This window comes from Pseudophryne corroboree, chromosome 3 (genome assembly GCF_028390025.1).
Source record: "Pseudophryne corroboree isolate aPseCor3 chromosome 3, aPseCor3.hap2, whole genome shotgun sequence".
Classification (NCBI taxonomy): Eukaryota; Metazoa; Chordata; class Amphibia; order Anura; family Myobatrachidae; genus Pseudophryne; species Pseudophryne corroboree.
In genome coordinates, this window is record NC_086446.1 from 8,747,558 (window position 1) to 8,808,505 (window position 60,948).

Genomic DNA, 60,948 nt, shown 5'->3' on the forward strand with positions numbered 1-60,948 from the left:
TAAGAGGTCGGATCACATGAAATAAGCAGGAACAGTATAAACTTCCTAGACCTAACCATGTTCATCCACAATACCAACATCGAAACCAAAACATATAATAAACTAGTAGACTGCAACAACTACTTGGATGTGAAGAGCAACCATCACCCTCAATGGCTTTCCAATATTCACAAGGGACAAATGATAAGGATCAAAAGGAATTGTTCAAGAAAGTAAGACTGCGACTACCAGACATCCAAACTCATGAATCAATTGGAAACAACTAATTACAGAAAAGAAAAACTAGAAAAAGATAAAGGTGAAATAGAGAATATCAACAGATCCGACCTCTTACAATATGACAACAAGAAAGAAGAAACAAACAAAGAATTAATATTTATCACCAATTATTCTGGGCAAAGGAAACAGATAGCGATAAGCCTAAAGAAGCATTGGCATATTTTCACAACAGACAAAGAACTAAAAAGTATACTTCCACCAAAACCAAGAATTATTTATAGACGTGCCCCGACGATAGGAAGGAGTTTAGTAAAGAATCACCTGAAACCAGAACCAAAAACAGACAACATATGGTTAAAGCACGGAGAACCTGGCAAAAAAAACAAAACAGTAACAACAAAACCAATAAAAAGTATAATCTCAAGGAGCAACACTAAGGTATTCAGAATGAAAGATAAAATCACTTGCAATACTACAAGAGTCATCTACCTCCTTTTTTGTCCATGCGGATTGCAATATATAGGAAAAACCACTCGCAAACTCTATATCCGAATCAATGAACACCTGAATAACATTAGAACAGAGAAAGACAATCACAGTATTCCGAAACATTTCAAACATGCACATGGGAGCGATCCATCAACATTAAAGTATATAGGTCTCAAACTTATAAAGAAACCCTGGAGAGGTGGAGATTGGGACCAGCTTTTACTGAAAGAAGAATCAAAACTTATTTATGAACTTACTACCTTGACACCAGAAGGTCTCAATGCAGACTTCGAATTACATCCCTTTTTAAAAACATAGAAAGTCCCATGAAATGCAGGAGACTGCTGCAATAACAACCTCTCATTATATCATTTGCATTATTTTTAATTTTTTTCCATTTATTTTTCTATTTTTTTTTCCTTCTACTATTATTCTATTATATTTTGTTTTATTTTACTATTTTATTATTATTATTACTTCTTTTTTATTAGTATTATTATTACCTGTAAAGCATACATGCTCTACTACCAGGAGAACAGGAAGAACTTTGTGCGTGTCCTCACATGTTCCGCTAATTAATAAATCAATTAACATTATCTACTATTGTTTTTTTCTTTTTTCTACCATTTATTATGACCATCCTCTCTCCAATAATTTAAAATATATATTTTCTTTCTATTTATATATTTTCATATTGAGTATTCTGAACCTTTTACATTTCATTTCGGTTTGATCCTAATTAGACATACCTATTTCGACTTGTACTATTTTTTACTTTTTCTTATTTTATTCATATATTTTTTCATATTAATACCACCATCCACTTGTCTCTATAAAAGTTTACCTACCCTATTTATTTTTATTATTTTTACACTCACGACAATTAATTTTAATTAATTTCTATGATAAATCTTATTTGTAACAATAATACGCTATGCAGGTGATAATAGAAACTATATGTCCTTTTCCAGCACCCTTGCGGTGTTTCTTCCCTTTCTCTGGACTAACTCTTCCCTTACACATATATGTGTCCTTTGGGTTTGATTACTATATACACAGACAAGTGATACCACACGGAGGAGTAAGGGCGGAAATGACGTAATACAGCCCACGAGAAAGGGCAAACCGGAGGATAAAGGTACGGAGTACGAATGAATGGGTATCCTGACGAAGCCTGAAGCCACAGGTGAAATGCGTAGATTAGCCACGGGTCCGGACATAGATACTGTCCTCCCGCGGCACAAGCTCCATTCAGTCTGCCGGCAGACAACAACGCTACTCCGTACCAACGCCCACTCAAACTCCATTAAAAGAGCTTTTTGAGCTGAATATAGGAGACCGCCTGGACGAGTGCGGGCAAGCACCCCCAGTACGCTACGAGCAGCGGCATCCAGCAGAACACAAGAGGGTCCCCCGGACGAGTGCAAATACAGCACCGTTTTGACTACGAAGACTGTGAGTAATGATATACAAATGAACTGAGACATTATATCCACCCGTATAGAAACGCATTGGACGGAGACACTGTAACAAAATTGTTACGTTCCCCAGGACCTTCATGCTATTTGTTCATAACTCAAATCTGGTTTTTTAGAACGACCCCACACATCAACAAACAGACTATACATATGTATATCGGTGGATAGAGTAAAATGCACACTAGCGTATCTACCCATTTCTCTAATTATCTGTATTCTTTCCATCTGGTACCCTTCCCTATCCACCAAAACCCTGAGTTTTTGTCTTTTTCACTATTTGTTTTTGTCTGTTATATGTATATACCAGTATTTAACATTTTAACTGTTATCTAATAAACATATACGTTATATTTATCCAGCATTTTATTCATTTATTTATTTATTCATTATTTATAACTATCTGCATATCTATAAATAAAACAAAAATTAATTCAACAATTTTCAAGCTGTATATGTGATATTGAGCAAGCGCTGGGAGTAATATATTTTCTGCATTAGTACAACGAAGGTCTGTGGCAACCTTATTTTTCTCCATAGCAGCTACTCACTATATACCAGCAGGTGAAAGTGCAGTCCTCACAAACCCCTACTTAGTTTATAATGTGTTCCTGTGATACTCCAAGCACTAGTCATTACTTCTGGGAGTTCTCCTGTTTCCAGTGTGTTCCTGTGATGCTCCCAGCGCTAGTCAGTACTACGGAGTGCTCTCTACGGTTTCCAGTGTGTTCCTGTGATACTCCCAGTGCCGTTCACTACTACTGGGCACCCTCCACAGTTTCCAGTGTGTGTTCCTGTGATGCTTCCAGTGCTAGTCACTACTACTGGGCGCACCACAGTTTCCAGTGTGTTTCTTTGATACTCCCAGTGCCAGTCACTACTGCTGGGTGCTCTTCAGTTTCCAGTGTGTTCCTGTGATACTCCCAGTGTCAGTCACTACTACCGGGCACTCTTCACAATTTCCAGTGTACTCTCATTGTTATTCTTTACAATTTGGAACTCATCCCAGTTTCCAGTATACTATGTGCTGCTGTGTTAACCCTTTATACAAGTGTCCTCTGTCATATCTACAAGTATTCCCAAAAACTCTGTATGCTAAATCTGTAGTGGAGACTGTCTGAAGTTCTGTTCACCAGCCCCTACTGGTAATCAGTAATTATCATTGTGACTGTTGTGTCTGGGACAACATAATTCCACATGAGGTTAATGTGAACGGCAGGCTTTTGCAGGATTGGAGCAGCAGCAATAGGTCTGATGGAATCCAGTCCGGGTTTTAGCTGAGTCTGTTGTAAGCCACAGCTGGGATGCACACAACACAGGGGGATGCACACAACAAGGAGGTGAATGCTCGTGTGACTTGCTGGCCTCTGGCCTTACAGCCATTCAAATTTAAGGTGCCGCATCATCTACGGTAACAGCACTTCAATGCATATGCCCTTTCTAGAAAGTTAATGGATCCTGAGACTCCTAGCAGCAATGTGAAGCTAGGTGAGGAGGAGGGTGAAGAAGGTGATCTGTGGAAGCTAGCTGAGGGGTGTGTTCACAGACGGATGGCACAAATAGGTATGTGCGAGGCAGAGAACTCGCCGTGTGAATTCATAGTTTCACCAGAGTGGTTGAAGCTACTGGGGAAGGAGTGTGGCAGGGACAGCATGATTCCACATGAGGTTAATGTGGAATGGCAGGCTTTTGCATGATTGGAGCAGCAGCAATAGGTCTGATGGAATCCAGTCCGGGTTTTAGTGGAGTCTGTTGTAAGCCACAGCTGGGCTAATCACTACAACTTGTCTGATACCTTTTAAAAATGTGTTTGTTCAGTAGGTCATTGCCCCTGATGCCAGCAAGTGGCCGGGTGAGTGGTTGGGAGTCTGGGGTTACGTTAGGAGCCATTTGGAATCTGTACTACTTCTCCTTATTAGAACTTTGAATGTTGTGCTGCTGTTTTAAAGATTGCCTGTAAAACCTGACCTGCAAACCCTGCATGTACTGTGTAACCTGCCTGAGGTGGAAATAAAGGGAGTTTGATTGTACTCCATCTATGTGGTTCTGTCACACTACTCATGTCTACCTATGTCCCATTTCACCTATAAGGAGAGACCTCATCAAACCTCCATGTTTTCACCATATGGCCTCCAAATGATATACAGAGCTTGGGTCCTGCTCCAAGTCCAGAAAATGTACAGATTCTGACACAAAACTGTAATAGGTTGTTAAAAAGAAAAATAGGATTTTATATACCTACCGGTAAATCCATTTCTCGTAGTCCGTAGAGGATGCTGGGGTTCCATTTAGTACCATAGGGTATAGACGGGTCCACTGGCACTTTAAGAGTTTAATAGTGTGGGCTGGCCCCTCCCTCTATGCCCCACCTATCAGACCCAGTCTAGAAATTGTGCCCGAGAAGACGGACATACTTCGAGAGAAGGAAATACACCGATAGTGGTGAGATTCACACCAGCTCACACATAACAAAAGGAAAGGCAAGCTAACCAACTGGAAACAAGTCAGCAACGACTGAACCAACAATACCTAACCAAGTAACAATGCAGGAATATGAAGCACTGGGCGAGCGCCCAGCATCCTCTACGGACTACGAGAAAAGGATTTACCGGCAGGTAATTAAAATCCTATTTTCTCTTACGTCCTAGATGCTGGGGTTCCATTTAGTACCATGGGGATGTACCAAAGCTCCCAGTACGGGAGGGAGAGTGCTGAGGGGGGAAGTGGGGGGTGGTGCGAGGGTAGAAAATATCCTCCGGCGGAATTTCGATTTGGCCGTTTTCTGCTTTTCCTACAAGCAGGCGTGGATAAGGGTCTACGGTTAGGCTCCATCAAAATTCAGCTTTCGGCTCTCTCTATCTTCCAGAAACAACTATCAGTAGTACCAGAAGTACAGACTTTCCTAAAGGGTGTTCTGCACATTCAGCCACCCTTTGGGGGTCATTCCGACCTGATCGCGCACTAGGTTTTTCCGCTGCAGTGCGATCAGGTCAAAACTCGGCAAAACTGGAGTTAACGAAGAATCCAATAGCACAGCCGATCGCAAGGAGATTGACAGGAAGAACACGTTTGTGGGTGGCAACGAACCGTTTTCTGTGAGTGTTCGGAAAAACGCAGGCGAACCAAGGCATTTGCAGGGCAGGTGTATATGACGTCAATTCTGGACACGAACAGGCTGAAGTGATCGCAGCGGCTGAGTAAGTTCAGACCTACTCAGAAACTGCACAAACTGTTTTTGTACCGCTCGGCTGCAAAACCGTTCGCACACTTGCAAAGCGAAAATACACTCCTCCATAGGTGGCGTCTATCTGATTGCAGCGCTGCAAAAAGTAGCTAGCGAGCGATCAACTGGGAATGACCCCCTTTGTCCCTCCCACTACTCCGTAGGATCTCATTGTGGTCTTGACCTTTCTCCAGTCAGATTTGTTTGAACCCTTACACAGGCTACACTTGAAATATCTAATGTGAAAGACAGTCACGCTGCTGTCTTTAGCCTCTGCAAGACATTATCAGAATTAATGGGCTTGTCCTGTAAGAGCCCATATTTGATATTTCATGAGGATAGGGCGGAGCTCAGAACTCACCCGCCATTTTTGCTGAAAGTGGTATCGGCTTTTCACATTAATCAACCGATAGTGGTTCCGGTATTATCTGACGCATCAGTTACTCCAAAGTCTTGGACATTGTGAGGGCTTTGAGGATTTACGTCAAGAGGACAGCTCGTCACAGGCAGTCTGACTCCCTTTTTGTCCTTTTATGAAGCTACCAAGATTGTACATCATGCTTCTAAGCCGTCCATTGCTCGTTGGCTTAGGATGACCATTCAACAAGCCTACTCTTCGGCAGCATTACCATTGCCGAATTCTATCCAGGCCCAACCCACAAGGTGGGTTCTTCCTGGGCGGCTGCCCGGGGAGTCTTGGCCTTATAGTTGTGCCGGGCAAAGTCTTGTTCGAACACGTTCATAAGGTTCTACAGGTTCGATACCTTGGCCAGAGATGACCTTCAGTTTGGTTAGGCGGTTTTGCAGGGGTCTCAGCGCTCTCCCACCCGTTTTGGGAGCTTTGGGACTTCCTCATGGTACTAATCTCACTAGGATGTTAGAGAAAATAGGAATTTCATACCTACCGGTAATTCCTTTTCTCGTAGTCCGTAGTGGATACTGGGCTCCCGCTTCGTTTCCTGCTTACCTGATTGTAAGTGTTCTTGGTTGGGTCGGCTGTTGCTGTCCCTGTTCCTTGTTTGGTTAGCGTTACTAACATTGTTATAGTTAAAGTCTGCAGGAGGGGCATAGGGTGGAGGAGCCAGCATACTGCTAATGTCTACTAATGCTACTAATGTCTACTAATGGTACTAATGTCACCCCAGTATCCACTACGGACTACGAGAAAAGGAATTACCGGTAGGTATTAAATTCCTATTTCTCTGACGTCCTAGTGGATGCTGGGACTCCGTCAGGACCATGGGGATTAGCGGCTCCGCAGGAGACAGGGCACAAAAATAAAGCTTTAGGATCAGGTGGTGTGCACTGGCTCCTCCCCCTATGACCCTCCTCCAAGCCTCAGTTAGGTTTTTGTGCCCGTCCGAGCAGGGTGCAATCTAGGTGGCTCTCCTAAAGAGCTGCTTAGAAAAAGTTTTTTAGGTTTTTATTTTCAGTGAGTCCTGCTGGAAACAGGCTCACTGCATCGAGGGACTTAGGGGAGAGAAGTGAACTCACCTGCGTGCAGGATGGATTGGCTTCTTAGGCTACTGGACACCATTAGCTCCAGAGGGATCGAACACAAGCCCAGCCATGGAGTCCGGTCCCGGAGCCGCGCCGCTGACCCCCCTTGCAGATGCTGAAGAGTGAAGAGGTCCAGAAACAGGCGGCAGAAGACTTTTCAGTCTTCCTGAGGTAGCGCACAGCACTGCAGCTGTGCGCCATTGTTGTCAGCACACTTCACACAGCGGTCACTGAGGGTGCAGGGCGCTGGGGGGGGCGCCCTGGGCAGCAATGTATAATACCTTTTTATGGCTAAAAATACATCACATATAGCCCTTGAGGCTATATGGATGTATTTAACCCCTGTCAGATCTCACAAACTCCGGAGAAGAGCCCGCCGAAATAGGGGGCGGGGCTTATTCTCCTCAGCACACAGCGCCATTTTCCTGCTCAGCTCCGCTGTGAGGAAGGCTCCCAGGACTCTCCCCTGCACTGCACTACAGAAACAGGGTAAAACAGAGAGGGGGGGCACTTTTTTTGGCGATATTACTATATTTAAGTGGCTATAAGGATACAACACTTATATAGGGTTGTTCCCATATATATTATAGCGCTTGGGTGTGTGCTGGCAAACTCTCCCTCTGTCTCCCCAAAGGGCTAGTGGGGTCCTGTCTTCAATAGAGCATTCCCTGTGTGTCTGCTGTGTGTCGGTACGTGTGTGTCGACATGTATGAGGACGATGTTGGTGTGGAGGCAGAGCAATTGCCGGTAATGGTGATGTCACCCCCCAGGGAGTCGACACCGGAATGGATGGCTTTGTTTATGGAATTACGTGATAATGTCAGCACTTTACAAAAATCAGTGGACGACATGAGACGGCCGGCAAACCAGTTAGTACCTGCCCAGGCGTCTCAGACACCGTCAGGGGCTGTAAAACGCCCTTTACCTCAGTCGGTCGACACAGACCCAGACACGGACACTGAATCTAGTGTCGACGGTGAAGAAACAAACGTATTTTCCAGTAGGGCCACACGTTATATGATCACGGCAATGAAGGAGGCTTTGCATCTCTCTGATACTACAAGTACCACAAAAAGGGGTATTATGTGGGGGGTGAAAAAACTACCTGTAGTTTTTCCTGAATCAGAGGAATTGAATGATGAAGCGTGGGTTAACCCAGATAGAAAAGTGCTAATTTCAAAAAAGTTATTGGCATTATACCCTTTCCCGCCAGAGGTTAGGGCGCGCTGGGAAACACCCCCTAGGGTGGATAAGGCGCTCACACGCTTATCAAAACAAGTGGCGTTACCGTCTCCTGATACGGCCGCCCTCAAGGATCCAGCTGATAGGAGGCTGGAAACTACCCTAAAAAGTATATACACGCATACTGGTGTTATACTGCGACCAGCCATCGCCTCAGCCTGGATGTGCAGTGCTGGGGTGGTCTGGTCGGATTCCCTGACTGAAAATATTGATACCCTGGATAGGGACAGTATTTTATTGACTTTAGAGCAATTAAAGGATGCTTTTCTTTATATGCGAGATGCTCAGAGGGATATTTGCACTCTGGCATCGAGAGTAAGTGCGATGTCCATATCTGCCAGAAGAAGTTTATGGACGCGACAGTGGTCAGGTGATGCGGATTCCAAACGGCATATGGAAGTATTGCCGTATAAAGGGGAGGAATTGTTTGGCGTCGGTCTATCGGATCTGGTGGCCACGGCAACTGCCGGGAAATCCACCTTTTTACCTCAGACCCCCTCCCAACAGAAAAAGACACCGTCTTTTCATCCGCAGTCCTTTCGGTCCTATAAGAACAAGCGGGCAAAAGGACAGTCATATCTGCCCCGAGGCAGAGGAAAGGGTAAGAGAGGGCAGCAAGCAGCTCCTTCCCAGGAACAAAAGCCCTCCCCGGGTTCTGCAAAGCCCTCAGCATGACGCTGGGGCTTTACAAGCAAACTCAGGAGCAGTGGGGGGTCGACTCAAGAATTTCAGCGCGCAGTGGGCTTGCTCACAGGTGGACCCCTGGATCCTGCAGGTAGTATCTCAGGGTTACAGGTTGGAATTCGAGAAGTCTCCCCCTCGCCGGTTCCTAAAGTCTGCTTTGCCAACGTCTCCCTCAGACAGGGCGACGGTATTGGAAGCCATTCACAAGCTGTTTTCTCAGCAGGTGATAGTCAAGGTACCCCTCCTACAACAGGGAAAGGGGTATTACTCCACGCTATTTGTGGTACCGAAGCCGGACGGCTCGGTAAGACCTATTCTAAATCTGAAATCTTTGAACCTGTACATAGAAAAATTCAAGTTCAAGATGGAATCACTCAGAGCAGTGATAGCGAATCTGGAAGAAGGGGACTTTATGGTGTCCCTGGACATAAAAGATGCTTACCTGCATGTCCCAATTTGCCCTTCACATCAAGGGTACCTCAGGTTCGTGGTGCAAAACTGTCATTATCAGTTTCAGACGCTGCCGTTTGGATTGTCCACGGCACCCCGGGTCTTTACCAAGGTAATGGCCGAAATGATGATTCTTCTGCGAAGAAGAGGCGCATTAATTATCCCTTACTTGGACGATCTCCTGATAAGGGCAAGGTCCAGAGAACAGCTGGAGGACGGAGTAGCACTAACCCAAGTAGTGCTGCAAAAACACGGGTGGATTCTGAATTTTCCAAAATCTCAGTTGACCCCGACAACACGTCTGCTGTTCCTGGGAATGATTCTGGACACGGTTCAGAAAAAGGTGTTTCTTCCGGAGGAGAAAGCCAAGGAGTTATCCGAACTTGTCAGGAACCTCCTAAAACCAGGAAAAGTGTCTGTGCATCAATGCACAAGAGTCCTGGGAAAGATGGTGGCTTCTTACGAAGCAATTCCATTCGGCAGATTCCACGCACGAACTTTTCAGTGGGATCTGCTGGACAAATGGTCCGGATCGCATCTGCAGATGCATCAGCGGATAACCTTATCGCCACGGACAAGGGTGTCTCTTCTGTGGTGGTTGCAGAGTGCTCATCTGTTAGAGGGCCGCAGATTCGGCATACAGGACTGGGTCCTGGTGACCACGGATGCCAGTCTGAGAGGCTGGGGAGCGGTCACACAGGGAAGAAACTTCCAGGGAGTATGGTCAAGCCTGGAGATGTCTCTTCACATAAATATACTGGAGCTAAGAGCGATTTACAATGCTCTAAGCCTGGCAAAACCCCTGCTTCAGGGTCAGCCGGTGTTGATCCAGTCGGACAACATCACGGCAGTCGCCCACGTAAACAGACAGGGCGGCACAAGAAGCAGGAGAGCAATGGCAGAAGCTGCAAGGATTCTTCGCTGGGCGGAAGATCATGTGATAGCACTGTCAGCAGTGTTCATTCCGGGAGTGGACAACTGGGAAGCAGACTTCCTCAGCAGACACGATCTACACCCGGGAGAGTGGGGACTTCATCCAGAAGTCTTCCACATGATTGTGAACCGTTGGGAAAAACCAAAGGTGGATATGATGGCGTCTCGCCTCAACAAAAAACTGGACAGGTATTGCGCCAGGTCAAGAGACCCTCAGGCAATAGCTGTGGACGCTCTGGTAACACCGTGGGTGTTCCAGTCAGTGTATGTGTTTCCTCCTCTGGCTCTCATACCCAAAGTACTGAGAATTATACGCCAAAGGGGAGTAAGAACGATACTCGTGGCTCCGGATTGGCCAAGAAGAACTTGGTACCCGGAACTTCAGGAGATGCTCACGGAAAATCCGTGGCCTCTACCTCTAAGACGGGACCTGATTCAGCAGGGACCGTGTCTATTCCAAGACTTACCGCGGCTGCGTTTGACGGCATGGCGGTTGAACGCCGAATTCTAAGGGAAAAAGGCATTCCGGAAGAGGTCATTCCTACACTGGTTAAAGCCAGGAAGGAGGTGACTGCACAACATTATCACCGCATTTGGAGAAAATATGTTGCGTGGTGTGAGGCCAGGAAGGCCCCCACGGAGGAATTTCAACTGGGTCGATTCCTACATTTCCTGCAAACAGGATTGTCTATGGGCCTCAAATTGGGGTCCATTAAGGTTCAAATTTCGGCCCTGTCGATTTTCTTCCAGAAAGAATTGGCTTCAGTTCCTGAAGTCCAGACTTTTGTAAAAGGAGTACTACATATACAGCCCCCGGTTGTGCCCCCAGTGGCTCCGTGGGACCTTAATGTAGTTTTGGATTTTCTCAAATCCCATTGGTTTGAGCCACTCAAATCGGTGGATTTGAAATATCTTACGTGGAAAGTAACCATGCTACTGGCCCTGGCTTCAGCCAGGAGAGTATCAGAATTGGCGGCTTTATCGTATAAAAGCCCATATCTGATTTTCCATTCGGACAGGGCAGAACTGCGGACGCGTCCTCAGTTTTCTGCCTAAGGTGGTGTCAGCGTTTCACCTGAACCAGCCTATTGTGGTGCCTGCGGCTACTAGCGATTTGGAGGATTCCAAGTTGCTGGACGTTGTCTGGGCATTGAGAATATATATTTCAAGGACGGCTGGAGTCAGAAAATCTGACTCGCTGTTTATACTGTATGCACCCAACAAGCTGGGTGCTCCTGCTTCTAAGCAGACGATTGCTCGTTGGATTTGTAGCACAATTCAACTTGCACATTCTGTGGCAGGCCTGCCACAGCCTAAATCTGTCAAGGCCCATTCCACAAGGAAGGTGGGCTCATCCTGGGCGGCTGCCCGAGGGGTCTCGGCATTACAACTATGCCGAGCAGCTACGTGGTCGGGGGAGAACACGTTTGTAAAATTCTACAAATTTGATACCCTGGCTAAAGAGGACCTGGAGTTCTCTCATTCGGTGCTGCAGAGTCATCCGCACTCTCCTGCCCGTTTGGGAGCTTTGGTATAATCCCCATGGTCCTGACGGAGTCCCAGCATCCACTAGGACGTCAGAGAAAATAAGATTTTACTTACCGATAAATCTATTTCTCGTAGTCCGTAGTGGATGCTGGGCGCCCATCCCAAGTGCGGATTGTCTGCAATACTTGTACATAGTTATTGTTACAAAAAAAAATAAAAAAAAATCGGGTTGTTATTTGTTGTGAGCCGTCTGTTCAGAGGCTCCTACGTTTATCATACTGTTAACTGGGTTCAGATCACAAGTTGTACGGTGTGATTGGTGTGGCTGGTATGAGTCTTACCCGGGATTCAAAATCCTTCCTTATTGTGTACGCTCGTCCGGGCACAGTATCCTGAGGCTTGGAGGAGGGTCATAGGGGGAGGAGCCAGTGCACACCACCTGATCCTAAAGCTTTATTTTTGTGCCCTGTCTCCTGCGGAGCCGCTAATCCCCATGGTCCTGACGGAGTCCCAGCATCCACTACGGACTACGAGAAATAGATTTATCGGTAAGTAAAATCTTATTTTTTGCCTTACGAGAAGCCATTTGTTTGGGTGGTAATTTCAGTCCCAAAATAGCAGAAGGGTTTGGGTTTCTATTCAAATCAAAAACTAAATGGACCTCAAGTTCCAGAACATCCAACTTCCAGTAGACCGGTTCAAGATGCACCTATTGAGGAACACCATGGAACAGACCATATTCATGATGATCATGATGATCATGCGCATCAGGGAAGAGCACTACCATGATGGATGGACACCAATGTCTTCTCAAATTGACATCTAATAGCAGCCATTTCAATTTTCTATACAATTCAAGGATCAGGGCAGAGGACAGACTCTGAAGTCCTTGGGGTTGTGATTGTAATTACATTTTTACACAGTATTCTTTGAGGTACTCAAGCCTGTGTAAAAGAGATGGCCCAGACATTTAAATCTGGATGAGTCGGAGGAGTGGCCTGGGCAGGCATGGAGTAAGATGCTAGTCTTATCTTATTCTCAAGCCTGTACATGCTGATCATTTATCCTATGACCACTGGAGGACTCCTCTTTGCGTCATATACTGTCCTGATGCCCTGGGGTGCTTCTGTCAGGCTCCATTCTCCTGTGATGCCTTGGGGCCTCTTCCTGCCATTATTGCAGAAAAGCCATTTCTGTCACTACCTGCCTGCTCCCTCCTGGTGGTCAGCAGCTCCTGTTAGTGGACAGGCTCCTACTGCTGCTGACCTGTTGCTGCTTCTCTCCTGGTCTCCACAGTGATGCCTTGCTGCATGGGCCTCCTGCCCACCGCAGCAGCGGGTCCCAATGAGTCTGGAGCTGGCAGGTAGCTGCCACAGTAGTGTCCCCTGGTGGTGGCTGCTGGGGCTGTCCGATTTTCTCTGACAGACCTGAACTGTTCATGTGAATGTATTGTTTCCAGTCCTTTAGTGGTTGCCATTACTTTTTGCAGAAACTACAATCCCCTTTGCAAGTTCTCAAGTGTGCAGAATGCTAGAGTTTCCTCCAAAAGCATCCATAGTGATGACAGTGCTTGGTGTAAAGGTTATTGGTTCCGCACCAAACAATCACAAAAATAATAGGATTATGGTACCTACCAGGTAAATCCTTTTCTTTGAATCCATAGGGGGCACTGGAGTACTCTTGGGATATGGACGGCTTTAGCAGAAAAAGGCACTGAATATTTAAATTTAGTAACTCTCCTCCCCTCCATATTCCCAGAGTACCTCAGTGTTTTTTACTGAGCCGAAAAGGAGCGATAGAGAGGATGAACAATGGAGAATTACATATAACATTATAACATAACGGACAACAATAAAGTTTACACATAACGTTACTGACAACTAAACAGTTGACATCATAACCGATAGAACTTCAAAAATTTGAACAAATCGGTGAGAATGTGTTACCATAAGATCCACTAAACTTACCACAAACCAGGAAAAACTGCTCTGGGTGGGCGTCCAGTGCCCCCTATGGATTCAAAGAAAAGTATTTACCTGGTAAGTACCAAAATCCTATTTTCTTTTTCATCCATTAGGGGTCACTGGAGTACTCTTGGGAAGTACCAAAGCTTCTCCCTTGGGCGCGAGAGCCGTTTGGCACATGTAACACTAGGCGGCCAAAGCTAGATGCTGATGCCGCAAACGTATCAAACTTGTAAAAGCGCACAAACGTGTGCACTGATGACCATGTAGCCGCACAGCAAAGCTGCGTCGTAGAAGCCCCATGACCAGCTGCCCATGATGTTCCAACAGAACGTGTGGAATGAGCTGTTACTGATGTAGGCGGCTGTAACCTAGCATGAAGGTAAGCCGTACGTATGGTCAGTTTAATCCATCTGGATAAGGTCTGCTTAGAAGCTGGCCAACCCGTCTTGGCAGCATCATATAGAAAAAACAACGTATCCGTCTTACGAACTGTAGACGTTCGGAATACATAAACGCGTAATGCGCGTACCACATTCAAAGTTCCAGAATCTCCTGTTAACACAGGAACTACTATTGGTTTATTGATGATGAAAAGGTTACACTACCTTTGGCAAGAAAACAGGATTCGTCCGAAGTTCCGCTCTGTCATCATGAAACACCAAATACGGTGGCTTGCATGACAAGGCACCCAAATCTGAAACACGCCTTGCCGAAGCTAAGGCTAGAAGAAAAATTGTTTTCCAAGTGAGAAACTTAGTATCCACTTTTTGTAAGGGTTCAAAATATGAAGACTGTAAAAAATCTAAAACCAGATTCAAGTCCCATGGCGCTGTAGGTGGAATGAATGGAGGTTGTACTCTGAGAACACCTTGCAGAAAAGTGTATACAGACGGCAATAGAGCCAAATGTCTTTGAAAGTAAATTGACAAGGCAGAGACCTGCACCTTTAGTGTAGATAAACGCAGTCCTCCATCCAACCCCGTCTGTAGAAATAACAAAAGACGGGATAACTTGAAAGATGATGTCGGAAACTTCACCAACCTATATAGGCACGCCCAATTCTGTAATAATGAGCTGCCGTAACTGGCTTCCTAGCACGTAACATGGTTGGTATGACCGATTTTGGAATGCCCTCTCTTCTTAAGAGGGCAGTCTCAACAGCCACCCCGTCAAACGCAGCTGCGCTAAGTCGGGGTAAAGGAACGGACCCTGTTGTAACAGGTCCGGATGTAGCGGGAGCGGCCAAGGATCGTCTGCGAGTAGTCCGCGGAGATCCGAGAACCAAGCTCTCCGAGGCCAATGAGGCGCCACTAGTATGACTGTGGCGGACTCTCGTTTGTTCCGTTTTAGCAACAGAGGGAGCAGCGGAAACGGTGGAAACAGATACACGAGGCTGTACGGCCACGCGATTGTGAGAGCATCCACCGCCACTGCCTTTGGATCTCGCGTTCTGGACACATACTGGGGCGTTTGGTGATTGTGGTGCGATGCCATCAGATCCACTTGTGGGTACCCCCACCTCTGGACCAACATGTGAAACACTTCTGGAGTTAATGCCCATTCTCCTGGATGAAAATCCCGGCGGTTGAGATAATCTGCCTCCCAGTTGTCCACTCCCGGAATGAACACTGCGACAATATCACTTGGTGATGCTCGGCCCAATTGAGGATTCGAGCTACTTCCCGCATGGCCATGCGGCTTCTCGTTCCTCCTTGTTTGTTGATGTACGCGACCACCGTTGCGTTGTCTGACTGCACCTGGACAGTCTGAGACCGGAGCCTTGCACTGCTTGTCGTAGCGCATTGTAAATTACCTGGAGTTCCAGGACATTTATAGACATCAATCTTTCGTGATCCGCCCAGAGAACCTGGAGCTGACAATTTTGAACCACAGCTCCCCAACCTCTGAACTCGCGTCCGTCGTTAGAATTATCCAATTCCAGTCGCCGAACCACTTCCCTGCGGTTAGATTGTGTACTTTGAGTCACCAGAGTAGAGATACTCTGGACCGTGGAGACAACCTCACCCTCTGGTGAATCTGCGGATGCGAGCCCGACCACTCTGCGAGCACATCCAGTTGAAAAGGACGTGAGTGAAATCTTCCGAACTGAAGCGCTTCGAAAGCCGCCACCATTTTGCCTAACAGTCGAATGCACAAATGTACCGAGACTGTGTGTGGCTTGAGCACTAATTGTACCAGATGACGAATAATCTGTACTTTCTGTTCTGGTAGGTAAATTCTTTGATCTACCGTATCGAGAATCATTCCTGGGAATTTAAGTCGTTGAGATGGAAACAGACGTGATTTCTTGAAGTTGACAATCCAACTGTACTGAACTAGTACATTGTACATCAGCAACGCATGTTGGAGGAGCATCTGTTGAGACGGAGCTTTTTTTTTTTTTTTTATAAATTCTTTATTTTTCATTTTATAATATAAAACATTTTCCAAATATGTTAACATACATATCATAGAATAGAATGTGGTCAGCAGTCTCATGTCTTATCAACTGTAGTTATATATAACAATAAATGTTTACAGTTAAAAGGGATCAACAGTTTCGTCTGTCTTTTCTTAAACTGTGCCACATTTGGTATATTGTACAAAATCTGGAGTCAAAAACAACCTCATATCTATATCGCTTAATAACATAGCTTTTATAGAAGTTGTGAGGTAGTAAACATTTGGAAACAAATAGATAAAGAGGAAGACAAAGGGAAGAAAGGGGAAAGGGGGGAAGCAGAGTGGGGAGGGGAGTAAGTAGGTCACATATGTAGCAAATATAGAAGCCATAGCGGGGGCCTTAAGGACCCCCGTCCTCAATGTATGGTCAGGGCGCATAGTCAGCATAGGTGTTAGTGGTCTTGAATTCAATCCAAGGGAGCCAGGTAGCGAGACGGAGCTTTGATGAGCAGATTGTCCAAGTACGGAAATATTATCACTCCCAGGGATCTGAGATGAGCTATCATCACAGACATCACTTTGGTGAATACCCGATGCGCTGATGAGAGGCCAAACGGTAAAGCCTGAAACTGGTAATGGTTTTGCCGCATCGCAAAACGCAAGAACCTCTGATGAGGTGGCCAAATCGGAATGTGTAAGTACGCATCCTTGAGATCCAGTGCAATCATGAATTCCTGTGGCTCTAAACCTGCAATTACTGACCGCAGAGATTCCATCTTGAATCTGTAGTAAGTGACGTACTGATTGAGGCCCTTTAAGTTCAATATTGGCCTGACCGAGCCATCCGGCTTTGGTACCACAAACAGAGTGGAATAATAACCCTGACCTTATTGGTGTACAGGGACCGGAATCAAAACTGCTGAATCCAGCAGAGACTGACAGGCAGTCCTGTCTTGAAAAACAGCAGTGGCGGGAGGCAATCAAACTCTATCTGTGTAACCTTTTAACACTAAATTGCGGATCCACCCATCTGTGGATGTCTGGAACCACGCCAAATGGAACGTCTGAAGGCGTGCCCCCACAACTGGAGATCCGCGATAGGCTGGGAGCCCGTCATGCCACTGGCTTGTCGGTGACCTTAGCGTCCTGACGACTGGTGGTGGTTTGTTGAAAACCACGTCCTCGACCTCGTCTACCAGGCGTGGCTGTTCCTCTACCATGGCCTCGAAAGTGCTGAGGTCTAAAGGATTTGTACGCCGGCCCAGAGTATTTCCGTCTAGGTACCGTTGGAGCCAATGGTAGGAAAACAGACTTCCCTCCCGTGGCCTCAGAAATCCATTTGTCCAATTCAGGACCAAACAACTTCTCGCCACCGTAAGGTAACACCTCTATACCTCTCTTAACCTCTGCCTCTGCTTGCCAAGACCGCAGCCAGAGTGCTTGTCGTGCCGTAACTAGCGACGATGAAAGGCGAGAAGTGAGCTGACAGACCTCAGTAGAAACTGTACATAGATACTCAGCAGCTTCACAGATTTGATCAGCGAGAAGTATAAGGTGATTGTCATGTAGGCCAGACTTGAGTTCTGTTATCCATACAATTAGCGCCTTAGTTACCCCAGATGCCAACCAACCCAGATCTAAGCAACACTCCTGCTGCTATATACATGGACTTTAGCATAGCTTCTATTTTACGGTCTGAAGGGTCTTTACGCGTAGTAGCAGTGGGTACTGGAATGGTTAACTTATTTGTAAGTTTTGACACAGACGAATCCACCATTGGCAGATTCTCCCATGTAGATGTCACAGACTCTGGAAACGGGTAACTAGACTTAAATCAGCGAGGTATAGAAAACAGTTTATCTGGATTCTTCCGTGTTTCTACTAACATCTTATTAAGAGATTCCGAAACCGGAGAAACACATTGGAGATCTTTGTCATTTAGTAAATACCACTCATCATTTGTCAGAGGCTCCTCAGTCTCTGTAAACTTCAGAGACTGACGCACTTCCCTGATAAGATTATCAATGCCTGGGCTGTCAAAATCTTCACTATCTGACTGCTGGTCTAATTCGCTCTCCTCACCCTCATCTTGCGTAGTGAGGTCTGACATAGAATCGTCAGAATGCAACATAGCAGAAACTGGTAAATCATAAGACAAATTAAATTTATCCCTTCCACCCAAAGTGGACTTGGACCTTTGGAAAGGCTGAGACCACTCCGGTAGTTCTGGCGGTCTCACCCGAGACTCAGATCTTGCCACTTCCCGCTCGTGTCAAGCGGCGGCCAATTCTGATTGCAACCCAGCCATTACATCTGCTAGCATTGCCCATGGAGGGTCCGGGGATGAAACCGGCTTCGAAACCGGAGCGGAAATTGTATTTGTAGCTGAATTTACAAAACATACTGTACATGTGGTAGACCCATCCGGTAACACACTCTTACAGACATTGCAGTGAAACTGCTTTTTAGTTTTTGCTGGTGCCTTACTCATTATGTACTCAGACAATACAATAGACAAAGACAGACAACTTGCACGACTCAGTAAAATTGTTACTAAGGTGTGTCTATATATATATATATATATATATATATATGGCCGAAGTGCAGTGCACGTGGCCAGTACTATATGATACCTGATCCAAAATTCCCACTAACACCCCTGCGCCATCCGGTGGAGTAGTGTTGTAGGACAGGATCTGAAAGAGAAACAGGATTGAACAGGAAGCATGGTTAAAATGGCCCCCATGCCATGCTTACAGTTATAATCACAGTTCAGGTTATAACACATGCCTTTATAACCTGTAACTAAATTCATCAAAACTAACCCCTTTAATATAGGCTTAACAGCCTATGTAATTACTACTAGAACCCATGCAGCCTTTTATATTGCTGCTGCTGCTATGCATGCAGTCACTCCCCCCCCTTGCAGCTGCGCTGCCTGTGAGACTTCTTCTGGGTTCCGGAAGCCGGAGATCGGGTGCAGGGAGCGCGCTCTATTGGAGAGCGACCGTGCTGCGGGAGTGCGGCCGGCAGGTCTGAGTGGCGGCGGCGGCAGCTAGCAGGGAGCAGAGTACTGGTGGCGGGCGCGCATATAAAACAATGTTCCCCACACAGCAGGGCGGCAGCGTGAGTGACTGCCCTGTCTCCCTAGCATACCTTGTCTCCTGTAGTGAGGGACTATGACGGGGCTTCTTCTGTAAGCTACGTCCAGCCTATCCTGCAGTCAGATAGTGAGCTGCGTGCGGCTGTGAGGGTGCTCTTTGTGAGATCCAACACGCCAGGCACTGCCTCCGTGCAGTGTGTACTATTCCGGACCCAAGTTTCTTGCTAAACTGGGAAGGGATGCCTAAGTGTAAAAATAAAAAAATAAGAATTTACTCACCGGTAATTCTATTTCTCGTAGTCCGTAGTGGATGCTGGGAATAGACGGGCTCCGCAGGAGACTGGGCACTCTAAAAGAAAGATTAGGTACTATCTGGTGTGCACTGGCTCCTCCCTCTATGCCCCTCCTCCAGACCTCAGTTAGGGAAACTGTGCCCGGAAGAGCTGATATTACAAGGAAAGGATTTGGAATCCAGGGTAAGACTCATACCAGCCACACCAATCACCGTACAACTTGTGATAACCATACCCAGTTAACAGTATGAACAATAACTGAGCCTCATTCAACGGATAGCTCAAACAATAACCCTTTAGTTAAGCAATAACTATATACATGTATTGCAGAGAGTCCGCACTTGGGACGGGCGCCCAGCATCCACTACGGACTACGAGAAATAGAATTACCGGTGAGTAAATTCTTATTTTCTCTGACGTCCTAGTGGATGCTGGGAACTCCGTAAGGACCATGGGGATTATACCAAAGCCTCCACACGGGCAGGAGAGTGCGGATGACTCTGCAGCACCGAATGGGCAAACACAAGGTCCTCCTTAGCCAGGGTATCAAACTTGTAGAATTTTGCAAATGTGTTTGAACCCGACCAAGTAGCTGCTTGGCAAAGCTGTAATGCCGAGACCCCTCGGGCAGCCGCCCAAGAAGAACCCACCTTCCTTGTGGACTGGGCTTTCACTGATTTCGGATGCGGCAATCCTGCCGCAGAATGAGCTTGCTGAATCGTGTTACAGATCCAGCGCGCAATAGTTTGCTTTAAAGCCGGAGCACCTAGCTTGTTGGGTGCATGCAGGGTAAACAGCGAGTCAGTTTTCCGGACTCCAGCCGTCCTGGCTACATAGATTTTCAAAGCCCTGACTACATCAAGTAACTTGGAGTCCTCCAAGTCCCGAGTAGCCGTAGGCACCACAATAGGTTGGTTCAAATGAAACGCTGATACCACCTTTGGGAGAAATTGGGGACGAGTCCTCAATTCTGCCCTGTCCATATGGAATATCAGATAAGGGCTTTTACATGACAAAGCCGCCAATTCTGACACACGCCTAGCCGAAGCTAAAACCAATAGCATGACCACTTTCCACGTGAGATATTTTAGCTCCACGGTCTTAAGTGGCTCAAACCAGTGGGGTTTCAAGAAATCCAACACAACGTTAAGATCCCACGGTGCCACTGGAGGCACAAAAGGGGGCTGAATATGCAGCACTCGCTTAACAAACGTCTGAACTTCACGCAGTGAAGCCAGTTCTCTTTGAAAGAAAATTTATAGGGCCGAAATCTGGACCTTTATGGACCCCAATTTTATGCCCATAGTCACCCCTGACTGTAGGAAGTGCAGAAAATGACCCAGCTGGAATTCCTCTGTTGGGGCCTTTATGGCCTCACACCAAGCAACATATTTCCGCCATATGCGGTGATAATGCTTGGCTGTCACATCCTTCCTAGCTTTAATCAGCGTAGGAATCATGTCATCCAGAATGCCCTTTACCGCTAGGATCCGGCGTTCAACCGCCATGCCGTCAAACGCAGCCACGGTAAGTCTTGGAACAGACAGGGCCCCTGCTGTAACAGGTCCTGTCTGAGTGGCAGAGGCCATGGGTCCTCTGAGATCATGTCTTGTAGTTCTGGGTACCAAGTTCTCCTTGGCCAGTCCGGAACGATGAGTATTGTTCTTACTCCTCTCTTTCTTACTATCCGCAGTACCTTGGGTATGAGAGGAAGAGGAGGGAACACATAAACCGACTGGTACACCCACGGTGTCACTAGTGCGTCCACAGCTGTCGCCTGAGGGTCCCTTGACATGGCGCAATATTTTTTTAGCTTTTTGTTGAGACGGGACGCCATCATGTCCACCTGTGGCAATTCCCAATGATTTACAATCTGTGTGAAGACTTCTTGATGAAGTCCCCACTCTCCCGGGTGGAGGTCGTGCCTGCTGAGGAAGTCTGCTTCCCAGTTGTCAACTCCCAGAATGAACACTGCTGACAGTGCTAGTACGTGATTCTCCGCCCATCGAAGAATCCTTGTGGCTTCTGCCCTTGCCATCCTGCTTCTCGTGCCGCCCTGTCGGTTTACATGGGCGACCGCCGTGATGTTGTCTGACTGAATCAGCACTGGTTGGTTTTGAAGCAGGGGCACTGCTTGACTCAGGGCATTGTAAATGGCCCTTAGTTCCAGTATATTTATGTGTAGTGAAGTCTCCTGACTTGACCACTGTCCTTGGAAGTTTCTTCCCTGAGTGACTGCCCCCCATCCTCGGAGGCTTGCATCCGTGGTCACCAGGACCCAGTCCTGTAAGCCGAATCTGCGGCCCTCGAGAAGATGAGAACTCTGCAGCCACCACAGCAGAGACACCCTGGCCCTCGGGGACAGGGTTATCAACCGATGCATCTGAAGATGCGATCCGGACCATTTGTCTAACAGATCCCACTGAAAGATCCTTGCATGGAACCTGTCGAAGGGAATTGCTTTGTAAGAAGCCACCATCTTTCCCAGGACTCGTGTGCAGTGATGCACCGACACCTGTTTTGGTTTCAGGAGGTCCCTGACCAGAGATGACAATTCCTGGACCTTCTCCACCGGGAGAAACACCTTCTTCTGTTCTGTGTCCAGAATCATGCCCAGGAAAAGCAGACGCGTCGCAGGAATCAGCTGCGACTTTGGGATATTCAGAATCCAGCCGTGTTGTTGCAACACCTCTTGAGAAAGTGCTACGCTGACCAACAACTGCTCTCTGGACCTCGCTTTTATAAGATCGTCCAAGTACGGGATAATTATAACTCCCTTCTTCCAAAGGAGGAGTATCATCATCTCGGCCATTACCTTGGTAAATACCCTTGGTGCCGTGGACAGGCCAAACGGCAACATCTGGAATTGGTAATGACAGTCCTGTACCACAAACCTGAGGTACTCCTGGTGAGGTGGGTAAATGGGGACATGCAAGTAAGCATCCTTGATGTCCAGCGATACCATAAAATCCCCCTCTTCCAGGCTTGCAATAACCGCCCTGAGCGATTCCATTTTGAACTTGAACTTCCTTATATAAGTGTTCAAGGATTTTAAATTCAGAATGGGTCTCACCAAACCGTCTGGTTTCGGTACCACAAACATTGTAGAATAGTAACCCCGTCCCTGCTGAAGGAGGGGAACCTTGATTATCACCTGCTGGAGGTACAGCTTGTGAATTGCCGCCAGTACTACCTCCCTTTCCCTGGGAGCAGTTGGCAAGGCGGATTTGAGGTAACGGCGAGGGGGAGTCACCTCGAACTCCAGCTTGTATCCCTGAGATACAATTTGTACAGATCCACCTGTAAGCGAACCCACTGGTTGCTGAAGTTTCGGAGATGCGCCCCCACCGCACCTGGCTCCGCCTGTGGAGCCCCAGCGTCATGTGGTGGACTTAGTGAAAGCGGGGGAGGATTTTTGTTCCTGGGAACTGGCTGCCTGGTGCAGCTTCTTTCCTCTACCCCTGCCTCTGGCCAGAAAGGATGCGCCTCGGACCCGCTTGCCTTTCTCAGGCCGAAAGGACTGCATTTGATAATACGGTGCTTTTTTAGGCTGTGAGGGAACCTGAGGTAAAAAAGTCGACTTCCCAGCTGTTGCTGTGGATACTAGGTCCGAGAGACCGGCCCCAAACAATTCCTCACCCTTATAAGGTAAAACCTCCATGTGTTTTTTAGAATCAGCATCACCTGTCCACTGTCGAGTCCATAATACTCTCCTGGCAGAAATGGACATTGCATTAATTCTAGATGCCAGCAGGCAAATGTCCCTCTGTGCATCCCGCATATATAAGACGACGTCTTTTATATGTTCTATGGTTAGCAAAATAGTATCCCTGTCGAGGGAATCAATGTTGTCTGACAGGGTATAAGTCCATGCTGCTGCAGCACTGCACATCCATGCTGAAGCAATAGCAGGTCTCAGTATAGTACCCGAGTGTGTATACAGAGACTTCAGGATAGCTTCCTGCTTTCTATCCGCAGGCTCCTTTAGGGCGGCCGTATCCTTTGACGGTAGGGCCACCCTTTCTGATAAGCGTGTGAGCGCCTTGTCCACCCTAACGGATGTTTCCCAACGTAACCTATCCGTTGGCGGGAAAGGGTACGCCATCAGTAACCTCTTAGAAATCACTGATTTTTTTATCGGGAACTCCACGCTTCTTCACACAATTCATTTAATTCATCAGATGGGGGAAAAGTCACTGGCTGCTTTTTCTCACCAAACATAATACCCTTCTTGGTAGTAACTGGGTTAACATCAGAAATGTGCAATACATCTTTCATTGCAGTAATCATGCATCGGATGGCCTTTGTAGACTGTACATTTGTCTCATCCTCATCTACACTGGAGTCAGACTCCGTGTCGACATCTGTGTCTACCATCTGAGCTAGCGGGCGTTTTTGAGCCCCTGATGACCTCTGAGACGACTGGGCAGGCGCGGGTTGAGATCCCGGCTGTCCCAAGGCTGCTGCGTCATCGAACCTTTTATGTAAGGAGGTGACACTGTCATGCAAGACCTTCCACATATCCATCCAATCCGGTGTCGGCCCCGTCGGGGGCGACACCACACTTATCTGCCCCTGCTCCGCCTCCACGTAACCCTAATCAAACATGTCGACACAGCCATACCGACACACCACACACACACAGGGAATGCTCTGACTGAGGACAGGACCCCACAAAGTCCTTTGGGGAGACAGAGAGAGAGTATGCCAGCACACACCAGAGCGCTGATGGGGGAGGAGCCAGTACACACCACCTAGTGGTCAAACTTTTAAATTTTGTGCCCTGTCTCCTGCGGAGCCGCTATTCCCCATGGTCCTGACGGAGTCCCAGCATCCACTAGGACGTCAGAGAAATAATGTTATTTTGCGCCTAAATTTATGTGTCGTCGTGTCCCCCCCCCTCTCTTTTTTACCCTTCTTGTATCAGGATACTGCAGGGGAGAGCCTGGGGAGCTGCTTCCAGCGGAGCTGTGAAGGGAAAATGGCACTGGTGTGCTGAGGGAGAAGGCCCCGCCCCCTCAGCGGCGGGCTTCTGTCCCGCGTTTTATATATCTTAATGGAGGGGGTTTTACACATATACAGTGTTTAGACTATATTATGTGTATTTTGGTGCCAAAAGGTACTCTTATTGCTGCCCAGGGTGCCCCCCCCCCAGCGCCCTGCACCCTACAGTGACCGGAGTGTGTGGTGTGCTATGGTAGCAATGGTGCACAGCTGCGGTGCTGTGCGCTACCTTAATGAAGACAGGAGTCTTCAGCCGCCGATTTAATCGCTTCTCTTCTATCTTCTGCCTCTGCAAGGGGGACGGCGGCGCGGCTTCGGGAACGGACGATCGAGGTCAGGCCCTGTGTTCGAACCCTCTGGAGCTAATGGTGTCCAGTAGCCTAAGAAGCACAAGCTAGCTGCAAGCAGGTAGGTTTGCTTCTCTCCCCTCAGTCCCTCGTAGCAGTGAGTCTGTTGCCAGCAGATCTCACTGAAAATAAAAAACCTAACAAATACTTTATTTTCTAGCAAGCTCAGGAGAGCCCGCTAGGTGCATCCAGCTCTGGCCGGGCACAGATTCTAACTGAGGTCTGAAGGAGGGGCATAGAGGGAGGAGCAAGTGCACACCAGATAGTACCTAATCTTTCTTTTAGAGTGCCCAGTCTCCTGCGGAGCCCGTCTATTCCCCATGGTCCTTACGGAGTTCCCAGCATCCACTAGGACGTCAGAGAAATAAAAGTTTTCAAAGTAAGTGTGGAGGGTCCACACAAGCTGTGTCACTGCTGTGAGCACAGAAAAAACACTGAGGTACTCTGGGAATATGGAGGGAAGGAGAGTTACTAAATTTAAATATTCAGTGCCTTATTCTGCTAAAGCCGTCCATATCCCAAGAGTACTCCAGTGACCCCTAGTGGATGAAAAAGAAACATGATCTATGAGTATATAATACATAAAGACCAATATAAACACTGCTGATTAGATGATTGACAGCTGTCACTTATTGGTGGTGCTCCCAAATATTTTTTGTAGGTAAAGCTATAAAGAAAAAAGACAAAATAAAACAAAAACCTTGCATATATATGCTTTGTACCCAGGCTCAGTACAGACAGCAGAAGTGGGTTCTCTTCTTTCTTCCATCATCCTTGTGTGGCTGCCCACGGTCATACTATCCTTAAAATGCCCGGTCTTATTTATCTTCGGAAGCTAAGCAGGATAGGCCTGGTTAGTACTTGGATGGGATTCCACCCAGGAACATTGGGTACTGTGGGCGGTCAGTCACAATTGGAGAGCTCGCCTTGGATAAAGCATCCTGAAATATATTTTCACCACGCACAATCTTGACCCTTATTAATTACCGGGTGCATCAAGAATTTTCATTAACTATGGAATAATTGTTGTCATTTTAAATATAAAAACAGAATAAATGTTAAGTTTTAAGTGATATACCAGCAACAGAGCTTGATCTGAGATAGAAATGGGATCAATGTGAGGAATCAAGTGGGATGGTGGGAGGAGGTCATCTACGCTGGAAAGCGAGCCATGGTAAATTCACAGTTTGTTGGGTGGTGCGCTCTCCAACTGTCAGTCCAAGCTGCCTGGTAAACTGAGGGATTCCTAATTCATCTAAAGGAGAAAAATGGCTTATAGCAAACATGGGGCAAAACCTATTGAGCGACCCAAATAGTGACATCTTATATCACAAAGCGACCTTCCGGATCCACAGCACTGGAGTGAATTTTATCTTGCATACTCATTTGAGATCGGATTTTTGACACTGATAGAATAGAGGGTGATTATTCATTCCTCTGTAACCTGAGAGGGCTTAGTCCACCACTCCTAGGTCTTCTCTCTCACCCTCAGTAACTGCCTGTTACTGACCATCCACTACTCCATAGTGGGTAGGTAACTCGCTGCCACCACCATTCTCCTACTCTGACACCAGGAACTGCTCATTCAACTCAGTCTCCTGCCGCCAACATCTGTAACCACCTACTTCTGTGTATGTGTGAACATGCTCCTGCAACATCTATGTAGCTGGCAAATGGTTTCAGCTTGGAGACACTGAACTCAATCCAGAACATCCAGAGAATGGAGTAACTTTTGGCGATTCTCCTCTAGTCTCGGGATGCAGGCGTTTTAAGGTAAGATGTTTGTTGCTCAATGTCTTTCCAAAAACATGTCCTTGGCTAAAGGTGCTGATAAATATCACAGCATACAGATTACACAAAGGTACAATCCTTCTTGATACTCAGAGGATACATACATTCGGGGCTTGCAGGCCCTCTTTTTATCCAATTCTAATACTCAATACCACAGGGGCTAAGCCAGCATTGCGTACCTTAACCAATCAAGCTAAGTGTAAGTACTGTGAACACATTTAACACTGTCCCCAATGGACAGTGGTCACTCCTCTGTACCTGAGACCAACTGGGCAGGTAACCGCACCCTAGGTGCCGGCAGGTCTGGAGCAGGGGGTTGGTTCCCTTCCGGGATTCTGCTGGGGGAACTAATCACGTTCCATGGCTAAATTTGGGCTCCAGAGGCTGAGTGACAAGTTCACCAGGGCGCAGTCTCCTGGCCATAAAGTGTGAGCTCTCAGGAGCTTTAGGAAAACATTTAGCCATCTGAAGCTCTCCCTGCACATCCTCATGCCATCGTGAGCTGTAAGGCCGCATAACTAGTTATTCTGCTCCCCTAGAGGGGACAGGGGTAACTAGCAGTCCACGGAGGGCTCCAGAACCCCCTAGACCACTAGGTAGTGTGCACTATACATTTATATTATACATTTTATGTAGACCTTTAAAATATACTCTGTGCACCAGGCACTGCAGAACGGCTGCTGTGCTTTACAGCAAAACATATTTATTTTATAAATACATTGATAACTCATCTCAGCACTGGGACTACAGTATAACCCTTTGTTTGCTGGCGGTACTGGAATCTAATCTCCCAGCACTAGGACTATAATCCTGAGTGCTGGCGGTACTGGGAGCTAATAGTCCCCAGTGCTCTGTAACAGCCACAGTGCGCAGCCCTCAGAGCCGGACTCCCTCTCTTGCAGCCTGGGTAGTACTGGGCTCTACGCCAGTACAGTGTATCACACTGGGGGTTAACAGTCGTTCTAGAAGTCTGTTTCCACCGGTCCACAACAGTGCAGCACTCACAGTCCTGCATTGTGGTTCCACGCACACTCCGCCCAATTCAGAGCACCAGGGATTAACTACTGTTGAGACACAACTGCTGGAGGTGACCGGGATTGTGCTGCTGTGTGATGTTCCCTCTGTGCTGTTGTGTGAGGGCTCCTCTGTGCTGCTGTGTGATGATCCTCAATGCTGCTGTGAGAGGGCCCCTCTGTGCTGCTGTGTGAGGGCCCCTCAGTGCTGCTGTGTGACCCCCCCCCGCGCTGCTGTGTGACCCCCCCCCCCGCGCTGCTGTGTGAGGCCCCTCTGTGCTGCTGTGTGAGGTCCCATCTGTGCTGCTGTGTGAGTGCTCCTCTGGGCTGCTGTGTGAGGGCTCCTCTGGGCTGCTGTGTGAGACCCCTCAGTGCTGCCATGAGAGGCCCCTCAGTGCTGTCGTGTGATCCCTCCTGTGCCGCTGTGTGAGGCCCCTCTGTGCCACCATGAGGCCCCTCTGTGCCGCCGTGTGAGGCCCCTCTGTGCTGCTGTGTGAAGGCTTCTCTGTGCTGCTGTGTGAGGCCCCTCTGTGCTGCTGTGTGAGGCCCCTCTGTGCTGCTGTGTGAGGGCTCCTCTGCTGCTGTGTGAAGGCTCCTCTGTGCAACTGTGTGAGGGCTCCTCTGTGCTGCTGTGTGAGGACCCTCTGTTCTGCTGTGTGATCCCCCCTGTGCTGCTGTGTTAGGCCTCTGTGCTGCTGTATGAGGCCCCTCTGTGTTGCTGTGTGAGGCACCTCTGTGCAGCTGTGTAAGGGCCCATCTGTGCTGCTGTGTGATCCCACCTGTGCTGCTGTGTTAGGCCTCTGGGATGCTGTGTGAGGCCCCTCTGTGCTGCCGTGTGATTCCCCCATGTGCTGCTGTGTGAGGCTCCTCAGTGCTGCTGTGTGAGGGATCCTTTGTGCTGCTGTGAGAGACCCCTCAGTGCTGCTGTGTGATCCCCCCTGTGCTGCTGTGTGAGGACCCTCTGTACTGCTGTGAGGGCTCCCCTGTGCTGCTGTGTGAGGCCCCTCTGTGCTGCTGTGTGAGGGCTCCTCTGTGCAACTGTGTGAGGGCTCCTCTGTGCAACTGTGTGAGGACCCTCTGTTCTGCTGTGTGATCTCCACTGTGCTGCTGTGTTAGGCCTCTGTGCTGCTGTATGAGGCCCCTCTGTGTTGCTGTGTGAGGCCCCTCTGTGCTGCTGTGTGATCCCACCTGTGCTGCTGTGTTAGGCCTCTGGGATGCTGTGTGAGGCCCCTCTGTGCTGCCGTGTGATTCCCCCTTGTGCTGCTGTGAGAGACCCCTCAGTGCTGCTGTGTGAGGACCCTCTGTGCTGGCATGTGATCCCCCTGTGCTGCTGCGTGAGGCCCCTCTGTGCTGCTGTGAGGGCCCCTCAGTGCTGCTGTGTAATCCCCCCTGTGCTGCTGTGTGAAGTCCTTCTGTGCTGCTGTGAGGGGCCCCGTGGACGGTACTGGAAAGATGAGACGCACCTTCCCTATGTACAGCGGCGGCCATGTTCCTGTAGTGCTGAGACGGAGACACATGAAGGCAGATAAACGCTACAGCGTCTCTCCCTGTCATGTGACCCGCTCCCGCCTATTACAGCTACAGAAACACGGCATCCGTTAGAGGAGAGCGGCGGCCATTTTCTAATCGTCTCTTAGACCAAATCAAACCAGCGCTATCACGTGATGCAGCCGGGGGCGGGGCACAGACACCTCATCTGTTGTCACAGGTCAATAGGCTCCGGTAATGTATATTCCCCATATCCTATCACTTATTATATAGGGGAGAGGACACCGTACAGTGATATATGAGGGGGAATAACACAGCTCCCGCACACGCTGATATGTGATATTATTATTATATAGGGGAGAGGGGACAGTACAGTGATATATGAGGGGGAATAACACAGCCGCCGGCACACACTGATATGTGGTATTATTATTATATAGGGGAGAGGGGACAGTACAGTGATATATGAGGGGGAATAACACAGCCGCCGGCACACGCTGATATGTGGTATTATTATTATATAGGGGAACGTACAGTGATATATGAGGGGGAATAACACAGCTCCCGGCACACGCTGGTATGTGGTGGTATTATTATTATATAGGGGAGAGGGGACCGTACAGTGATATATGAGGGGAATAACACAGCTCCCAACACACTGATATGTGGTATTATTATTATATAGGGGAACGTACAGTGATATATGAGGGGGAATAACACAGCTCCCGGCACACGCTGATATGTGGTATTATTATTATATAGGGGAAAGTACAGTGATATATGAGGGGGAATAACACAGCTCCTGGCACACGCTGATATGTGGTATTATTATTATATAGGGGAAAGTACAGGGATATATGAGGGGGAATAACACAGCCGCCGGCACACGCTGATATGTGGTATTATTATATAGGGGAGAGGGGACCGTACAGTGATATATGAGGGGAATAACACAGCTCCCAACACACTGATATGTGGTATTATTATTATATAGGGGAACGTACAGTGATATATGAGGGGGAATAACACAGCTCCCGGCACACGCTGATATGTGGTATTATTATTATATAGGGGAGAGGGGACCGTACAGTGATATATGAGGGGAATAACACAGCTCCCAACACACTGATATGTGGTATTATTATTATATAGGGGAACGTACAGTGATATATGAGGGGGAATAACACAGCTCCCGGCACACGCTGATATGTGGTATTATTATTATATAGGGGAAAGTACAGTGATATATGAGGGGGAATAACACAGCTCCTGGCACACGCTGATATGTGGTATTATTATTATATAGGGGAAAGTACAGGGATATATGAGGGGGAATAACACAGCCCCCAGCACACGCTGATATGTGGTATTATTATTATATAGGGGAGAGGGGACCATACAGTGATATATGAGGGGGAATAACATAGCCGCCGGCACACGCTGATATGTGGTATTATTATATAGGGGAGAGGGGACCGTACAGTGATATATGAGGGGAATAACACAGCTCCCAACACACTGATATGTGGTATTATTATTATTATATAGGGGAACGTACAGTGATATATGAGGGGGAATAACACAGCTCCCGGCACACGCTGATATGTGGTATTATTATTATATAGGGGAGAGGGGACCGTACAGTGATATATGAGGGGAATAACACAGCTCCCAACACACTGATATGTGGTATTATTATTATATAGGGGAACGTACAGTGATATATGAGGGGGAATAACACAGCTCCCGGCACACGCTGATATGTGGTATTATTATTATATAGGGGAAAGTACAGTGATATATGAGGGGGAATAACACAGCTCCTGGCACACGCTGATATGTGGTATTATTATTATATAGGGGAAAGTACAGGGATATATGAGGGGGAATAACACAGCCCCCAGCACACGCTGATATGTGGTATTATTATTATATAGGGGAGAGGGACCGTACAGTGACATATTAGGGGAATAACACAGCTCCCGGCACATGCTGACATGTGGTATTATTATATAGGGGAAAGTACAGGGATATATGAGGGGGAATAACACAGCCCCCAGCACACGCTGATATGTGGTATTATTATTATATAGGAGAGAGGGGACCGTACAGTGATATGTGAGGGGGAATAACACAGCTCCCGGCACACGCTGATATGTGGTATTATTATTATATAGGGGAGAGGGGACCGTACAGTGATATATGAGGGGAATAACACAGCTCCCAACACACTGATATGTGGTATTATTATTATATAGGGGAACGTACAGTGATATATGAGGGGGAATAACACAGCTCCCGGCACACGCTGATATGTGGTATTATTATTATATAGGGGAAAGTACAGTGATATATGAGGGGGAATAACACAGCTCCTGGCACACGCTGATATGTGGTATTATTATTATATAGGGGAAAGTACAGGGATATATGAGGGGGAATAACACAGCCCCCAGCACACGCTGATATGTGGTATTATTATTATATAGGGGAGAGGGGACCATACAGTGATATATGAGGGGGAATAACACAGCCGCCGGCACACGCTGATATGTGGTATTATTATATAGGGGAGAGGGGACCGTGCAGTGATATATGAGGGGAATAACACAGCTCCCAACACACTGATATGTGGTATTATTATTATATAGGGGAACGTACAGTGATATATGAGGGGGAATAACACAGCTCCCGGCACACGCTGATATGTGGTATTATTATTATATAGGGGAGAGGGGACCGTACAGTGATATATGAGGGGAATAACACAGCTCCCAACACACTGATATGTGGTATTATTATTATATAGGGGAACGTACAGTGATATATGAGGGGGAATAACACAGCTCCCGGCACACGCTGATATGTGGTATTATTATTATATAGGGGAAAGTACAGTGATATATGAGGGGGAATAACACAGCTCCTGGCACACGCTGATATGTGGTATTATTATTATATAGGGGAAAGTACAGGGATATATGAGGGGGAATAACACAGCCGCCGGCACACGCTGATATGTGGTATTATTATATAGGGGAGAGGGGACCGTACAGTGATATATGAGGGGAATAACACAGCTCCCAACACACTGATATGTGGTATTATTATTATATAGGGGAACGTACAGTGATATATGAGGGGGAATAACACAGCTCCCGGCACACGCTGATATGTGGTATTATTATTGTATAGGGGAGAGGGGACCGTACAGTGATATATGAGGGGAATAACACAGCTCCCAACACACTGATATGTGGTATTATTATTATATAGGGGAACGTACAGTGATATATGAGGGGGAATAACACAGCTCCCGGCACACGCTGATATGTGGTATTATTATTATATAGGGGAAAGTACAGTGATATATGAGGGGGAATAACACAGCTCCTGGCACACGCTGATATGTGGTATTATTATTATATAGGGGAAAGTACAGGGATATATGAGGGGGAATAACACAGCCCCCAGCACACGCTGATATGTGGTATTATTATTATATAGGGGAGAGGGGACCATACAGTGATATATGAGGGGGAATAACACAGCCGCCGGCACACGCTGATATGTGGTATTATTATATAGGGGAGAGGGGACCGTACAGTGATATATGAGGGGAATAACACAGCTCCCAACACACTGATATGTGGTATTATTATTATATAGGGGAACGTACAGTGATATATGAGGGGGAATAACACAGCTCCCGGCACACGCTGATATGTGGTATTATTATTATATAGGGGAGAGGGGACCGTACAGTGATATATGAGGGGAATAACACAGCTCCCAACACACTGATATGTGGTATTATTATTATATAGGGGAACGTACAGTGATATATGAGGGGGAATAACACAGCTCCCGGCACACGCTGATATGTGGTATTATTATTATATAGGGGAAAGTACAGTGATATATGAGGGGGAATAACACAGCTCCTGGCACACGCTGATATGTGGTATTATTATTATATAGGGGAAAGTACAGGGATATATGAGGGGGAATAACACAGCCGCCGGCACACGCTGATATGTGGTATTATTATATAGGGGAGAGGGGACCGTACAGTGATATATGAGGGGAATAACACAGCTCCCAACACACTGATATGTGGTATTATTATTATATAGGGGAACGTACAGTGATATATGAGGGGGAATAACACAGCTCCCGGCACACGCTGATATGTGGTATTATTATTATATAGGGGAGAGGGGACCGTACAGTGATATATGAGGGGAATAACACAGCTCCCAACACACTGATATGTGGTATTATTATTATATAGGGGAACGTACAGTGATATATGAGGGGGAATAACACAGCTCCTGGCACACGCTGATATGTGGTATTATTATTATATAGGGGAAAGTACAGGGATATATGAGGGGGAATAACACAGCCCCCAGCACACGCTGATATGTGGTATTATTATTATATAGGGGAGAGGGACCGTACAGTGACATATTAGGGGAATAACACAGCTCCCGGCACATGCTGACATGTGGTATTATTATATAGGGGAAAGTACAGGGATATATGAGGGGGAATAACACAGCCCCCAGCACACGCTGATATGTGGTATTATTATTATATAGGAGAGAGGGGACCGTACAGTGATATGTGAGGGGGAATAACACAGCTCCCGGCACACGCTGATATGTGGTATTATTATTATATAGGGGAGAGGGGACCGTACAGTGATATATGAGGGGAATAACACAGCTCCCAACACACTGATATGTGGTATTATTATTATATAGGGGAACGTACAGTGATATATGAGGGGGAATAACACAGCTCCCGGCACACGCTGATATGTGGTATTATTATTATATAGGGGAAAGTACAGTGATATATGAGGGGGAATAACACAGCTCCTGGCACACGCTGATATGTGGTATTATTATTATATAGGGGAAAGTACAGGGATATATGAGGGGGAATAACACAGCCCCCAGCACACGCTGATATGTGGTATTATTATTATATAGGGGAGAGGGGACCATACAGTGATATATGAGGGGGAATAACACAGCCGCCGGCACACGCTGATATGTGGTATTATTATATAGGGGAGAGGGGACCGTACAGTGATATATGAGGGGAATAACACAGCTCCCAACACACTGATATGTGGTATTATTATTATATAGGGGAACGTACAGTGATATATGAGGGGGAATAACACAGCTCCCGGCACACGCTGATATGTGGTATTATTATTATATAGGGGAGAGGGGACCGTACAGTGATATATGAGGGGAATAACACAGCTCCCAACACACTGATATGTGGTATTATTATTATATAGGGGAACGTACAGTGATATATGAGGGGGAATAACACAGCTCCCGGCACACGCTGATATGTGGTATTATTATTATATAGGGGAAAGTACAGTGATATATGAGGGGGAATAACACAGCTCCTGGCACACGCTGATATGTGGTATTATTATTATATAGGGGAAAGTACAGGGATATATGAGGGGGAATAACACAGCCGCCGGCACACGCTGATATGTGGTATTATTATATAGGGGAGAGGGGACCGTACAGTGATATATGAGGGGAATAACACAGCTCCCAACACACTGATATGTGGTATTATTATTATATAGGGGAACGTACAGTGATATATGAGGGGGAATAACACAGCTCCCGGCACACGCTGATATGTGGTATTATTATTATATAGGGGAGAGGGGACCGTACAGTGATATATGAGGGGAATAACACAGCTCCCAACACACTGATATGTGGTATTATTATTATATAGGGGAACGTACAGTGATATATGAGGGGGAATAACACAGCTCCCGGCACACGCTGATATGTGGTATTATTATTATATAGGGGAAAGTACAGTGATATATGAGGGGGAATAACACAGCTCCTGGCACACGCTGATATGTGGTATTATTATTATATAGGGGAAAGTACAGGGATATATGAGGGGGAATAACACAGCCCCCAGCACACGCTGATATGTGGTATTATTATTATATAGGGGAGAGGGACCGTACAGTGACATATTAGGGGAATAACACAGCTCCCGGCACATGCTGACATGTGGTATTATTATATAGGGGAAAGTACAGGGATATATGAGGGGGAATAACACAGCCGCCGGCACACGCTGATATGTGGTATTATTATTATATAGGGGAGAGGGGACCGTACAGTGATATGTGAGGGGGAATAACACAGCTCCCGGCACACGCTGATATGTGGTATTATTATTATATAGGGGAGAGGGGACCGTACAGTGATATATGAGAGGAATAACACAGCCCCCGGCACACGCTGATATGTGGTATTATTATTATATAGGGGAGAGGGGACCGTACAGTTATATATGAGGGGAATAACACAGCTCCCGGCACATGCTGATATGTGGTATTATTATTATATAGGGGAAAGTACAGGGATATATGAGGGGGAATAACACAGCCTCCGGCACACGCTCATATGTGGTATTATTATTATATAGGGGAAAGTACAGTGATATATGAGGGGGAATAACACAGCTCCCGGCACACGCTGATATGTGGCATTATTATTATATAGGGGAGAGGGGACAGTACAGTGATATATGAGGGGGAATAACACAGCTCCCGTCACACACTGATATGTGGTATTATTATTATATAGGGGAGAGGAGACCGTACAGTGATATATGAGGAGGAATAACACAGCTCCCGGCACACGCTGATATGTAGTATTATTATTATATAGGGGAGAGGGGACCGTACAGTGATATGTGAGGGGGAATAACACAGCTCCCGGCACACACTGATATGTGGTATTATTATTATATAGGGGAGAGTAGACTGTACAGTGATATATGAGGGGGAATAACACAGCTCCCGGTACACACTGATATGTGGTATTATTATTATATAGGGAAGAGGGACCGTACAGTGATATATGAGGGGAATAACACAGCTCCCGGCACATGCTGATATGTGGTATTATTATTATATAGGGGAAAGTACAGGGATATATGAGGGGGAATAACACAGCCCCCGGCACACGCTGATATGTGGTATTATTATTATATAGGGGAGAGGGACCGTACAGTGACATATTAGGGGAATAACACAGCTCCCGGCACATGCTGACATGTGGTATTATTATATAGGGGAAAGTACAGGGATATATGAGGGGGAATAACACAGCCCCCAGCACATGCTGATATGTGGTATTATTATTATATAGGAGAGAGGGGACCGTACAGTGATATGTGAGGGGGAATAACACAGTTCCCGGCACACGCTGATATGTGGTATTATTATATGGGGAGAGGGGTCCATACAGTGATATATGAGGGGGAATAACACAGCTCCCGGCACACGCTGATATGTGGTATTATTATAATATAGGGAAAAGTACAGGGATATATGAGGGGGAATAACACAGCCGCCGGCACACGCTGATATGTGGTATTATTATTAAATAGGGGAGAGAGGACCGTACAGTGATATGTGAGGGGGAATAACACAGCTCCCGGCACACGCTGATATGTGGTATTATTATTATATAGGGGAGAGGGGACCGTACAGTGATATATGAGAGGAATAACACAGCCCCCGGCACACGCTGATATGTGGTATTATTATTATATAGGGGAGATTGGACCGTACAGTTATATATGAGGGGAATAACACAGCTCCCGGCACATGCTGATATGTGGTATTATTATTATATAGGGGAAAGTACAGGGATATATGAGGGGGAATAACACAGCATCCGGCACACGCTGATATGTGGTATTATTATTATATAGGGGAGAGCGGACCGTACAGGGATATATGAGGGGGAATAACACAGCTCCCGGCTCACGCTGATATGTGGCATTATTATTATATAGGGGAGAGGGGACAGTACAGTGATATATGAGGGGGAATAACACAGCTCCTGGCACACGCTGATATTTGCTATTATTATTATATAGGGGAAAGTACAGGGATATATGAGGGGGATAACACAGCTCCTGGCACATGCTGATATGTGGTATTATTATTATATAGGGAAGAGGGACCGTACAGTGATATATGAGGGGAATAACACAACTCCCAGCACATGCTGATATGTGGTATTATTATTATATAGGGGAAAGTACAGGGATATATGAGGGGGAATAACACAGCCCCCGGCACACGCTGATATGTGGTATTATTATTATATAGGGGAGAGGGGACCGTACAGTGATATGTGAGGGGGAATAACACAGCTCCCGGCACACGCTGATATGTGGTATTATTATTATATAGGGGAGAGGGGACCGTACAGTGATATATGAGGGGAATAACACAGCCCCCGGCACACGCTGATATGTGGTATTATTATTATATAGGGGAGAGGGGACCGTACAGTTATATATGAGGGGAATAACACAGCTCCCGGCACATGATTATATGTGGTATTATTATTATATAGGGCAAAGTACAGGGATATATGAGGGGGAATAACACAGCCTCCGGCACACGCTGATATGTGGTATTATTATTATATAGTGGAGAGCGGACCGTACAGGGATATATGAGGGGGAATAACACAGCCTCCGGCACACGCTGATATGTGGCATTATTATTATATAGGGGAGAGGGGACAGTACGGTGATATATGAGGGGGATTAACACAGCTCCCAGCACACGCTGATATGTGGTATTATTATTATACAGGGGAAAGGGGAAAGTACAGGGATATATGAGGGGGATAACACAGCTCCTGGCACATGCTGATATGTGGTGTTATTATTATATAGGGAAGAGGGACCGTACAGTGATATATGAGGGGAATAACACAGCTCCCGGCACATGCTGTTATGTGGTATTATTATTATATAGGGGAAAGTACAGGGATATATGAGGGGGAATAACACAGCCCCTGGCACACGCTGATATGTGGTATTATTATTATATAGGGGAGAGGGGACCGTACAGTGATATGTGAGGGGGAATAACACAGCTCCCGGCACACGCTGATATGTGGTATTATTATATAGGGGAGAGGGGACCATACAGTGATATATGAGGGGGAATAACACAGCTCCCGGCACACGCTGATATGTGGTATTATTATAATATAGGGGAAAGTACAGGGATATATGAGGGGGAATAACACAGCCCCCGGCACACGCTGATATGTGGTATTATTATTATATAGGGGAGAGGGGACCGTACAGTGATATGTGAGGGGGAATAACACAGCTCCCGGCACACGCTGATATGTGGTATTATTATTATATAGGGGAGAGGAGACCGTACAGTGATATATGAGAGGAATAACACAGCCCCCGGCACACGCTGATATGTGGTATTATTATTATATAGGGGAGAGGGGACCGTACTGTGATATATGAGGGGAATAACACAGCTCCCGGCACACACTGATATGTGGTATTATTATTATATAGGGGAAACGGGTCCGTATAGTGATATATGAGGGGAATAACACAGCCCCCGGCACACGCTGATATGTCGTATTATTATATAGAGGAGAGGGGACCGTACAGTGATATGTGAGGGGGAATAACACAGCTCCCGGCACACGCTGATATGTGGTATTATTATTATTATATAGGGGAAAGGGGAAAGTACAGGGATATATGAGGGGGGATAACACAGCCCCTGGCACATGTGGTATTATTATTATATAGGGGAGAAGGACCGTACAGTGATATATGAGGGGAATAACACAGCTCCCTGCACATGCTGATATGTGGTATTATTATTATATAGGGGAAAGTACAGGGATATATGAGGGGGAATAACACAGCCCCCGGCACACGCTGATATGTGGTGTTATTATTATATAGGGGAGAGGGAACCGTACAGTGATATGTGAGGGGGAATAACACAGCTCCCGGCACACGCTGATATGTGGTATTATTATATAGGGGAGAGGGGACCATACAGTGATATATGAGGGGGAATAACACAGCTCCCGGCACACGCTGATATGTGGTATTATTATAATATAGGGGAAAGTACAGGGATATATGAGGGGGAATAACACAGCCCCCGGCACACGCTGATATGTGGTATTATTATTATATAGGGGAGAGGGGACCGTACAGTGATATATGAGGGGGAATAACACAGCTCCCGGCACACGCTGCTATGTGGTATTATTATTATATAGGGGAGAGGGGACCGTACAGTGATATATGAGGGGGAATAACACAGCTCCCGGCACACACTGATATGTGGTATTATTATTATATAGGGGAGAGGGGACCGTACAGGGATATATGAGGGGGAATAAGGATTGGCTTGTTTTCTGTGTGGGACCTCAGAGCTGTTATGGCCGTCATGCTAACCATTACACCATCCGTGCTGCCCCACGATTTTTTGTGGAGATCATAGTCTATCTCCTACTACATTGGTATCTTGCGGTTTGCACTACACTTAGGCTGAGTACACACTTGCCAATACACATCAGATGTGACATCGTGCAAGGTTTCCTCCCCCACAAACGATATTGTTCATACACATCAGAACGTTGGTGAAACTGAAGATAGCAGAAGCTGTAAAGCATATAAATGCTTTATACACTCCAATTTCCTCTATATAATAATCAGTTACATGTAGGGCATAGGTGATATCTGCAAACTGCAATGTTCTTGTTTATTGCATAAATAGTTCTTTGAAAATAGTTCCAAATATATTCATTTTCTTTTTCTCCCTTTCTCTAACGTCCTAGTGGATGCTGGGGACTCCGTCAGGACCATGGGGAATAGCGGGCTCCGCAGGAGACAGGGCACATCTAAAAAAGCTTTTAGGTCACATGGTGTGTACTGGCTCCTCCCCCTATGACCCTCCTCCAAGCCTCAGTTAGGTTTTTGTGCCCGTCCGAGAAGGGTGCAATCTAGGTGGCTCTCTTAAAGAGCTGTTTAGAAAAGTTTTTTTTTAGGTTTCATTCAGTGATTCCTGCTGGCAACAGGATCACTGCAACGAGGGACTTAGGGGAGAGATCTCCAACTCACCTGCGTGCAGGATGGATTGGGATCTTAGGCTACTGGACACTGAGCTCCAGAGGGAGTCGGAACACAGGTCAGCCTGGGGTTCGTCCCGGAGCCGCGCCGCCGATCCCCCTTACAGACGCTGAAGAAGATGGCAGAACGGAGGTCCGGAAACAGGCGGCAGAAGACTTCACAGTCTTCATGAAGGTAGCGCACAGCACTGCAGCTGTGCGCCATTGTTGTCACACGGCTCACTGACCTGGTCACGGAGGGTGCAGGGCGCTGCTGGGGGCGCCCTGGGCAGCAATATAAGTACCTTATTGGCAAAATAAATACATCACATATAGCCATTAAGGCTATATGTATGTATTTTAACCCAGGCCAGTTCTTAAAAACCGGGAGAAAAAGCCTGCCGAAAAGGGGGCGGAGCTTATTCTCCTCAGCACACAGCGCCATTTTCCCTCACAGAAAGGCTGAGGGGAAGGCTCCCATGCTCTCCCCTGCACTGCACTACAGAAACAGGGTTAAAACAGAGAGGGGGGGCACTGATTTGGCGATATAAATATATATTAAATGCTATAAGGGAGGAACACTTTTATAAAGGTTGTCCCTGTATAATTATAGCATTTTGGTGTGTGCTGGCAAACTCTCCCTCTGTCTCCCCAAAGGGCTAGTGGGTCCTGTCCTCTATCAGAGCATTCCCTGTGTGTGTGCTGTATGTCGGTACGTGTGTGTCGACATGTATGAGGAAAATGTTGGTGAGGAGGCGGAGCAAATTGCCTGTAATGGTGATGTCACTCTCTAGGGAGTCGACACCGGAATGGATGGCTTACTTGTGGAAGTACGTGATCATGTCAACACACTGCAAGCCGGTTGACGACATGAGACGACCGGCAAACAAATTAGTACCTGTCCAGGCGTCTCAGACACCGTCAGGGGCTTGTAAAAACGCCCATTTACCTCACGGACACTGACTCCAGTGTCGACGGTGAAGAAACAAACGTATTTTCCTTTAGGGCCACACGTTACATGTTAAGGGCATGAAGGAGGTGTTACATATTTCTGATACTACAAGTACCACAAATAAGGGTATTTTGTAGGGTGTGAATAAACTACTTGTAGTTTTGCCTGAATCAGATAAATTAAATGAAGTGTGTGATGATACGTGGGGTTCCTCCGATAGAAAGTTATGGGCGGTATACCCTTTCCCGCCAGAAGTAAGGGCGAGTTGGGAAACACACCTTAGGGTGGATAAGGCGCTCACACGCTTATAAAAACAAGTGGCGTTACCGTCTCCAGATACGGCCGCCCTCAAGGAGCCAGCTGATAGGAAGCTGAAAAATAGCCTAAGAAGTATATACACACATACTGGTGTTATACTACGACCAGCAATCGCCTCAGACTGGATGTGCAGCGCTGAGGGGGCTTGGTCGGATTTCCTGACTGAAAATTTTGATACCCTTGACAGGGACAAGATTTTATTGTCTATAGAGCATTTTAAGGATGCATTTCTATATATGCGTGATGCGCAGAGGGATATTTGCATTCTGGCATCAAGAGTAAATGTGATGTCCATATCTGCCAGACGAAGACACGACAGTGGTCAGGTGAGGCAGATTCCAGACGGCACATGGAAGTATTGCCGTATAAAGGGGCGGTCCATCGGACCTGGTGGCCATGGCAACAGCTGAAAAATCCACCTTTTGTTCCCCGAGTCACATCTCAGCAGAAAAGGACACAGTCTTTTCAGTCTCAGTCTTTTCGTCCCCATACGGGCAGGCGGGCAAAGGCCAGTCATATCTGCCCAGGGGTAGAGGAAAGGGAAGAAGACTGCAGCAAGCAGCTCATTCCCAGGAACAGAAGCCCTTCACAGCTTCTGCCAAGTCCGCAGCATGACGCTGGGGCAGTACAAGCGGACTCAGGTGCGGTAGGGGGTCATCTCAAGAGTTTCAGCACGCAGTGGGCTCACTCGCAAGGGGACTCCTGGATCCTACATGTAGTATCCCAGGTGTACATTGGAAATTCGAGACGTCTCCTCCTCACAAGTTCCGGTAGTCTGTTTTACCAACGTCTACCTCCAACAGGGAGGCAGTATTGGAAACGATTCACAGGCTGTATTCCCAGCAGGTGATAATCAAAGTACCCCTCCTACAACAAGGGAGGGGGTATTATTCCACACTATATTGTGGTACTGAAGCCAAACGGCTCGGTGAGATCTGAAATATTTGAACACTTACAGACAAGCGTTCAAATCAAGATGGAGTCACTCAGAGCAGTGATAGCGAACCAGGAAGAAGGGGACGATATGGTGTCACTGGATATCAGGGACATTTACCTACATGTCCAAATTTGCCCGTCTCACTAAGGGTACTTCAGGTTCGTGGTACAGAACTGTCACTATCAGTTCAGACGCTGCCGTTTGGATTGTCCACGGCGCCCCGGGTCTTTACCAAGGTAATGGCCGAAATGATGATTCTTCTTAAAAGAAACTTGGACGCTTTCCTGATAAGGGCAAGGTCCAGAGAACAGTTGGAGGTCGGAGTAGCACTATCTTTAATAGTTCTACGACAGCACGAGTGGATTCTAAATATTCCAAAATCGCAGCTTTTCCGGGGACACGTCTACTGTTCCTAGGGATGATTCTGGACAGTCCAGAAAAAGGTTTTTCTCCCAGAGGAGAAAGCCAGGGAGTTATCCGAGCTAATCGGGTTCCTCCTAAAACCAGGAAAAGTGTCAGTGCATCATTGCACAAGAGTCCTGGTAAAAATGGTGGCTTATTACGAAGCAATTCCATTCGGCAGATTTCACGCAAGAACTCTTCAGTGGGATCTGCTGGACAAATGGTCCGGATCGCATCTTCAGATGCATCAGCGGATAACCCTATATCCAAGGACAAGGGTGTCTCTCCTGTGGTGATTACAGAGTGCTCATCTTCTAGAGGGCCACAGATTCAGCATTCAGGGTTGGATGCTGGTGACCACGGAGGCCAGCCTGAGAGGCTGGGGAGCAGTCACACAGGGAAAAAATTTCCAGGAAAGTGTGATCAAGTCTGGAGAATTCTCTCCACATAGATGGAGCTAAGAGCAATATTATAATGCTCTAAACTTAGCAAGACCTCTGCTTCAAGGTCAGCCGGTATTGATCCAGTGGGATAACATCACGGCAGTCGCCCACGTAAACAGAAAGGGCGACACAAGAAGCTGGAGGGCAGTGAAAAAACTGCAAGGATTTTTCGCTAGGCGGAAAATCATGTGATAGCACTGTCAGCAGTGTTCTCTCCGGGAGTGGACGACTGGGAAGCAGACTTCCTCAGCAGGCATGACCTCCACCTGGGAGAGTGGAAACTTCATAGGGAAGTTTTTCCGCATGATTGTGAGCCATTGGCAAAGACCAAAGGTGGAAATGATGGCGTCCCGCCCGAACAAAAAACGGGACAGGTATTGCGACAGGTCATGAGACCTTCAGGCGATAGCTGTGGATGTCCTGGTAACACCGTGGGTGTAACAGTCGGTGTATGTGTTCCCTCCTCTGCTTCTCATAACCAAGGTATTGAGAATTATAAGACATAGAGGAGTATGAACTATACTCGTGACTCCGGATTGGCCAAGAGGGACTTGGTACCCGGAACTTCAAGAGATGCTCACAGAGGACTAAGGGCCTGGGGAGCTAAGAAGGGACTTGCTTCAGCAGGTACCATGTCTATTCCAAGACTTACCGCGGCTGCGTTTGACGGCATGGCGGTTGAATGCCGGATCCTGAAGGAAAAAGGCATTCCATAAGAGGTCATACCTACCCTGGTCAAAGCCAGGAAGGAGGTGACCGCACAACGTCATCACCACATGTGGTGAAAATATGTTGCGTGGGTGAGGCCAGGAAGGCCTCACGAAGAAAATTCAACTAGGTCGATTTCTACACTTCCTGAAAACAGGAGTGTTTGGAGCCTAAAATTGGGGTTCTTTAAGGTTTTAAGTTTCGGCCCTGTAGAATTTCTTCCGAAAAGAATTGACTTCAGTTCCTGAAGTCCAGATTGTCAAGGGAGTATTGCATATACACCCCTTTTTTTGTGCCTCTAGTGGCACCGTGGGATCTCAACATAGTGTTGGGATTCCTTAAAATCATATTGGTTTGAACCGCTCAAATCTGTGGATTTGAAATATATCACATGGAAAGTGAACATGCTGTTGACCAATATCTCACATGGACAGTGACCATGCTGTTGGTCCTGGCCTCGGCCAGGCGATTGTCAGAATGGGCGGCTTTGTCTTACAAAAGCCCATATTTAATTTTCCATTCGGACAGGGCAGAACTGGGACTCGTCTCCAGTTTTCTTCCTGAGGGGGTGTCAGGTTTTTCACCTGAAACAACCTATTATGGTGCCTGCGGCTTCTAGGGACTTGGAGGACTCCAAGTTACTAGACGTTGTCAGGACCCTAAAAATATATATATATATATATATATGTATATAGTTTAGGACGGCTGGAGTCAGAAAGTCTGACTTGCTGTTTATATTGTATGCACCCAACAAGATGGGTGCTCCTGCGTCTAAACAGACGATTGCACGTTGGATCTGTAGCACAATCCAACTTGCACATTCTGTGGCAGGCGTGCCACAGCCTAAATCTGTAAAGGCCCACTCCACTAGGAAAGTGGGCGCATCTTGGGCGGCTGCCCGAGGGGTCTCGGCATTACAACTTTGCCGAGCAGCTACGTGGTCAGGGGAGAACACGTTTGTAAAATTTTACAAATTTGATACTCTGGCTAAGGAGGACCTGGAGTTCTCTCATTCGGTGCTGCAGAGTCATCCGCACTCTCCCGCCCGTTTGGGAGCTTTGGTATAATCCCCATGGTCCTGACGGAGTCCCCAGCATCCACTAGGACGTTAACGAAAATAAGAATTTACTTACCGATAATTCTATTTCTCGTAGTCCGTAGTGGATGCTGGGCGCCCATCCCAAGTGCGGATTGTCTGCAATGCTTGTACATAGTTATTGTTACAAAAATCGGGTTATTCTTGTTGTGAGCCATCTTTTCAGAGGCTACTTCGTTTTGTTATCATACTGTTAACTGGGTTCAGATCACAAGTTGTACGGTGTGATTGGTGTGGCTGGTATGAGTCTTACCCGGGATTCAAGATCCTTCCTTATTGTGTACGCTCGTCCGGGCACAGTACCTAACTGAGGCTTGGAGGAGGGTCATAGGGGGAGGAGCCAGTACACACCATGTGACCTAAAAGCTTTTTTAGATGTGCCCTGTCTCCTGCGGAGCCCGCTATTCCCCATGGTCCTGACGGAGTCCCCAGCATCCACTACGGACTACGAGAAATAGAATTATCGGTAAGTAAATTCTTATTTTTGTTGATGTCTCCATCATTACACAGTGGTGAGGATGATATTTGGTTAATGTGAGTGTGTCAGGAGGACTGATCAGGACCCAGAGCCCCATCACAGTGCCTCCACCTCACTCACCAATACATGAGAGACACAATGATCAGAAGATCCTGGAACTCGCCAACAAGATCATTCAGCTGCTGACTGAAGAGGTGACTGCTGGGAATGGGACATTATACAGTAACTCCAGGTAATGTGTCTGGGTGATGACTAGAGAGGTGACTTCTGGGAATGGGACATTATACAGTAACACCAGCAGACATGTCTGGGTGATGACTGGAGAGGTGACTGCTGGGAATGGGACATTATACAGTAACACCATGGGACGTGTCTGGGTGATGACTGGAGAGGTGACTGCTGGGAATGGGGCATTATACAGTAACACCAAGGGACGTGTCTGGGTGATGACTGGAGAGGTGTCTGCTGGGAATGGGGTATTATACAGTAACACCAGGGGACGTGTCTGGGTGATGACTGGAGAGGTGACTGCTGGCAATGGGACATTATACAGTAACACCTGGGGACGTGTGTGGGTGATGACTACAGAGGTGACTGCTGGGAATGGGGTATTATACAGTAATGACTGGAGAGTTGATTGCTGGGAATGGGACATTGGGGGTCATTCTGAGTTGTTCGCTCGTTGCCAATTTTCGCAACGGAGCGATTAATGCGAAAATGTGCATGCGCATGTTACGCAGTGCGCATGCGCTAAGTATTTTAGCTCAATACTTAGTAGGTTTACTCACCTAACGACGAATTTTCATCGTTGAAGTGATCGGAGTGTGATTGACATGAAGTGGGTGTTTCTGGGCGGATACTCAGCGTTTTCACAGCGTTTGCGGAAAAACGCAGGAGTGGCTGGAGAAACGGGGGAGTGTCTGGGCGAACGCTGGGTGTGTTTGTGACGTCAAACCAGGAACGAAAAGGACTGAGCTGGTCGCAATGGCAGAGTAAGTCTGGAGCTACTCAGAAACTGCGGGGTAATCGTTACGAGAAAATTAGCTAATCTTTTGTTCGCAATTCTGCTATGCTAAGATACACTCCCAGTAGGCGGCGGCTTAGCGTGTGCAATGCTGCTAAAAGCAGCTAGCGAGCGAACAACTCGGAATCACCCCCATTATACAGTAACGCCAGGGGATGTGTCTGGCTGCTGACTGGAGAGGTGACTGCTGGGAACGGGACATTATACAGTAACACCAGGGGACGTGTCTGGGTGATGACTGGAGAGGTGACTGCTGGGAATGGGACATTATACAGTAACACCAGGGGATGTGTCTGGGTGATGACTGGAGAGGTGACTGCTGGGAATGGGGCAGTATACAGTAACACCAGGGGACGTGTTTGGGTGATGACTGGAGAGGTGACTGCTGGGAATGGGACATTATACAGTAACACCAGGGGATGTGTCTGGGTGATGACTGGAGAGGTGACTGCTGGGAATGGGGCATTATACAGTAACACCAGGGGATGTGTCTGGGTGATGACTGGAGAGGTGACTGCTGGGAATGGGACATTATACAGTAACACCAGGGGATGTGTCTGGGTGATGACTGGAGAGGTGACTGCTGGGAATGGGACATTATACAGTAACACCAGGGATGTGTCTGGGTGATGACTGGAGAGGTGACTGCAACACCAGGGGATGTGTCTGGGTGATGACTGGAGAGGTGACTGCTGGGAATGGGGCATTATACAGTAACACCAGGGGATGTGTCTGGGTGATGACTGTATCACTGTGTGTGTCAGGTTCCTATAAGGTGTCAGGATGTCACTGTCTATGTCTCCATGCAGGAGGGGGAGTATATAGAGGAACACAGTGCTCTATACAAGGACGTGATGATGGAGAATCACCGGCCCCTCACATCACTGGGTAAGAGGAGACTGTCATGTACTGTAGAGGGCAGAGCAGGTATGGGGGCCCCCTATATACACACATCATCTGATAATCACATATATACACTGTACTCAGTCAATGTGTCTCCTACAGATGGGCCCAGTAACAGAGATACCCCAGAGAGATGTCCCCGTCCTCTGTGTTCCCAGGATTGTACAGAGGAGAATCACAGGATCCCTCAGGAGGATCAGGTAGGTGGGATTTAGGGTCTCACCAATATACCAAAGTGACTGTCACTATATGATCTGTAGAGAAACTGTGTGTCTTATACACTGACATTATACTGTCTAATCTTGAAGAAATTAGACCCTACTGAAGTTTTGTCTTGTTATTTATTTAGGGAGAAGGGCTGACTGTTATTAAGGTAGAAGATATAGAGGGAGAAGAAGAGACGTATGTGACTGATATGAAGGCAGAAGATACAGAGGGAGAAGAAGAGACGTATGTGACTGATATGAAGGCAGAAGATGCAGAGGGAGAAGAAGAGACGTATGTGAGGGGTGATCAGCAGTGTAAGGAGGAGAAGATCCCTACAGATACCAGCACAGGTGAGTAACACTAACACTGTCCTGTTGCTCTCCTATCTCATCAGTGATTGTCTCCACTGAAGCTACAATATAACTTAGTAGCTTGTCTTTGATGGACTTGTAGCAGCTGCTTCATGGTCTCTTTTTGCTATCTATAAATGCACATGTAGGACTGTAAGAAGCATGGATAGCATGTGCTGCTTACACAGATGTATCCTCAGTCACCAATTCTTTTTACAGCACATGGCATGGCTTAAACCCTTCACTGGTAGAATTTCTGGACTTGCACCTACCCATGTATACCCCGGCTGTCTGGACATGTCAGGTTATTCTGAGTGGCTGTTAGAACCTGGTATGTATTTTTCTCTCTACTGTTCCTTGCCTGGGAACACAATTCAGGCAGACCTTGGGTGCCGCGGTGGTATCCCTGCTATGAAGCTCTGCCTGCAGGTAGGGTGGTCTCAAAAAGGATAAACTACCTCTGTTGCTGGTGTGTTTTTGGGACGCCTGTCTCCGCCTTCCAGTGTTGTAGGGAGTCTGCATTGTGCACTGGAGTTCATTGTAGTGTTTCTACCGACAGCAGGTATGTTTTTGTTTTGTTTTTAATAAAATTTCCTCCCCTACCCTCCAAGTTAGCTAAAGGAGTGTGTGTAGCAGAGGTTCAGGGGAAGGGAGAAGGGAGAGAGCGGTTGTACAATTGTGTTTCCCGCTGGCTCTTGTACAAGTGGAGAGGAGTCTTTAGTGGGCCATCCTGTGGACTTGTCTCTTTACTCACTTTTGTGCCCAAGGAGGGAGGAATTTGTTTTCCACCAGAGCCAAAGTTTTTTCATGAAAAGCGTGCCAAACTGTTGTACTGTTGTTTATTTTTTTTTTAGATTCTCTGTTATTGGAAGGATTTTACATCGGATCTCCTCAAGAGGATTTTATGGAGGATTTAGAACAGGATCTATGATTATCTCCTCCTGAGGATAACCGGGATAATATTTGGTGGTAAAACCTTGGTTCGGATGGTAAAACAAGTTTTACGTGTTTTGGATTTAGTTAAGCCTGGAAGTCCAATTACTTATCTTTTCAAAAGGAATTGAAGGTAAACCTTGTTCAGACTTGTTTTGCTTTATTCTTAATTAAGAATCAGGCCATTAGTTATCTTGGTGGAACAGATTCAGGAACCTGCAGCATTTTTCTGGGAGAAGCAGAGTGGATGCAGGATTGATTATTGCTCATAACTGGCTATGAACATGGCTTGCAGACTCAAAATGAAAAATGGACTGTAAACCTTTTGTAAGTTCTTTGCAGTTCATACGTTGATAAGATCATAGAGTTATCTATGGGAGGAAACAGTAAATTTCACCTTCCTTCCCTTCAAAGGAAAAAGGTTCTTCCTTCATTTCTTTCGCATGCCAGGCAAACCCAGAGGTCCTTCCTTCAGACCTCTCCTTCCCAAGAAGGTCGTGCAAGAGAAATACAGGCCTGGACAGGGTGTTACCCAGCTCCCCGACATTCCAATGAACCTGCAGCATGATGGGGGTTTCTCCCATCCAGAAGTTTCTGTGGTGGGAACCCATCTACTTTTGTTAAAGTCAGTGTGGCAAAAGATCACTTACGGTGACTGCGTGCTAGATAGACCTTTTGCATTCCTATCCTCATTAAATCTTACTACAAACCTTCTTATAGCGCAGTGCCAAAAGGGAGATATTCAAGCTCTTTAGTAATGCTTGTTACTTCAGAACAGAGAGGAGTAGGTTTCTACTCCAAGATGTTCCCGGTTCAGAAGTCATAGCCAGTATGGAAGATGGAGAATTTAAGGCAGTAGACATACAAGATGCCTATATCTATGTTCCCATTGAAAGGGACATCAACATCTTAATTTTGCTGTCCAAGAAAATCACTTGCACTCTTTATCTTCCCCCTTCGGACTTTCTACCTCCCCGTGTATTTTCTCAAAGAACATGGCTGTCATGGTGGCTCATCTGAGGACATTGGGGAAGGGGGGTGATAGTAATCCCAGACTTAGATGACCTCATGGTCAAAACTTATTCAATAGAGGTCATAAGGACCCAGATGCACATGGCAGAGTTAGATTTTATTTCTCACAGCTGGATTGTCAATCATGTGAAATCCAAGTATGTTCCATCTCTGAAGATGTGTTCTTAGCTGTGATCTTCGACCTTTTAAGCTGTCCAGCTTGCCCGGTTCCACTCTCAGGAGTTCCAGACAGAACCTATCCTGAAGTGGAACAAATCTCACCTGCGCATTTCTCAACATATAAGGTTGTTTCCAAAGACTCGTCTATCTCCCTCTTGGTGGTGGTTGGTCGATTACTGAAACAATGGATTCCCATATGCCATTTGGAATTGGACTTCAGTTTCAACAAATGCCAGTCTCCGGTTGTGTGGGGAGCGGTAACTATACACTCCCATATTTTTATGGTTGATGGACACCAGAGGAGTTTATACTTCCCATCAATGTCCTCAAACCATGGGCAATTTTCTTCCCTTTATCCAATGCACAGGATCTTCTCTGGGGAAACCCAGTAAAATCTAATTAGACAGTACCCAACCCATAAAGAAGACTTTCGGACTCATGACTTGGGGAAAACAAAAAAGCATGTTCCAGCCGTCGTCTTCATGGGCATACAAAAATGGAAAGCAAAATACCTGAGTAGGCAGGACTTTGAATGGTCTTTCCATCTGGAGATATTTCAACTTATTTTGGAGAACTGGTATGTTGAATGTTGTCATGATGGCATCCTGGCACATGTACAAGGTGAGCACTTACTGTTCTCAGAATAGTGACCCTGCAACCGTATATATCAACACCATGGTTGTTCCATTGCGTTTCTTCTTTATCTGTCCTCCCCTTCCCCAGTAAAAATGCTACCAGGGGTTCTGAAGCAAATGAGAGAGGCTACAAATCATTTTCATGGCCTGAGATTGGTAGAGCTTGGTATTCCAATCTAGTCACTTTATTGGCAGTTTGTCTGTAACGTCTGAGATTGGAAGAGCTTGGTATTCCAATCTAGTCACTTTATTGGCAGCTTGTCTGTAACGTCTCTAAACTGTTCTGATCTGTTATCTCAAGGGTCCCATCAATCATCTGGGTTTACAACAATTGGTGTTGACAGGGTGTCTTTTGAAGCCACCATTTTAAAATCTACGGCCCTCTGTGACAGTGTAATACAAACTATGTCTAGTGATGAGAAAAGAAGAATTTTCCCACTTCAACATTGCCTGTGGATAGACTCCTCCTGTTTCGGGGTGGATGCTGGTTGCGGTTATGATCCTCAAAGGTGCAGATAATCTGTTCTTCTTCTGGAGGCATCTATTCTTATTTGGAGATAATGAGACCTTCTTACAGGGTGTGTGCAGATATGGGACCTCGTACTGATGATTAGGTCATTAAAATAATCTTACTTTGAGCCCTTGTATTTGTTAGACCTTTAATCTCACTTGGAAAACCATTTTGCTTCTGCTTTGAGGTTTCTAAACTTCTTGTTTTTATCTTTACTTTGGTGTTTTATCTACTCTTTATCTTTTGGTGTTCCGTGATGTCATTCTTTAAACAAAAAAAAATCGCTCCTTTCCAGCCAAAAGTGGTTTCCAAATTCCACATTAACTATCAGATTGTGGTATCTTCCATGGACCAGCAGGGTTAAAGCAGCACTGATGATGATCCTCTTCGACTTTTGGTTGTAGTATGTGTGTTGCAAATATATGTCCAAAATATACAGTACTTTCATCGTTCAGATGATTGTTTTGTTTTGTAAGACTTTCGCAAGAATGGATGGCCTGCTATGAAAGACAAACCATAGCCGGATGGATAACATCTGTTAACAGTCAGGCTTTCCAGTGTCGGGGTTCCTGTACTGTACTGTCATGGCTCTGCGTTGTACACAATTAATGGGGGGGTTTGGTCTTCCATGCACAAATTCACTAGATTCTATTGTTTTGACACCTTTGCTGCTCAAGATGTGAAATTTGGCCTAAAGTCCTACAATCAGCTACAGAGTTCTTCTCCCACGAGGAACGCTTTGTAATGTCCACAGTGAAGGAGAAAGTGAGAGGTTTGTACTGTAAAATCCATTTCTCAGATTCTATGGGGGACACTGGACTCTCTCCTCTGCTCTTTTATTATATCTTTCTTTTTTTTGTGATCCATCCATGTGGATTGTGCGTACAATTTTTTCCTCTCTCTTCCCTGTTCTCTGCCTCTGTTTTGGTACTTTAAAAAAAAAATACAGCCATGGTATAAAGTGGAAGAAGCTTGCTTCAAAACAGTTTGAGTTTTTAAAGTGCTATGCTCATCACACAACCATCTATGCCCCAGTGTTCCAGTGTCCCCCAAGGAATTGAAAAAATGGATTTACGGGTAAGTTAAAAAATTCTGTGTGTCTCACTCCCATACGTGAGCCTATGGGGTATATGCAATTGCGGTCGAATTGCCGGCAAAGTCGAAAAACGGGGCATTTTCGACAAAAAAAAAAACATCTCGAATTGGATTCGACAATGCAATACAGTACTTTGACAAAAAAACATCCGTTTCAGATTCGACTTTTTCAAATTCGACAGTTGTCAAATTCGACATGTCTGCACTGTTAAAAATGTGGCTTTTCGGCAAAAATATATTCAATTGAAGAATGTCGATTCGACAACAGTGCTTATCGACAGTAATTTCATTCCGCCTCACTTTGCTAGCGGAATCTAATAAAAAAAAATGAAAACATGTTTTTTTTTATTGCTAATAGCATATCTATTTATATTAGAAGGGATTATGTACTTGGGTTGTCTATAAGGAGACACAAGTATTATTTATAGATTGTTTTAAATAATATTTTTTTTAACTGACTAAAATAGAGAGCATGGTTTTCAGTGGGAAGGGGTGGGAATGGGTTAAAATCACGAAAAAAAATGCGTGGGGGTCCCCCCTCCTAAGCATAACCAGCCTCGGGCTCTTTGAGCCGGTCCTGGTTGTAAAAATACGGGGGGGAAATGGACAGTGGATCCCCCGTATGTTTAGAACCAGCACCGGGCTCTGCGTCCGGTCCTGGTGCAAAAAATACAGGGGACAAAAAGCGTAGAGGTCCCCCATATTTTTTGAACCAGCACCGGGCTCCACTAGCTGGAGAGATAATGCCACCGCCGGGGGACACTTTTATACCAGTCCCTGCGGCCGTGGCATTAATTACCCAGCTAGTCACCCCTGGCTGGGGTACCCTGGAGGAGTGAGGACCCCTTAAATCAAGGCCCCCCTAGCCCTCCAGCCACCCAAGGGCCAGGGGTGAAGCCCGAGGCTGTCCCCCCCCCATCCATGGGCTGCTGATAGCCTTGTGTAAAATCAAAGAATATTGTTTTTTTTGCAGAAGCAAGCCTCCCCCGCACGCTGGTACTTGGAGAACCACTAGTACCAGCATGCGGGGGTAAAACGGGCCCGCTGGTACCTGTAGTTCTTCTGCAAAAAAAATACCCAAATAAAAACAGTACACACACATCGTGAAAGTAAAACTGTATTACATACATGCTGACACACACATACTTACCTATCTTCACTTGCCGACTGTGTCTACGTCTCCAAGTCTGTCGACGTCTCCAAGAATCCGGGGTACCTGAAAATAAAATTATACTCACCTAAATCCAGTGTGTCCTGTTCTTTTTTTGTAATCCACGTACTTGGCAAAAAAACAAACCGCATACCCGATCCACGCACTGAAAGGGGTCCCATGTTTACACATGGGACCCCTTTCCCCGAATGCCGGGACCCCCCGTGACTCCTGTCACAGAGAGTCCCTTCAGCCAATCAGGGAGCACCACGTCGTGGCACTCTCCTGATTGGCTATGCGCGTCTGAGCTGTCAGATAGCGCATCGCACAGCCGCACCATTATCTTCAATGGTGGGAACTTTGCGGTCAGCGGTGAGGTTACTCGCGCTACTGTTTTTATTTGGGTAATTTTTTTGCAGAAGAACTACAGGTACCAGCGGGCCCGTTTTATCCCCGCATGCTGGTACTTGTGGTTCTTCAAGTACCAGCGTGCGGGGGAGGCTTGCTGGGACTTGTAGTTCTTCTGCAAAAAAAACAATATTCTTTGATTTTACACAAGGCTATCAGCCTCCCATCCGCAGCCCATGGATGGGGTGGACAGACTCTGGCTTCACCCCTGGCCCTTGGGTGGCTGGAGGGGGGGGACCCCTTGATTTAAGGGGTCCCCACTCCTCCAGGGTACCCCGGCCAGGGGTGACTAGTTGGGTATTTCATGCCACGGCCGCAGGGACCGGTATAAAAGTGTCCCCCGGCTGTGGCATTATCTCTCCAGCTAGTGGAGCCCGGTGCTGGTTCAAAAAATACGGGGGACCCCTACGCTTTTTGTCCCCCGTATTTTTTGCATCAGGACCGGATGCAGAGCCCGGTGCTGGTTGTAAAAATACGGGGGATCCCCTGTCCATTCCCCCCCCCCCCCCGTATTTTTACAACCAGGACCGGCTCAAAGAGCCCGAGGCTGGTTATGCTTAGGAAGGCGGATCCCACGCAATTTTTTTCTGCGTTTTTTAACCATTTTGGAAAAGTCGAATCCAGGACGCACTTATCCGTCAATTTGTCCGTTTTTCGACAGCGGGACTGTCGAATCCGTTTTTTATTGAATATGTCGAATTCCGGCACCCGACGGACGGAATTCGACGGACGAATTGTGTCGAATTTAAAAACAGGCGAAAAAAGCTGCAATTCGCCCGGAATTGCATATACCCCTATGTTGGCAATTTGTGGGGTGATCATATTCCAACATCTGCATCAGTAATTGTTTTTTTATGTAGCACCCACACAGACTGTAAATAGTTTTTCCACTTGAATTTTTGGGAAGTAGCATTACTTCGACTTGCAGGAAAGAGAACGAAAGGCAAATGCATTTATATTTTTTCCATTTAGAAATACCATCTACAAATCCTTTGCGGTTCATGCTTAAGGAATAATTAATTTTCCAGAACTACAAAGAACAGGATTGTACATAAAAGGATCTGTTCTACAAAAATATTTTAGCTTTTAAATAATTTGAATGAAACAAGACTGTCCCAGTGTCTGTAGGTGCCAAGACAGGAAAAATTGGCCACCCCTTCCCAGGCTTTACTTGTAATTCTCCATTATCACCAGATAGCACTGATTTGTTTACATTTCCCAGACTAGAGGAGATATGGTCATTTAAATACCCTCCTACACCATCCTATGCCCCTTTTGTTACATCATCTCACACACACAGGAATGGGGTAGGTAAGTTTTTTGTTTTCCACCTTTGAACTCCTTCACTGCTGAGGAGCTTGACTTGCCTTTAGCTCATTTGAGGTGCAGTATATGCTGAGAACTATCCCCCTACTCATTCTTAGAACTAAAGGAATAAAACTTCTAAGCCTCTTGCACTGACTAATAGTATGAAATTATGTTATTTCCAGCAGATGGATTCACAAGCAGCGATCCCTTGGATGGACATCTTGTTTTATCTACAAACTGTAAAATAAAAGATAAACTCATACGAGAATCCTCAGAAGAAAAGCCTGATACTCTAAATATACATTCAGTAGGTATTGGTGTGCCCTTTAATCTTGAGGAATGTTCTCCTGATGAATCAGTTCTTACTGCGCATAGTACAACTGGTACAGGTGACACAGTTTTGCCATGTTCTGAATGTGGTAGTTGTGTTAAGTCCATTTTCTGTGGGAAATGCTGTACAGACAAATCCCATCTTGTCAGTCATCAGAGAAGTCCAACCAATGAGAAACCATTTCCATGTTCTGAGTGTGGGAAAATGTTTACACGAAAATCAAGTCTTGTTACCCATCTGAAAAGTCACACAGGTGATCAGCCATTTCCATGTTCTGAGTGTGGAAAATGTTTTACAAAGATATCTGATCTTGTTAGACATGAAAGAAGTCACACAGGTGAGAAGCCATTTCCATGTTCTGAGTGTGGGGAACGGTTTATGCAGAAATCATATCTTGTTAGACATCAGATAAGTCACACAGGTGAGAAGCCATTTCCATGCTCTGAATGTGGGAAATGTTTTTCACAAAAATCAGCTCTTGTTATACATCAGAGAAGTCACACAGGTGAGAAACCGTTTCCATGTTCTGAGTGTGGAAGATGTTTCACACAAGCATCTCATCTTAATACACATCAGAGACATCACACAGGTGAGAAGCCTTTTGTGTGCTCTGAGTGTGGGAAATGTTTTGAGCGCAAGTCACGTCTTCTTGAACATAAGATGCGTCATACAGGTCAGAGACCATTTCCATGTTCTGAGTGTGGAAAATGTTTTATAAGAAAATCACATCTTGCTACACATCAGAGACTTCACATACATGAGAAACCATTTCCATGTTCTGAATGTGGGAAATGTTTTTTACAGGAATCACATCGTATTAGACATGAGAGATGTCACACAGGTGAGAAACCATTTGTATGCTCCGAGTGCAGGAAATGTTTTAGAAAGAAATCATATCTTCTTAAACATCAGAAAACACACACAGGTGAGAAGCCATTTCCATGTTCTGAGTGTGGGAAATGTTTTATGCGGAAATCATGTCTTCTTAGACATCAGAGAAGTCACACAGGTGAGAAGCCATTTCCATGCTCTGAATGTGGGAAATGTTTTTCACACAAATCAGCTCTTGTTGTTCATCAGAGAAGTCACACAGGTGACAAACCATTTCCATGTTCTGGGTTTGAGAAATGTTTTACACAGAAATCAAATCTTGTTAGACATCAGAAAATACAGAAAGGAGAACAGCTATTCCTATAAGCGAGCAGACATGAAACAAGTTTTAGCAATACATTAAAGATGTCACATGCCAGACTGGCGGGCCCTGTTACTGTCGCTATGTGGCGTCGCCTCTCTCCCAGGTTGTCAGAATTTCTCCCATGCGGTATTGCTGCCAAGGATTGTTTTCCCCACGTGGAGCTTCCACCACCGGGACATGGTCAATGCAATATTACCTGCAATCAGCTGAACACTGCTTTTACAGTCTCTGGCCTTGTTCACTTCACATGACCCTTGGTGATTTATCAGCAGCCAGGGTGCCATATAAGTCTTTCCCTGGTGATGGTCCTTTGCCAGAACTTCTGCAGTCTGCTCACTAGCTTCCTGTGTCCTGTTCCAGAGTTTGGCTCAACAGTCCAGTGTACGCCATCCGCTGTCTGCTGCTGCGATGCTCCCAGTGCCAGTCACTACTACTGGTCACTCTCCAGAGTTTCCAGTGTGTTCCTGTGATACTTCCAACGCCAGTCACTATTGCTGGGCGCTCTCCACCGTTTATAATGTGTTCCTGTGATACTCCAACCACTAGTCATTACTACTGGGAGTTCTCCTGTTTCCAGTGTGTTCCTGTAATGCTTCCAGCACTAGTCAGTACTATGGAGTGCTCTCTACGGTTTGCAGTGTGTTCCTGTGATACTCCCAGTGCAAGTCACTACTACTGGGCGCTCTTCACAATTTCCAGTGTACTCTCATTGTTATTCTTTACAATTTGGAACTCATCCCAGTTTCCAGTATACTATGTGCTGCTGTGTTAACCCTTTATGCTAGTGTCCTCTGAATCTCCATTGTCTCTTGTGTTACTGACTGTCATATCTACAAGTATTCCCAAAAACTCTATGCTAAATCTGCAGTGGAAACTGTCTGCAGTTCTCTATCAGCCTGTTCACCAGCCCCTACTGGTAATCGGTAACTATCATTGTGACTGTTGTGGCTGGGACAGCATAATTCAAATGAGGTTAATGTGAACGGCATGCTTTTGCAGGATTGGAGCTGTAGCAATAGGTCTGATGGAATCCAGTCTGGGTTTTAGCTGAGTCAGTTGTAAGTCACAGCTGGGCTTATCTGGAATCAGTCCTCACATGGCCTAAGCCAAAATGTAAGTCACATTTGAGGACATTTCTTGGTTTGGTGGGCTAGTATCTTAGGCTTATACATGATTTTGCCACTAGGGCGGCACCCTTTACTGAATGTCTGAGGAAACAGTCCCTAGACAAGATAGTATGGCCTAGTTCCGCAGAGACTGCTTGGCAGGATTTAAGGTAACCTTATGCGCGGAGCCTGTATTGCAAGCTCCTAATTTCAGAAAGCAGTTTCTGTTGCAAACTGATGCCTCTGGGAGAGGGGCAGTCCTTTCCCAAGAGGTAGAAGAGGAAGAGAAACCCATCCTCTACCTTAGCAGGAAATTGTGCCCCAAGAGCGCAAGTACTCAACTGTAGAGTAGGAAAGCTTGGCGATTAAATGTGCAGTAGTCACTGAGATAGTATTTGTTGGGATGAGAATTCTGGCTAATCACAGACCATGCACCCTTACAGTGGATGCACACAAACGAGGTGAATGCTCATGTGACTCGCTGGTTTCTGGCCTTACAGCCATTCAAATTTGAGGTGCAGCGTCGTCCGGGGAAACAGCACCTCAATGCAGATACTCTTCTACAAAGTTTATGGATTCTGATCCTCCTAGCAACAATGTGGTGAAGCTAGGTGAGGAGGAGGGTGAAGAAGGGGATCCGTGGAAGCTAGTTGAGGGGTGTGTTCACAGATGGCACAAATATGTATTGGGCGAGGCAGAGAACTCACTGTGAATTCATAGCTTCACCAGAGTGGTTGAAGTTAAGGTGGAAGGAGTATGGCAGGGACAGCATGATTCCAGATAAGGTTAATGTGGAACGGCAGGCTTTTGCATGATTGGAGCAGTAGCAATAGGTCTGATGAAATCCAGTCCGGGTTTTAGCTGAGTCTGTTGTAAGCCACAGTTGAGCTAATCACTACAACTTGTCTGCTGCCTTTAAAAATGTGTTTGTTCAGTAGGTCATTGCTCCTGATGCCAGCAAGTGGCCGGGTGAGAGGTTGGGGGTCTGGGGTTACGTTACTTCTGCTTATTAGACCTTTGAATGTTGTGCTGCTGTTTTAAAGATTGCCTGTAAAACCTGAACTGCAAACCCTGCATGTACTGTGTAACCTGCCTGAGGTGGAAATAAAGTGAGTTGTACTGTACTCCGTCTATGTGGTTCTGTTGCACTACTCATGACTACCTGTGTTCCATTTCACCAATAAGGAGAGACCTCATCAAACCTCCATGTTTTCACCTTGCAGCCTCCAACCATGTACAGACCTCTGGTCCTGCTCCAAGTACAGAAAATGTACAGATTCTGACACAAAACTGTAATAGGTTGGTAAAAAGATTTTTTATAAACATCACGTTATAGAGGCCAACTGAAAGCTTCAGTCACACAGTATATTAACACAATAGAAATGAATTCTTAGTAACAAAGATGGATGACTTTTGTGTCATCAACATAGGGGTATATTCAATGCATGAAGGATCCGACAATGCAGAATTCAATTCTCTGCCAAATCCGACAGAATATGGCCATTCCCAACTATGCCAATCTGACTTTTTTTAAAGTCTTATTGACATTGTCGGAAACAGGGCTAAAACCTGTCGGATCCGCAGCTAATCCGCTGATCCATGAGTTTTCCGACAAGTCAGAATTACCGACCTGTCGGAAAAACGGCAGCCAGATTGAATAGGTCGGAACACTATCCTGCCTAAAAAAGTCAGAAACTGCCGTCTTTCCTACAAGACGGCAGTTCCGACTACAATTGCATACCCCCCATAGTGTAAAGGCCAGTACACACTTGCCGATCCCCACCGACGCCGATATTGGCAGTGGGGTCTCGGCATCGATGCGCAGGAGCACGCATTTTTAACGACATTGAGTGTACACACTGGACGAGATTGTGAAAGGTCTCGCTCGGATCGGCCCTTCTGAGCGAGATCTTTCACTTTCTCGTCTAGTGTGTACGGGGCTTTAGACTAGACTGCTCTCTAGTGTGTGGAACTTCTTGCTATTTTCTTATTTTGTTACATCAATTTCCAGAGTACTAACAGCATCACATTGTTTCGAAGGTTCTATGTAAGCTATTATCGCGGCAATGGGTTGGGGATGTAATCTGGTCTGGGATACTTTGAAATTATGTTTTCTGCAGCAGGGTACATTGGTTTTCACAGGGAAATATCGGGTGTAGAGATGGATCTCAATCCAGGGGCACTAACAGGCTAAAGCTTTAGGCTGTCCCAGGATGTATTGGGGCCTCCTCTATAACCCCCGCCTCCAGGCACGAGAGCTCAGTTTCAGGTTGGTGCCTGTAGAAGCAAGTTACAGGAGGGCTGTGCCGGGCAGCCCTGAAAAAGCTTTCTAAGAAGACTTCAAGGGCCGCAGCACTTACATCTCAGAGTGACATACTGTGCTGCGGCTCCATCACCTCCCAAGCGACGTCGCATACTCCCGCTGCTCAGTTCCCGGGTACATGCGGTGGAGACGCTCTGGCTCTCGACAGACGGTCACAGACGCTCTCCTGGTTTGCGTGGCTGCTACGGGGAGGAGGTAAGAGGGTCCCCCAGGCGGGACCCGCTACCAAATCACGTTCCGGTCGCAGTCTAGGGAGACAGACTGCGACGCTGGCGTGGAAACAGTTACGCACAGGGACCCCACTATATTTGCAAGGGCATAGGAGTACAGGTTGGGTTTACTAACACCCAGTTTAATAATACTCCATAGTACCGGGCGATGAGGACCAGCATAGGGGAGTTGGCACTTGACCTGTAGCCCCCTCCCCGTCCCAGGGTGCCATCTCTGAGCAGATTTTCCCGCCCTGGAGTTGCCTTACACTATGTCTTACAGCGGGTCATTTACAAAGCTGCAAGAGTTGTCACATGGGGCAAATGTCATTTGTTTTTCCCTTTATAGCAAACATTTGGGTTTAGAGGCTCGATTGGAATCGGCAGCTTAACTTGAGACATTAAAGCCTACATAGGGGTATATGCAATTGCGGTCGAATTGCTGCAAATGTTGAAAAACGGGGCATTTTCGACACAAAAAATGATTCGACAATGCAATACAGTACTTTTCGACGAAAAAACGGCCGTTTCAAATTCGACTTTTTGCAATTCGACAGTTGTCAAATTCAACATGTCTGCAATGGTAAAAATGCAGCTTTTCGACAAAAGTATATTCAATTGAAGAATGTCGATTC

At 46.4% G+C, this 60,948-nt stretch overlaps 1 protein-coding gene across 4 annotated transcripts; it reads left to right on the top strand.

Annotated features, from left to right (window-relative positions):
* Nucleotides 1–29,262: 29,262 nt before the first annotated feature.
* LOC135054529 (gastrula zinc finger protein XlCGF26.1-like) lies at nt 29,263–58,905 on the top strand. 4 transcript variants are annotated; one of them, XM_063957668.1, is made up of 6 exons: nt 29,263–29,332; nt 45,467–45,666; nt 47,268–47,346; nt 47,464–47,561; nt 47,711–47,918; nt 55,332–58,905. In XM_063957668.1, the coding sequence occupies exons 3-6, from the start codon at nt 47,313–47,315 to the stop codon at nt 56,675–56,677; spliced, it is 1,686 nt and encodes a 561-aa protein (XP_063813738.1). In that variant the 5' UTR covers nt 29,263–29,332; nt 45,467–45,666; nt 47,268–47,312; the 3' UTR covers nt 56,678–58,905. The 4 variants fall into 4 exon arrangements, with proteins under 4 accessions (XP_063813738.1, XP_063813737.1, XP_063813740.1 ...); XM_063957667.1 differs by having other exon boundaries at nt 29,265–29,346; XM_063957670.1 differs by having other exon boundaries at nt 29,265–29,346; nt 55,335–58,905.
* Nucleotides 58,906–60,948: the final 2,043 nt, after the last annotated feature.

Bases quoted from the DNA above. Each gene is read 5' to 3' on its own strand.
- LOC135054529 (XM_063957668.1), top strand. From the start codon at position 47,313: ATGATGGAGAATCACCGGCCCCTCACATCACTGG. The intron at 47,347-47,463 runs GTAAGAGGAGAC...TGTCTCCTACAG, and splicing joins CCGGCCCCTCACATCACTGG to ATGGGCCCAGTAACAGAGAT. The intron at 47,562-47,710 runs GTAGGTGGGATT...TTATTTATTTAG, and splicing joins GGATCCCTCAGGAGGATCAG to GGAGAAGGGCTGACTGTTAT.